Source organism: Mytilus californianus, unplaced genomic scaffold (assembly GCF_021869535.1).
Source record: "Mytilus californianus isolate M0D057914Y unplaced genomic scaffold, xbMytCali1.0.p SCAF_11, whole genome shotgun sequence".
Classification (NCBI taxonomy): Eukaryota; Metazoa; Mollusca; class Bivalvia; order Mytilida; family Mytilidae; genus Mytilus; species Mytilus californianus.
In genome coordinates, this window is record NW_026262593.1 from 62,343,370 (window position 1) to 62,415,458 (window position 72,089).

The 72,089-nt window shown below is 32.0% G+C and overlaps 3 protein-coding genes across 6 annotated transcripts in view; all 3 read right to left on the minus strand.

Annotated features, from left to right (window-relative positions):
- Positions 1-12,057: 12,057 nt before the first annotated feature.
- On the minus strand, positions 12,058-19,517 carry LOC127720473 (uncharacterized). Its single transcript, XM_052227055.1, has 4 exons — positions 18,813-19,517; positions 18,255-18,453; positions 15,332-15,442; positions 12,058-13,578 (listed from the first exon to the last, which is right to left on the minus strand). Exons 1-4 carry the CDS (start codon positions 19,452-19,454, stop codon positions 12,809-12,811), a joined length of 1,722 nt encoding a protein of 573 aa, XP_052083015.1. The 5' UTR covers positions 19,455-19,517; the 3' UTR covers positions 12,058-12,808.
- An 11,194-nt stretch (positions 19,518-30,711) lies between these two features.
- Positions 30,712-55,384, minus strand: LOC127720474 (uncharacterized). Of its 4 annotated transcripts, none has more exons than XM_052227057.1 (14): positions 55,259-55,384; positions 54,602-54,655; positions 51,718-51,910; positions 50,868-51,170; positions 50,261-50,321; positions 45,685-45,755; positions 44,425-44,466; positions 41,732-41,782; positions 40,916-41,155; positions 38,131-38,730; positions 37,404-37,519; positions 32,975-34,189; positions 32,442-32,478; positions 30,712-31,692 (listed from the first exon to the last, which is right to left on the minus strand). In XM_052227057.1, exons 2-14 carry the CDS (start codon positions 54,626-54,628, stop codon positions 30,923-30,925), a joined length of 3,726 nt encoding a protein of 1,241 aa, XP_052083017.1. In that variant the 5' UTR covers positions 54,629-54,655; positions 55,259-55,384; the 3' UTR covers positions 30,712-30,922. The 4 variants fall into 4 exon arrangements, with proteins under 4 accessions (XP_052083017.1, XP_052083016.1, XP_052083018.1 ...); XM_052227056.1 differs by having other exon boundaries at positions 30,712-31,695; XM_052227059.1 differs by lacking the exons at positions 30,712-31,692; positions 32,442-32,478; positions 37,404-37,519 and having other exon boundaries at positions 34,067-34,189.
- A 4,302-nt stretch (positions 55,385-59,686) lies between these two features.
- LOC127721015 (perlucin-like) overlaps positions 59,687-72,089 on the minus strand; it is a 15,211-nt gene continuing 2,808 nt past the window's right edge. Inside the window, exons 2-5 of the mRNA XM_052227723.1 lie at positions 69,494-69,573; positions 69,038-69,131; positions 63,205-63,415; positions 59,687-59,784 (exon numbers count right to left, since the gene is read on the minus strand). Coding sequence (XP_052083683.1) covers positions 59,775-59,784; positions 63,205-63,415; positions 69,038-69,131; positions 69,494-69,573 — 395 coding nt within the window. The 3' untranslated portion in view covers positions 59,687-59,774. The remainder of the gene's footprint in view (positions 59,785-63,204; positions 63,416-69,037; positions 69,132-69,493; positions 69,574-72,089) is intronic.

A 72,089-nucleotide genomic window follows, 5' to 3' on the forward strand; every position in this document is an offset into this window, starting at 1 on the left:
AAATTTGCAGCCTCTGTTGTAATCACGCTACCGTCGTCAAATTTGAAATTTGAGTATTATACCAACTCAAATAATTCAGTGCTGTTCATTGGTTATATATTTCTACGCAGCCTTTTTTTTAATATCTTAACTTTTATCACCTGTAAAATGTTATAAATGTACCAGTTCATATCGCACATTACTATTTTTGTTAGTAGCATATCTTTGCTGCATTCTCTGCTGTATATACCTAACCTACGTCATTTTTGACATTTTAGAATTGTTTAAGGGTTGTTGTGTTCGGTTTAAATTGTATAAATTTCAAGATTTTTATAGTTCAAACAGAATAGATTGTTATAATAAATTTTACATCATAATCCGAAATATTTATAGATAATTACATTTAATGTTTCCTTTTTTTAATATTGGTGTTGTTTTGTACACTTTTTAGGCGTTAATATAATTTATTTATTGTGTACATCTGTACATGTATCGTTACTCGCAACGATCCAGCGCCCTCGACAGATCGTTGAATAATATCTATCTGCAAAAAAGGCCTTGTCATGAAAACCTTACGTTGACCAATGGTCATACAAATGGGATCAATGACAGATGTACCTTGTCAGACAGAGAATTAAACCTTTCGTCCTATCAATATATATACTCCAATTAGAATTAACTGATTTCTTAAAGTATCCAAAAAAAAAACACTAACATTATCGCTGGAAACGCTGACTATTGACTATTTTGTATATTTTTGAAAAAAATCACATTTGTCCGTTGCCATGGACGAAATGTACATCGTCTTAACCGTTGAAAGTCGTTAACGACCTAACGAATAGCCAATGGGAATGTCGTAAATTCGTTTCATGATGCTGGATAAGCCAATCAAATTATCGCAGTTCTTGTATCACTATTTCGTACTACACTCCGTGTAGTGTGATACGAGAAATATCTCTTCATACAAGAAATAGATAACAGGCCACAACCATAACTTGTGTTCCTACAAATGTATTTTTTCGTCTGTTATCGTTCTGTTAAGAATGTGTGATATCGAATGCGTGAGGGTTTTGGTTCAAACCAAAGACTTTAGATTTGATCTTTACTGCTTCTCCTTTAAGCTCGCGGCTTTAACGAGGAAAAGCAAAGACTGTTTAGGTAGGAGTCAGAATTATGTGTCCTGGTAGGGTGAAATGTATTCCTGCGAAGTGTTACCTTGTGAACTTGCACGGTAAAAATTCGGCCCAGCGTGTTGGTCTAGTACAAATCAGGGTAAATATGCATATTACATTCACAATTGCTCGTCCTGAATATGTATTTAATTTTCGCTGGACGTTAAACAGCCATCCATCTTCCTTTTTCTCCTCCTCATCATCTGATCTTTGGAATTAAAACATTAACAAAAAGATACTACATATAAGTTGGTCTGCTTCATTTATTTGACGTAAGACGTGCCAACGATACATAGATTGAGGCGGGAAGAAATGAATGTATGACAAGCCAGCTTTCATGATACCACCGTTTACTCATAGTGTGCATAGTAAATTAACATGAGCATAATCTTAAGTGCGAAGCATACGCAGTAGATCATTGCGATGCTGTTGACCTGCCACAGTAACAGGTCCACTCAATCAATTTACCTAAAAATGTTGAAAACTTTAAAACCAAGTTAAAGTTCGTACTTAGGTTAGTTTTAAGAGAATTACTTATGATACGTCAATGAAATATGAATTGCAGTTTAACAAGCATTAGCAGTTCTCATTCTTATGGAGGTTATTTGGCCCTGCACTTTCAATCACGGTTCATTGACTTTGACTTTGAATGTTTGTCTTTTTATTTTTGGCCATGGCGTTGTCAGTTTGTTTTCGATCTATGAGTTTGACTGTCCCTCTGGTATCTTTCGTCCCTCTTTTGCATAGTTTACTTGTTGAATATTACCATTTTCATTTTCACATTTGCTTTATACTATCAGAATTACCCCTGTGTCAACAGCTTGTTGATATATATATAGTCCGCCAAAAGTTAAGCACCACCTTTATATAATTGACAATATTATTTTAACTATTGCGAAACAAATAATAATGTTTGGTGTTATGAATTGCCTATAACATACACTAAGAAAATTCATTACGACAAAAAAGATTGAACTCCGATAAATCCGTCAAGAAACTTTTTATTTGAGGTCATTTGTACTTTTACAAATAGACTGTTTCGATACCTTAAAATCATCTTCCTACTGTCATGCGTACAGGTGAAATTTGACCTTCATCAAGTCATTGTGTAATATTGATAGGCAGGCGTAAGTTATCTGTGGCTGAATGTCGGCAATCAATTGGCATTTAAGATTCCGGTAGGAGTACTAGGAGCATAGGTAACCATTTCAATGTGAATCACACCGTCATTGTCAGACTTTTACGACGTAATGTTGACACAGGAACTGTAAACGATAGACCAAGGTCCGGACGACCCCGTTTAACCACCCGTCGTGATGACAGACCGCTTATTCGTCGTGCTAAAGACAGCCTATTTACTCCTGCCTAACAGCTTTGAAACCACTGGCCTCCAGGTGGTCGTTATAGTGTTCGCACATTGATCTGATGACTTCAGAGAGGTAACATTAGAGCACGTCGTGTTGTCAAGAGACCTATCATTACAGCCAAGCACCGTAAAATCAGGTTTCAATGGGTTAATAACCATCGAAGCTAGGACATGAGAAGCTGGAAAAACAATTCATTGGTCAGATTAGAGTCGGTTTCTGTTACGACCAGAAGATGGCAGATTACGAGTTTGGCGGGAAAATAACCTGCCTATGACCATTGCAAAACAATATTTGCCCAATGACTGCATTCGGTGCTGGTAGTGTTACAGTATGGGGTTGCTTCTCATACCGTTGAAAGCTAGGTATGCATATTCTGCAGGGTAACATAAATGGACAGACACACAGGGATTTAGTGCTCAGAAACATTGTTCTCCCCCATTTTGACAATCACCCACTTGCGTCAAGACCCTTGTACATAAACAACAACGCTAGACCATACAGGGCAAGGAATGTAACCGAGTACAAAGAGCAAGAAGCCATTGACACTATCTTTTGGCCTTCCATGTCTCCACACATGAACCCTGTCGAACATGTCTGGGATGCCATTGGCAGAAATCTCAATCGCAGAGGTCCACAACTGCAAAATCTTGGCGATTTAAGAGTGGCAATTGTTGATGAATGGAAAAGATTTCATCAGCTAAAGTTCAGAAGGCTTGTACAGAGTATGAGACGCCGTGTTATGAAACTGTACCGGAAGAGAGGTGGATACACATCCTATTGACTCGAATATTGACATGAAATTAGTCGAACATACCAAAGATTATTTGTAGAAAATTTGAATGATATTGGGTGATTAATTGTTGTAAAAAAATTAAATCACAGTGAAACTTAAATTCCGTTTCTGATTTGTGTAATTTGCACCATTTCTATGATTGCCAAATGTAAATGTATAGAAAAGAGGGACGAGTGATACCAGAGGGACAGTCAAACTCATAGATCGAAAACAAACTGACAACGCCATGGCCAAAAATAAAAAGACAAACAGACAAATAAAAGTACAGATGACACAACATAGAAAACTAAAGACTAAGCAACACGAAGCGCACCAAACACTGGGGGTGATCTCAGGTGCTCCGGAAGGGTAAGCAGATCCTGCTTCACATGTGGCACCCGTCGTGTTGCTTATGTTATTACAAATCCGGTAAATAGTCTAATTCGGTAAGTCAAATTCGGGAAAAGAGAAGGGTATTGTAGTTACGACATAAGGAACACATCCGATATCATCTGTGAAACGGTTATTCTATAACGGTCAACCAACTCGTGATGGTGTCCGTAAAATGTACGAAGGGATGATTTCAACTTCACCATTTGGAACTCTTGGCTTAATAGCTTCCTTGTGAGCAGCAATCCTCTATCAAGGAAATCGTGATAGGAAACACAAGTCCGGGAATATCGTATCAATTGGGAGATATATACTCCGTATGCAGGCGCTGCTGGAATGTTGCTACATAGAAATGGAAAGTTCACAATTGGGAAGCTGAAATCATCTTTTTTGTCGTAAAGTTTTGTTTTCAACCGACCCTCATTGTCAATTTCTAGATGTAAGTCAAGATATGAGGCAGGCTTGTTGTTTGGAGCTTTATCTGCGGGGACAACAACATATTTGTCATGGAGTTTTGTAACATTTGGGTCTTTAAAAAATTGATGTAGCGTGGGTATTGATATGCCCATTTAGTTTCTTAATTCGGATTTGTATCAACGACCTCACATCCTTAATCCATTCGGAAAGAGTATCTACGTCTTCTTTCTCGCGTTTGGCCCATTGCCTGGTATAATCCTCGACTGAATCCATCAGTATTTTGAAGTCGTATTTCCAATTGATGGATTTAGGCTCACGATATTTCGGACCTTTGGATAACAAATTTCGCAGGGAAGTGTTATTGACAATGTTGAGGTCTCCGGTAATAACGTGGCCAGTCGGATTATATGTGAATTGGGAACTAGCACAGGTGCAATCAGGAGGTTTAGACTTGAAGTCGTCAATGTTGAGATCCTGCAAAACGTCTTTGTAATTGAAAATTTTAGTTGCAATTGGTTTGGTATAGGTATAAGAAATTATTGGTACAGACTGATCTTTAAAATAAGGAAGTATTTTCGACTGAACTATTTTATGATGAAGGATATTGCCTAAGTTGACGCCATCGAGACCTTTGTTGGCAAAGGAAACAAAGAATCTGCCCAAGTGACCAAAATTAAGTATATGGTTTCTTTATGGTATATGTAAGCAAAATTGCTACATGAATGTTTTCTCTTTTTCGAGGAATAACTGATTTTTTTAAATGAAAAAAATGTCGATGCAATAAAAATAGGTGGTGCTTAACGTTTGGCGGACTGTATATATTTAAAAAATCATAAAAAATACCAGGATTATAATAAGTTACGTCAGCCGGGCGTTTCATCTACAACAGAATCTCGAATCAAAAAAGTTAAAAGGCCAAATAAACTTACTCCTTCGTTTAGATACGTACGGTATTTTACAGATTAAACTTGTTATAAGCTCAGGCACGTGAGGTCTCATTCCGATAAAACTCGCCTATGTTTAGATACCTTCGATATTTTTCAGATATACTGTGGATTCAATTATTTTTGTGGGTACCAATTTTCGTGGATCGAGGAAAAAATTGTATTTTCATTGATGTTCTATTTCGTGGTTTAAGCCTTTAGAAAATTTGAACTTCGTCGAACATTGAAATTCGCGGTTAACAAAAAAGAAAAGACAAAAAGAACTAAAAAAACAAATAAAAATAAAGACAAAAAGAAATCGTGGTTTATTTTTACTTTCGAAATCCACTATATTGGTATCCCACAAATAATAACGAATCCACATAAGTTTGCTTCTAATTTCAAGATCATTCCCTTGATATCCAGCACCTTTGCGCATTTCAAGACAATGTTCTTTTCCCTGATAATTGCTTGGTGCGTTGGATATCCAGTTTGTCACTGTAAAATTCGTTTGACTGGTTGTCCATATCCATTCTCCTTCAGTCACAATGTCGGACCCTCCCAAAAAGTAGAATCCTATAACAAAACGAATTTTATTCTAATATATAAGAATTCATAGTTATTTATTTTGTAGAATTGAAATAAACAATTTCTCATTCAAAATAGATGGTATCTGTAATTTTTTTTATTGTTCTTGTTTCATTTTTCTTCTTAATAATCAATAGAGATGTCGACTGTTTCAATGCTCACACCAGATCAATATTGATTAAGTCGTTACTATTTTGGAAGTGCTTTGGTTTTGCTATAGATAAGGCATTTCAAAAAACCTTTATTCCGGCTGAATTCAACATACAAAACATGTGTTGAAGATCATTATTCCTTGAAAATACCTTAACTTTCAGTTTGTTTCAAATTATCAGTTTGAATGTTCCTTAGGTATCTATAGTCTCTCCTGAAAAGGCAATATTCTACCAATTCCTATTCGATTGTCAATTGTGAATGAATAATAGATAAATAAAATTTGAGCCAATGCCTTGACCATAAAATTAAGCAATACAGTATGTATCGACAGATTAAGCGACTACTGCCATGTATGTATGCAAATACAGATCCTGACTCAGTAAAAATGACACGTTTGGAGTAGGACACAATCGGTTAATTGAAAGATCATACGACTATTCTACTATCTCAAAAGTCTAAGACCGGGAAATATTTCACTTATGAGTTGAGATACACACATATTGTATCGGTCAACCAATTTGTGATGATGACCATAACAGTTATGTTGCATATATTTTAGTCGTTTTTCCTCATAACGCTGTTTGGGTAATTTTTTTGTCAGGATCACACCCCAGCTAATGAAGTCCGTATGGTTTATACATAAGTCAGATTCACACGAACAACTAAACTGAAGCCTTTCAAAGCATAAACAGTCAATGGGTCAGGAGTTTCTGAAATTCAAAAATTATATTATTTTTTTATTTTGTTTTTGATTCAAACTATTAGCATCTTATTATGAAACGCCATCTTGAAATGATTTTTAATTATGATTGGTTTCCTGATGATTTTGCTTTGATTCTATTAGATGAATTTAGTTAAAGAATTGAGAATGCCTTACGGAAAGGAGAAGAAATTATACATGGAAGATCATAATCCAGATTGAATAAACGAACGTTATGGATATTCGATACCCGATCGATGAATTATATTGCTATAGGATTGCGTCGAATACACATTTGTCGATACGCGCTGATAGTCTGAATTGATACTCTTATTGTTACGTATTCCTTATTCGTTTTATTGAATTATTTCCTATGCATGATGTTTAATGACGTAGCATATAATATTGAAATGAGATATAAATAGATCTGTTCACTGATACATCTATTTGGTGTTGACCGATATATAATTATATATAAGACAGTTTTAGTTGTAAAAGAGAGGCAATAGATACCAATATATAATTAAACTCAAAAGTAAAAAAAAAAAAAACAAAAACTGGTAAAACTATGACAAAACACGAAAAACAACCAAAAGACAAACAACAGTATACAAAACAAAAAATAGAAAAACAAACACTAAGCAACTAAACCGCCTTCAAAAACAGGGTGATCTCAGGTGCTTCGGAAGGGTGAGCAGATTCTTATCCACATGTGACATATAGATTATTTGTTACTTGTAGTCTATCATCATAGTATACAATTACAAAAGTATGGGTCTACAATTAAGAAGTTGGTACAACAAATCAACACGCAAGTATATTACGCCAGCAATGCATTTGTCTAATCCTTAACCTAAAGCATATTTTGCTGACCATGAATTCGAGAGTATCACTTTTACCTGAAAACCTTTAATCGTTTAGAGCAAGTATAATTCAGATACAACGGCATCGCGATCAGCTAGTCCTAATCTCATTAATCAGGTCTGATTGATTAATATTGTATGTTGTATTATCCTTCCACAGTCTAGCTAAATGTGTGGCCCTCAGAACGGATGGCGCTCACCGTTGGTTGCTTCATGAGCATGTTCCCTGTAAGTTTAACTTTGTGTCATATAAATAAAGATAATGTAACTGAAATCCAAATAATTGTATTCGAAAATAAAAAAGAAAAAAAGAAACACGCCTTCTCTAAAAAAAACCAATCTGACGTAATTAATGATATTGTGAAATACTCTGTCCCTTTTTAAAAATTGTTTTGATTTAGTCCTCGGTATTGTCCTTATTCAATATAATATATTCTCTTTAATATTATTTATGTTGTCTTAACATAACGTTTCAAACAGCTAAAAGGACTACCAAAACAAAAGACACATAGGGTTACACCATGGAGATGCAACTTCTGTTATACAATACATCTATTTGAAACTACCCTTTATAAAAGATTTTTGATCAACTTTCTCAACCGTTCATTACAAGCTAATAGTTTTGCTAATTGTTAATTGTTTGTTCTAACAGTTCATAATCAGCGGTATCAGCCTCGTTCTAGAAAATGAAAATAGCACTTTATAGATTTGGTTTGGCCGAAGTGGTATTCTCGCTTACCCTGTACAAACAAATTATGTTTCCTTAACGTTATTAGCAGTTTACTAAAATTTTAAGCAAATTAAGATCGAATTAAACAACTAGTAGGGGATCAATCATTGAATTGTTCGGACACCGAGTCATACTACGTATGTAAGGAAATTGTAAGCAACGATGTTTCTTTTATTTTAACATATGTTTCCCTTTTCATTTATCATTTTTTTTCCGTTCTATATGTTTAGTTATACATGTATTATCGCAATCATTCTCTTCAAGTTTTAATTTTAAGAGGTGATTTTGTTTTGTTTTTTGATAGATTTTCTAGCTTATTTTCCGTGTTATGCACTATGCAGTCTTTGAAAAAAAATCATTTCATTTATCACTTAGGTTATAGAATTGTTTGGTAATCATCAATACCAAGCTCTTCTTACAAACAAGACAAAACAAAACAAACAACAACCATATTCCAACTAAAAGGGTAATACAAAAAGCCAAAAACAATAACACATAAACACATAAACGATACAGTATATATTGTTCAAAAGAAAATTGAGAATGGAAAGGGGAATGTGTCAAAGAGACAACAACCCGACCAAAGAGCAGGAAACAGCCGAAGGCCAACAATGGATCTTCAACATAGCGGGAAAATCCTGCACCCGGAGGCGGGCTTCAGCTGGCCCCTTAAAAAATGTATACTAGTTCAGCGAAAATGGACGTCACACTAAACTCCGAAACATGTTAATGAACCAAAATTAAAAAAAAAAACATATAAGACTTACAAAGGTCAGAGGTTCCTGACTTGGGACTGGCGCAAAATGCAGCGGGTTTAAACATGTTTTGTGAGATCTCAACCCTCCCCCTATACCTATAGCTAATGTGGAATAAAAAAAAAACACACAGCAATACGCACAGTAAAAACTCGGTTTAAAAGAAGTCCCAGTCCGATGTTAGATAAGTTAACAGAAGAAACTTAGCAAAATGACAATGATGATTATAAATTAACAAAGGACTTCTAGCAGTTACTGACATGCCAGCTCCAGACCTCAATTAAACTGATTGAAAGATTATGTCTTCATCATATGAAAATCAATCCCTCCCGTAAAGGTTACGTACCATACAATCATAAAATAAACGAGAAGAACAACCCGTATCATGCCAATATCTGGTTTTAGAATAAATGTTTTTATTTCCGACGCAAAGACCCTATGAGTGAATCAATATTGATTCAAAAAAATGCCATCTTTAATGACTTGACAACAGTATCGTAAATATATCCCTTCTGAATAAGTCTGTTTAAAGGTTTGGTTAGCTTTTGAGGTGAATGACGACATTTTTGTGCTTTGTATAGAATATTACCATAAAAGATGGGATGTGAAATACCTGAACGTTTGAAATGTCTGCACGTTGATTTATATTTACGAATGATGTCCTTGTACCGATGATAAAATTTAGTAATTGTTTTGACAAGTTTATGATATCGAAAACCCTAGTGTAATAATTTTTCAGTAATACAGGGATTTCTTTCGTTAAAATCAAATACACGGGATATATAAACACCATAAGATGGTGCCAATGGAACGTCACCATCTAAAAATGAATAATTAACAATAGGAAACTTAAAATCATCTCTTTTATCGTAAATTTTAGTATTAAGCTTCCCGATAAAGATATAGATATCAAGATCAAGGAAAGGACCGTGTTAATTGTTAGTATTAGCTTTATTTAAAGTCAGTTCAGCAGGATAAATCTCTTTATAGTACATACTGAAGTCGTCATTATTGAGATCAAATATATCATCCAAATATCTAAAAGTGTTATTAAATTGTTGTATCAGATGTTGTTTCAATGAGTCTTTCCTGATTTTAGTCATAAATTGTAACTCGTAACAATACAGAAAAAGGTCCGCAATAAGTGCTGCAAGTTTAGTACCCATTGGAATTCCGATAACTTGACGATATACGGAATCTCCATAGGGAACACAAATCTTATCTAGTAAAAATTCAAGTGCAGTTATCGTATCAAAGCAGGTCCAATTGACATAATTCTTTTGTCTGTTGTTACTAAAAAATGACCTAAACGAGTTTTAACATACATATTCGCGCTCCGACTTTTTAAATGCCCATTTAATTAGGTATGGGATTTTTTTCTTAATGAAATTATGAGGCAAAGTGGTATATAAGGTAGAAAAAATCAAAACTTTGAACAGATTCAGTCACCAATAAGTGCATGTTATTTATCAAGTACTTCCAACGAATTTTAAAAAAAATTCAAAATCATATCCAGATGTCAAAAAGTTTCAATATGTTGTAAAAACTAACTTTCTGATCCCGTAAAGTGGAGTTGCTCTAGAGGCATGCATGCAGTGGAAGATCCAGAAGTAGGGGTCTGCACTGGTCATGCTTCAGTGATTACCTACATATAAATCAACCAACCCCCCTTTTTTTTCTGCGTGCATCAATCTCTCCGTGTGTCTCATAAAAATGTGCAAGTGGTTTTCTAGTTGTCATCTTTTTACCTTGTTTTCATGTCAGTTTTCGTTATGTATTTTGAGGGAAAATGCTAATTTTGATGTACAATATGTGGATTTTGAGGATTATTATCTCTTTTTGCACAATTGACCAAAACATATTTTGAGTACTAGTCACCAACTTACCGTTTTTACCATGTTACAGATTTTAGTACAAGCCATTTTGCTAATGATAAATGCCATAAGGTGACCTATAGTAGCTGACTTCTATGCCTGAATAGTTGTCTCATTGTCAAAGATATCACACGTTCTTATTTTTACAATACAAATTTAATTAATGTATACATTTAAACATTTTCACAACAGAAAGCAAACAAAGACTTATGGCTGACCATGTGGTATGGGCTTTGCTTATTGTTGAAGACTTGATGGTTACCAATAGCTGTTTCTGCGTCATTTGTTCTCTAAAGGAGAGTTGTTACATTGGCAATCGAACCACATCTTTTTATTTTGCTGAACACACATTCTTTTTTCAGGTTGATCAATAATTTGAAAGGGTCCTCTATATGTCAATCAGTAAACTGCAGCTTCTACTAGACACATAAATTGAAATTCATTATTTGAGTAAAAAAGAGATTAAAAGGTTAAAATTAAAATTTGTTTGCTAGAAAGAAAGATGTCAAATGGCTTTGTTGACTTTTATTCCCTATCCTTTGCATCCATGCCAAATTTAAAACAAATTGAAGAAAACACATGAGCTCAATCTGATGAAAGGGATCTGTATTATGTATCCAAGACATATATAATATTGCACTTATTCTGTTGCACAATATACAGAAAGAAATACAAGCATGAACTATAAGCAATTTTTATTAATTAATAGACTGGTAATTTAGTCCATTATGTATCATATTGTAAATATATATATATATATATATATATATATGAATATATAATGTTTGAATCCAAATTAACATTTGCAATTTTCATTATCTGTCACGTAAATTTTTTTATCACAGTTGTTACAAACACTTATTGTATTACATATTGAAAACTAAAATGTCAGTAGGAACAGTAAAATTTAAAAACCATCAGTCAAGATAAATCTGATAAAACTTGTTAATGAAAAGAAAAATATTTGCAACCTGTATAAAATTTAAACCACATCAACTCTTATTGATCTTTGCATAGTGTTTGAATTCTTTATTTGATAAAATGATAAAAGGCAAAATAAATTCCAGCACATATTAACAGACATATATGCAAGAACAGTACTACATCATAACCCTTCATGTACAAGCTTGGTCAAATAACAAACCAGATACTCACATGAACATGTATTTTCTCATATAATTTTTCTATAAATTTTCTTTAAAACATTTTTTTATAACAAATCATTCTCACAAGTCATTATTTAATAGTATCATTCTGAAAAAATATCTATTTTACAAATTTCGTTAATAATCATGTTAATTTTGGATAAAATTTTACCAACAAGTGTCGTAACAAGATAGAATATTCCATTTTTAATTAATTCATATTTGCCTCCTAAATTAAGATATGAAATGTGAACAGAAGACAAGAATTGACACAAACTGATGGCAACAGCTGACAAATCCTTAAATAAGTAGTGATATTATACAATGACAGTACAAATTATAAACATGTTATAAACTATATATCAGGTAGATATAAGTTTAAGTAGTCTTTTTCAAGTCTAACAAATTACATTCACTAATATGGATCACACAACATATGTGTGGTACACAATATGATCATTCTTACTGTGGTAAAACAAAATGTCATCTTTGACTTTAAATCCTTCATACAATTAAAGAACTATAGACAACATTATAAAATTTTATAAAAAATTTTACTACTAAAATTCTATTTCCTGACATTCAGCATGGACGGATCAATCAAATTGCTAAAAAATAAGGTATGCGTAGTAGACTACAGGACCAGTCAAAATTTTCTAATCTCTTATCCAAAAATTTAGCTCACAAACAAATATTAACTTTAACATTTATGGTGCAATGTAGTATTTAAATCTTTATATTATATATATTGACCTGATTCTCCATAAGGTCAAAGATTTAGCATCCTAAGAAATAGGTTTCTTTGATAATAACAATTATTGCTAATTGATATAATAGAAGCTTGGTCACAGAAGCAAGTATGTCTGTAGATTAAAATTTCTGTTAATCTCTAGTAGCATTCACCATAATTGTTCCATTTAAATTCTACAATGTATATATAATCAGATTCATATGGAATCTAAAACGATTTACTCTTCATTTCATATAACAAAAAAATCATACACCTTCTGAATGATAGATTTTGATGTTGTAACACGTACTACACCTGAACTATTTTTCTGAGACAAAAGTGCCCTCAGTCCATCAATACCATTTCTTTGAATTGACAAAATAAAATGCTTCTTGCACAACCCAGTTGAAGCTGCCTTTTTGGCTAATTGTTTTGACATTACTTTATTTTCAACAAGAGCTTTGAAAGATAAGTCATTTTGGCAATATTTTGGGTACATTCCATCAAATGTATACTTACAGAAATGAGAAGCTAAATTTCCATGTGATCGCACCAGTTTAAATAAAGATTTACAGTCATACAAAGCATTATGTGCATCATAACTTTCCCCTAAAAAATCTGACACTAAATCACACTGCTTGTAACTTTGACGACCTGGATATTCACTCCTAAACAATATTCTTGTGTCAATGAACCCATTAAGATACAGGCAAAATTCATCCCACATCTTCAATTTATTCAATTGATTATACAGTATATGGCAGTCAAACGTTTTTATATTGTGTCCAACAAGTGTTGGTTTAGAAGGAAACTTGGACAAAAAAGCAATAAGATTAGTAAAGACTTCAAATGGTGGTGAACTTTCCACAGGAACTTCATCATAGTACATTTGCCCATCAAAGAATGCAAGTTTTGTTATATCAGATGCCTGTGGTGATATCTTCTTTGATGGCATAACATAGGCTGAGAAAGTTTCATTCTCAGTTAAAGCTGCTATCTGTACAATATCTGACTGACGAGCTGAAATTTTTAAAATGATCTGTTAATCAAACTCAATAGATATAAGAAGATGAGGTATGAGTGAACTGTCCATCCAAGTCACAATTTATTAAAGTAAACTATTATAGATCAAAGTACGTCCTTTAATATGGACCCTTAGCTCACACCCAACTACAAGCTAATAAAATGCTCTGCTGGGGCGCAGCTTGATACGACCGCAGAGGTCGAACCCTGAAAACCAGTTGGGGCAAGTATGGACACAACATTCAAGCTTGATACAGCACTGAATTTGGATTGTAATTAAATATTTGACACAGCATAGGTTTCTGACACAGAATGAAAGTGGTCTAAGAACTTAAAAAATTTTAATTTACCTATTCAAACCATATCATTAATATTTGCTTTTATATATAAATCAGAAATAACCAATTTAAAATGGAAAATTTTAAAGAAAAAAAAGGAAAAAAAAATCACCCCAAAATTTTTTGAACCCCCTTATGATTCATCACCCCCAAACTCAATCTTAGCCTTCCCTTTGTGGTATGGTACCTTGCAGTACAATTTCAGAGAGATCCATACACTTGAACACAAGTTGTTGTCTGGAAACTAGAAAAATGCTTAATTTTGGCCCCTTTTTGGCCCCAAATTCCTAAACGTTTAGGGCAATTACCCCCAAACTCAAACCCAGCTTTCCCTTTGTGATATGAAACCTTGCAGTACAATTTCATAAAGATCCATACACTTACACACAAGTTATTGTCCTGAAACTAGAACAATGCTTGTTTTTTGGCCCTTTTATGGCCCCTAATTCCTAAAATTTTGAGGTAATTACCCCTAAAATCAATCCCAGTCTTCCCTTTGTGGTATGGTACCTTGCAGTACAATTTCAGAGAGATCCATACACCTGAACACAAGTTATTGTCTGGAAACTAGAAAAATGCTTATTTTTGGCCCCTTTTTGGCCCCTTATTCCTAAACATTTTGGGCAATTACCCCCAAACTCAATTCCAGCTTCGGAACATCAGGTAAATGAATTTATTCTTAAATTTATGAAATAAAAGGGTTAATTTTTCAAAAAATAAAATTAACCTCTGTATTTCTGTAATTGTTTTGTACATAAATCAGGTGGTTAGTTTTTTTCTGGTTTTGTCATTTTGTGGCCTTCCATACCTGACTGTGTGGTATGAGTATTGCTCATTGTCAAAGGCTATATGGTAACCTATAGTTAACCTCTTTGCCATTTAGTCTCTGGTAGAGAATTGTCTCATTTGGCAACCATACTACATCTTCTTATTTTATAATCATTATTATAACTTCAAAACAGGAACAACTGAAAATGCCAAGGATGGTTCTGTATATATCAGAGTTTTATTGTTGTGTAATAGCAATGACTTAGGCACATTTAGTATTCATTGGGGAATCAATTAATAATTAGAATATTTTATTGTGAGAATATACCCAATACTATTACAAAAAAGAAGCATTCAATTCTTGTAATTATATTATTAAGCTACCACCCAATGAGTAATATCACGATTTTGTTCTTTTCCCATGCATCATTGTGACATTGTCATGGGAAGCACACACATTTATGAATGTTGTATTTTTTTGGAGAAAAGAAAGATATTTTGGAATTCTTTGTGATTTTTGTTAGCCAGCAAAAGTATACATTTTTAAGAAATGTAATTTCATGTAAAAATGAAGCTGTTTACACCAATAAATTTTGATTGATTATGTCTCAGATACACATAAATTTCTCTATAGGAATACATACACAAGCCTGTAGTTTCAAGATCAAATACTATAATTGGAAAGTTTTCCTCAGCTGTTATCTGTTTCCAAGTTGGAATTTCTTCTAGTTGGTCAGTTATATCATCCTCAATGTCTACAAAATAGTATAAGTTACACAGTGTGTAATTGTCCTAATACAAGAATTTATCAGGTGAATAAAATTCATATTCATTGAGGCAAAGCAAAACCCGATATGAATTTTATTCACAAAATAAATTCCATATTAGGACAATTGCACATGTGTAAAGAATTTCTCTTGATTTTGTTATATTACATATTATTATATTCATATTCAATTATTTGGACAATACCAACGAAATATATTTAGACATTTAATCTTAAATTTGAAAAATAAGTATTAGGAATTTAAAACCACTAATTTTTCTTGGTTTTTTTTTCATTATGTCAATGGTATAAGGGAGATAATTCCAATTTATGTAATAGAAAATTGTACTGAAATTTATTAAACCAATATCAGGTAATCAAATTGCGAGAAATTACTCTAAATCATGATAATTATTCTTGTTATTTGATTATTGCTTTACATTTGGTTTATTTTTTTTTAGTTAATTGTGCTAATGAGGATAATAGTTAAAGAAAGAGTTATTATATGTCATTTTGTAACTTGTGGAAAGTTGTCTCATTGGCAATTATAAACTGTTATATATTTGTTGCAAACGATGTTGTATTAGAATTATATTTGGCTTATAACCAGAAGCTTTGAGAAGTTTGCTAGGGCTTATTTGGATTAACTGTGACATGAATGAGAAAATTTGATTTAAAATATGTTGATAGGTAAGGCATGAGTTTCTTTTCAAAGGAAAAACTGAATGTGAAACGTGAATGAATAAAAAATGACTATGGATGCAAAATGATGGTATTACCTCACCATTGCATCCAGCAAGGTGAGCTTTAAATGAAAAGTGGCATGCTCCTGTATTGTAATTCTGTCAAACATGATATTTAATAAAATGCTCCGCAGGGCGCAGCTTGATACGACCGCAGAGGTCGAACCCTGAACAGTTGGGGCAAGTATGGACACAACATTCAAGCTTGATACAGCTTTGCATTTGGATTGTGATTAAATATTTGACACAGCATAGGTTTCTGACACAGAATGAATGTGGTCTAAGAACTTGAAAATTTTAAATTGGACATTCACCTATTATGGTCCAATATCCAAAATCTAAATACATGGTTAGATTCAGCATATCAAAGAACCCCAAGAATTCAATTTTTTATGAAATCAAACAAAGTTTAATTTTGGACCCTTTTGACCTCAATGTGGACAAAGTTGATAACAGGGCCCAAAATTAAAAATCTAAATACATGGTTAGATTCAGCATATCAAAGAACCCCATATATTCAATTTTTATTGAAATCAAACAAAGTTTAATTTTGGGCCCCGATTTGGACCAACTTGAAAACTGGGCCCATAATCAAAAATCTAAATACATGTTTAGATTCAGCATATCAAAGAACCCTTAGAATTCAATTTTTGTTAAAATCAAACTAAGTTTAATTTTGGACCCTTTGGACCTTAATGTAGACCAATTTGAAAACGGAACCAAAAATTAAGAATCTAAATACACGGTTAGATTCGGCATATCAAAGAACCCCAATAATTCAATTTTTGATGAAATCAAACAAAGTTTAATTTTGGACCCTTTGGACCTCAATGTGGACCAATTTAAAAACGGGGCCCAAAATCCAAAAACTAAATACATGGTTGATTCAGCATATTAAAGAACCCCAAGAATTCAAGAATAAAACCCCATTGAAATTGGTCAAGAAATAAGCAATTTATATGAAGTATCTTCTTTTGCACAATACTGTGCAATTAAATATTTCTTGCTATTGCGCAATACTGTACAATTGACAATTTCTTGCTATTGCGCAATATTGTGCTATTGGATACTTCTTGCTATTGCGCAATACTGTGCAATTGAAGATTTCTTGTTATTGTGCAATACTGTGCAATTGAAGATTTCTTGCTATTGTGCAATACTGTGCAATTGAAAATTTCTTGCTATTGCACAATACTTATTATATAATAATTTACACATCCTGTTTGGTGTGTATCTCCTACCATATCATTATTATTTGCTTTTATATATAAATCAGAAATAACCAACTTAAAATGGAAAATTTTAAAAGAAAAAAAAAAACGAAAAAAAGAAAAAAAAGGAAAATTTTAAAGAAATCCCCCCCACCAAACTTTTTGAACCCCCTTATGATTCATCACCCCAAACTCAATCCCAGCCTTCCCTTTGTGGTATGGTACCTTGCAGTACAATTTCAGAGAGATCCATACACTTGAACACAAGTTATTGTCTGGAAACTAGAAAAATGGGTTTTTTGGCCCCAAATTCCTAAACATTTAGGGCAATTACACCCCAAACTCAATTCCAGCTTTTGCTTTGTGATATGGAACCTTGTAGTACAATTTCAGAAAGATCCATACACTTACACACAAGTTATTGTCATGAAACTAGAAAAATGCTTGTTTTTTGTCCCTTTTTTGGCCCCTAATTCCTAAAATTTTGAGACAATTACCCCCAAAATCAATCCCAGCATTCCTTTTGTGATATGGAACCTTGTGGTACAATGTCAGAGAGATCCATACACTAACACACAAGTTATGTCTGGAAGTTACAAAAATGCTTATTTTTGGCCCCTTTTTGGCCCCTAATTCCTTTACTGTTGGTACCATAACCCCCAAAATCAACCTTGTGGTAAAATTTCATAGAGATCCATTCAATTAAACACAAGTTAGAGTGCGAAAACCAATGTGTCTTCGGACGACGCAGGACGACGCCGGACGACAACGACGCCAACGTCATACCAATATACGACCAAAAAAATTTTTTTGCGGTCGTATAAAAACAGAAAGAAGATGCATGTACCAATATTGGTTTCATAAGTTGTTCCCTCTAGAACTTCTGCTATACCATTGCTGTTACATTTCTCCGACTTTAGCTCAATTCTTCTCCTTTTATATTTCCTCGTCTTCTGTAATTTACTGTACTTTCTTCTGATCTTATCCATGAAGGTAGCACGCTTTATGGTAAAATTACCTGGTGAGAGCCCCATTGATTCATGAACCTGTTAAACTGCATGTCAGAAAAAATATTTAATAATTCCAACAGTATACATGTGCCATTCTCAACTTTAATCTTAATATTGTACACACTCACTGACTGAAATGTTATGACTAAAATTTGTTGAAGACGATATATGTCTCTGTTTGTATACCTTACCGACTCTACATAAATATTATTAAAATATTATAATATTGAGGATTCATTTATTTTGATGGGTACCAAATTTCATGAATTTCTGAAACCTTGGGTTTACCATGTTTATGTGAATGTGATGTTGTGGTTCTGTCAAAGTCTGGATACAACTTTAGAAAAATTTAATAAAGAATTACAGATGTTGCTCTAAATAGTTCATTTAATTACCTCATGCACATATCTGTGGCCTTCATTTTTCTGTGCCACTGTTGCACTAAACCTGTAACTCAGACTGTTAGATGCAGAATAATGTTTATATTTAGGTGCTTTTGTTGCTAACATTTGGTTGAGATTTTCATTTGTTTGAGTGCTAGCAAGATTTGCAAGTTTTTCTGCTTGAATTGATAATTTTTTAATAAAAATTCTATCCAGTTCCTTCCTCAGCTCTGGATTTTGAAGTGGTTTGCCGTATGGTAACTTACTAAATTTTGCCAAAGGGTGTTCAAGGAAGACACACCACTTGGTATTACAGAAGCTATGGTCACCAAAAATATGTCCTACCATTGCTTTCAAGCCAGTTGTTACACCTTCTGTGTTTTTTTTATTTTGCGCAACCATGTATGAAAAATTCTGCATGATGTAATTGATGACCCTTTGTGACAATTCTTTGTAATTCTTTTTTATTGCATATAACTGTTTTGATATGTTTTTCTTGATATGGTTTTTGTCCGATCTTTTCTTAAGTTTTATTTTAAGAACGTTTTGTGCCCTTTGAAAACCTGTAGTGTCATCATCACCAGCAATTTCTTTAATATCGACACCCTTATTTATTACATCTTTTATCATATCAACCACTAAAGCTGGCTCCATGCCTTTAGATGAGCCTGTATGGTTTTTGCTGCATTTGTGCTCTTTTGGAACTATACCTTTTCTTTTCGCAACATCACAAGTCCTGCAATTTTTTGATTTTATTTTTACATTCAATACCTTCCCGGTCTTCTGTCCAATCAGTGATGCACATCCTAAAACATGCATAACATATCAAAAGATTTAATGTTGTTAGTATAGAAACATGATATATTTTGTGCATGTTATCAATAGGATAATAACAAGCATTCTGTGAGCATTTCCTGGCAATACATAGTCCCCTAACAGATTAAAATTATATTGTACTAGAACAAAATGTTAACCAGAACTATAACTTGTCATTGTGTAAACTATATAACAAATATCAAGTCATTGTATTCAAAACAGATAAACAAAAAAATTTTGAACATTTATTATCTGAGTGAATTTTTTTATGTCCAAGGACCATAACTCTGCACAAAATAATCAGCCTGGAACTTAATTCGAACTTGATATTTAACTTGTCATGATAAAACTATATACCAATTTTCAAATAAATATCTTCAAGCAAGAAGAAAAGATGAGGAAAACTGATTAAGTGAGTGAATTTCCTAAGTACAAGGACCATAACTCTCTACAAAATCATTAGACCAAACCAAAACTGAACTTGATCTGTAACTTGTCATGATAAGACTATATACCAATCATCAAATTACTATCTCAAAGCATGACTAAAAATTTGTGTAAAACTTATTATTTGAGTTGAACATCAATTGATACTTCAAAATAATATTCTTCAATTTTTTAAACATAACAAATACTAATTTATATAGTGTTAATTGTGTTACTATACCAGACAAACTATTATAGGATTTCCCGGAGCCTTTTTTTTGCCAACAGGTATCAGTGGAAACTGCAATCCCTTTGTTTTCTCCATTGTCATCAGAATCTATTGATAAAATAAAAGAAACATGTATACAAAAAATTGCACAGAATAGCAAATTGATCCCAAGTTATATACAATATTTACTTCGTACATTATGAGAAAAAATAAAAATAACTTGTATGAGCTGTATAAACTGGACTAAAAGTGAGACTTGTTAAGCTTTTCCGGCTTTTGTAGAGAGTACAAATAAATTTTATATTTCAGACAATGTAAATATATATTTGTATTTTTATCAATCTGATGAGTTAAGTCTTTTTCAACTGATTTTTATACCTCGTTCTTATATTGTACTGTTACACCACTTGTTCTTATATTGTTATGTTATACCACTGTCACTGTCCCAGGTTAGGGGAGGGTTGGGATCCCGCTAACATGTTAAAACCCGCCACATTCTGTATGTATGTGCCTGTCCCATATTAGGAGCCTTACATTCAGTGGTTGTTGTTTGTTTAGGTGTTACATTTTTGTTTTTCGTTCATTTTTTATACGACCGCAAAAAAATTTTGTGGTCGTATATTGGTATGACGTTGGCGTCGTCGTCGTCGTCGTCCGGCGTCGTCGTCGTCCGGTGTCGTCGTCCGAAGACACATTGGTTTTCGCACTCTAACTTTAGTTTAAGTGAATGGATCTTTTTGAAATTTGACCATAAGGTTAAAAACCACAAAAGGAAGGTTGGGATTGATTTTGGGGGTTATGGTACCAACAGTTAAGGAATTAGGGGCCAAAAAGGGGCCAAACATAAGCACTAGTTTCCAGACAATAACTGTGGAAATGGTGTATGGATCTCTCTGAAATTATACTACAAGTTTCCATACCACAAAGGGATGGTTAGGATTTGCTTTGGGGGGGGTTATGGCTCAAACCGTTTAGGAATTAGGGGCAAAAAAGGGGGAAAAACAGGGTTGTCCTGGTTAATGGACAAATACTTTAGTACAAAACATAATTTAAAGCAGTGTAAGGGAGATAAATCAAATACATCATTGAAATTATCTCCCTTACACTGCTTTTAAATTATGTATAAAGTAATGGTTAATGAACAATAAAGATAATTTAAAACAGTGTAAGGGAGGTAATCAAAATACAACGTTTTGGTTACTTCCCTTACACTGCTTTTAAATTATGTTTAAAGAAATGCATATTTATAAAGGAAGACCAGTAAAAATATCTTCAAATGTTGCATCTTTTTTTTTTACAAAAAAAAACCATATGAAAGATTTGACACTATATTTTTAATTCTATTATAAAATAGATTAAGTTAGCCCTATGGTAAATTCAAATGGGTAATTATGGTTGCCAACTCCATTGGAAATTTGAATTGAGATTATGACCATATCTTGAGGGAAAGAATTTTTTGGGGGAAAAAAGGGGGGGGGGATAAAAAGAAATTGTGGGGGGTCAATTTTTTTCTCATTTCAGATTTCAGAAATTAAAAAGAATTATTCTTCAAAAATTTTTTTTTTTTCAAATTTCAAATATTGATAAATTTCAAGAAGTCTTTAATTGCACAGTATGGCGCATTAGATTTGTAAAATCTTTGATCACATTTATTTATTTGTTATGCCGAATCTAACAGTGTATTTAGAGTTTTAATTTTGGGTCCAGTTTTCAAATTGGTCTACATTAAGGTCCAAAGGGTCCAAAATTAAACTTTGTTTGATTTTAGCAAAAATTGAATATATGAGGTTCTTTGATATGCTGAATCTAAACATGTATTTAGATTTTAGATTTTTGGCCCAGTTTTCAAGTTGGTCCAAATTGGGGTCCAAAATTAAACTTTGTTTGATTTCAACAAAAATTGAATATATGGGGTTCTTTGATATGCTGAATCTAACCATGTATTTAGATTTTTTATTTGTGGACCCCGTTATCAAATTGGTTCATATTGAGGTCAAAAGGGTCCAAAATTAAACTTTGTTTGATTTCATCAAAAATTGAATTATTAGGGCTCTTTGATATTCCAAATCTAACCATGTATTTAGATTTTTAATTTTGGGTCCTGTTTTTTAAATTGGTCTACATTAAGGTCCAAAGGGTCCAAAATGAAACTTAGTTTGATTTTAACAAAAATTGAATTCTTGGGGTTCTTTGATATGCTGAATCTAAACATGTGTTTAGATTTTTGATTATGGCCCAGTTTTCAAATTGGTCCAAGATAGGGTCCAGTATTTAAACTTTGTTTGATTTCAACAAAAATTGAATGTATGGGGTTCTTTGATATGCTGAATCTAAACATGTATTTAGATTTTTGATTATGGGCCCAGTTTTCAAGTTGGTCCAAATTGGGGTCCAAAATTAAACTTTGTTTGATTTCAACAAAAATTGAATATATGAGGTTCTTTGATATGCTGAATCTAACCATGTATTTAGATTTTCTATTTGTAGGCCCCGCTTTCAAATTGGTTCATATTGAGGTCAAAAGGGTCCAAAATTAAACTTTGTTTGATTTCATCAAAAATTGAATTATTGGGGTTCTTTGATATGCCAAATCTAACCGTGTTTTTAGATTTTTAATTTGGGTCCCGTTTTTTAAATTGGTCTTCATTGAGGTCCAAAGGGTCCAAAATTAAACTTAGTTTGATTTTAACAAAAATTGAATTCTTGGGGTTCTTTGATATGCTGAATCTAAACATGTGTTTAGATTTTTGATTATGGGCCCAGTTTTCAAGTTGGTCCAAGTTGGGGTCCAAAATTAATTTTTTTTTTGATTTCAACAAAAATTGAATATATGGGGTTCTTTGATATGCTGAATCTAACCATGAATTTAGATTTTTTATTTGTGGGCCCCGCTATCAAATTGATTCATATTGAGGTCAAAAGGGTCCAAATTTAAACTTTGTTTGATTTCATCAAAAATTGAATTATTGGGGTTCTTTGATATTCCAAATCTAACCGTGTATTTAAATTTTTTTAAATTCTAATTTGTGTATGTTAAGTACATGTATATAGTGTATTTAGTAGGTTTATATTTAAAAAACAGTTTAACTTGTGAGTAAAGTGTACAAGTAATTTAACATGTTTAATATTAATTTATTTTCAATACAAATCTTATTAATAGATATATATATATAAACTCCTATGCTGATCTTACTAAAATTTGTAATTTCAAACCCATATATGTTTCTTTCAATATGTCTGTGTTTTAAAATTTTGAATATAGGAAAAAGAAAAAGTATAATGAAATTAACACAAATCTGGAAGACCTCTGACATCAGTACATGAAATAGCTGTAATTATGCATGGTTATTGTTTCTTATATTATTTATACTTTACCAAATTTATCAAACAATTTTTGCCACACATGGAGCCATTCCAATTTTATAAAGTGTTTATAGGAGCTGCTTAATAACAAAGAATTACAAACAGTTGACATAAATAAACAAGCTGATTGTAATTAACAATTTAGTAAGCAGTCCTTAATTAAGTAGACAGCACTTCTGTATCTACAAAATATTTTACATTATTTAATCTTTGACACTAGTTTAAATATATCATGTACTGATCTCAAAAAATGCTTACCAATGAAAATAAAACAATCAACAGTCTTCTCTGAAATGTCCATGCAAAACAAATTGTACATCATTCTCTTCAGGTTTCCATCAGTTCAATTTAAAATTACAGATTAAACAAATGGTAAACTATTCTCTTCAGATTCCACCATTTGACACGGAAACCAGCATGGCAAGGAAAGAAAATCAACTGATTTACTAGTTTCTTTCACAATGCACAGTCCTAGCTGTTAGGGGAATTGAGCACTCACGAACTCATTAACCCATCAGCATTCTTAATGTGCTTGTCCCAAGTCAGGAGACTGTAAAATCAAGTTCAGTGGTTGTTGTTGGTTCATGTCTGTCATATAGGTTTTTCATAAATTTCTTGGTTTTAAATTAGTCTGTCTATAGTCTTCATAATTGAATTGTCTTATATTTTTCATGTCAGGTATTAAATAGCTGACTACATGTACATGTATGTATGTAACTGTGTAAGTGTAAATCATAGTTCCATCAGATTTGGTAGAGTATACTATATGTGGCTTAAATTTAATATTACGCTCCTAGATTTGTCACAGTCACCCTTTTCATTTGTAGCTATCAGTTATGTAAAAAAAAAGCAATGGGTTTTCGAAGGGATAAAACATCTCAATATGTATCTTAAATTTTAATATACATGTAAAATTAGCCACTTTGAGGGAATCAATCTTTGGCAATTCTTATATAAACAGTTCAACAACATTCATGTTTTCATTCCTAACATATGTTGCTTACCTGGTGTATATGATTGTTAAGGATGTTCACTCCTATGTTTCAAAATAGCAAGCTTTTTAAAAGACTGTTGTTAATCAATAGCACATATTGTATATAGATAAGAGAAATTAAAAAGCATAAAAAAAATGATGGGTCCTTATCTTGAGATATTATGAATTGAATATGAGGCGGAAAAATGTTATCTCTAGATTTTTGATTCATTGAAAATTGGCACCTTTTTCTTTCAATAAGTATGAAAATATAACAAGGATTATATAAGATTTTGGAATGAAAGGCTTTTAAAACTACATGTAATAAAATTATGATTAGAAATGTAGGGGTTAGCAGGCAAAGTTTTTATTGGCATTACATGTGCATGGATAAAACCAGAGGATTCCGAATAACTGACGAAAAGTCAGAAACAAGAGTAAGGAAAATCCTTAAATATATATATATAATAAAAGCATTTTTTTTTTAGGTGACATTTACAGCTTTTAAAGCAGATGATGGGTATTATGACAATTTGTGTAATGGACATTTGCATCAAAAAGAAGCATTTGTAACCTACAGTGAAGAATACAATATTCTTAGGAAAGAAGACAGAAAACTGCTAGTGCAAACATTTCTGGATATTGGAAAGTTAATGGAATTTCTTTGTGAGAAGTAGTCGTACAGATGTAAAAGAAAATCTTCCAGTTTGATGGACATCTTTGCCAGTCTTTTGCCAGTAATTTTTTTTAATATAGATAACTTATATTTTTATGCATGCAATACTACTATCTTTTCTATACGAAAAGTAGTCATACAGATGTAAAAGAAAATCTTCGAGTTTGATGGACATTCACATGTACACGGTATGCAATTGTGCCTCTTTTTGTAGTACTGTTAAATCAGAAATTATTGCAATGTTTTTTTTTATTAATGTGTAAAAAGGGACAGTATTATGTTCGTAATAATAAAGACTTGTTATCATAATTTCAGAAGTGATTTTCTTTAAAAAATGTTTGCAATCACATTAATTAGATCTCCATTTAAACCAGTAATCAGTGATTTGCAATAATAAAGGCACCCATTAATTTCTGAATTTACAGTAGTAAATCCAGTCAAAACAAATTTTTCCTAAGATATATATATTTATAAATATATATATGTATATATGTTGTGTACAAATTGTAATGTTGTACAAATTATAATTTGTACAGAATTTTTGTACAAGATATCAATGTTTTATGAACCGCTTAACACAAAAGAATGATACAAGCACACAGTCCTTTGATTAGCATATTTCTGTCATATTTCCATGACTACCGGTACATGAAACAGCCTTATACTGAGCTTTTATACGAAAACATTATAAACATTATAACACGAAAAGACTTTTTGATATATGATTTTGGTATCAGGAGAAAAATAAACATAGAATTTAAACCATTCATGTGTCCATATTTCCAGTTTTAGGACAAGGAGAATAGCACTAAATGTTAGGTTGAAGTATATAAATCTGAATTTATGACATTAAGCTGATAAATTTTAGAAGATAAACTTTTATCATCTGTTGCAAAAACGTGCCAAAAAGGTATGTGTTCAAAAACTTATAACTTGTACAAAAACCCTGTACAAATTATAACTTGCATCTTGTACACAATATTTATATGATATGGGGGTTAATATTAATATGTGTCTTGTCTTTCCATCCATATATTAGTTAGGCAAACATTCCTTCTATCCTTTCTGTTTGATGGTGGCACAGTTGAAGTACAATTTATGATAATGTTCCAGAAGAAAAATAATCAAAGTCTGGCTCTAAAAGGAGATAAGCAGGACTTCTTTAATTCACCAAAATCATATTTTAAATACATCTGCTCCAAAAAGATGTGATTGATTTTATTGGCATACGACAAGGGTTTTACCATACATGTATGAAGATGTGCTTTTAAGACTTTAATATTGGGTTCTGAAATCTTAAGGGAGAATAATTTGCATAATATAAGGCATACAAATCATTTATCTTATGGTGCAAACCTTATTAGTACAACTTCTAAACATTTGGCATGCAAATAGATTACAAGACAAGACAGACAAATACTTTATTAAAGTCTCAACAATTGTTACATTTAAATTATACAGCATATTAAAACAAAAGTTAACATCAAGAGATACTCTTTAAGAGTTATGAGAGACTATAAAACATTTTTTCTTAGAATATAATACAAATATAAGTTTGGTTTTTTTTGGCAGCATAAACTACTATTTATCTGTAAAAAGAAATATCAATTTTTCATTATCAGACTTATGTAAAAAATTCTCATCAACAATACTAGCATGAGTAAAAATAACATTACAAATACCTGAATATACAGGAAAGTTTAACAAAATGTTTTACACCAAATCAACATTAAAATGAAGTAAAGGGAGATAATTTAATTTCTTATGTAAGATATCATGGCCATGTTTTGTCCATCACTGGACATGCAATGTTTGCAAGATGATATTTTCTGAAACAATTTCAACCAATTGCAAGCTTGATCTAAATGATTATCAGATTTTTTATTAAGAAAATGGTCTTTCAAAGAATTGTTATCATCATTTGTTTTTAAATTTTTTCATGATTTGATGACTTTCAATTCCAAATTCATGCATTTTCCTGTAGAAAGCTTATATTATTACGTCATTTTTCAGTGATGTTGTTGACACCATCTGACCTTGGTTAACTCTTTCATAAAAAGAATACGCCGTTGGAGTAAGGATTGGAACAGGTCAAACAAATCATGATGTTGCTTATCAGCTGACATATAATTATATTCATATTTTGCCATTGGTGTGTACTTAAGGCATTTGAAGAAAGTCATATTTAGAATATTGGTTTTAGTCTCCCGTTTATTGTTGAATTTAAACTATGATAATTTGTATTTCTTTGATATTTTCCAGGTCAAAAGATATCTAAAGAAAAAGAGAAACATACTGCCATTGAGGAATAGAACTGTGCTACATTGTTGAAAGGAATTGATAAGCTGTACGATTTTGTAAATGGGAAATATACTCTATTGTATTATTACCATCTCATGTTTTTTTTTTAAATTGAGATTTTAATGACTATACTGTATATACGTGTATTGTACACAATTTTTACAAAAAAATAACATGAACACTGATATGAACATTTTGCCAATAAATGTTTTAATATAGATAACTTATGCATGCAATATTACTACTATTTGTTTTTGGGAAAGATGAATTGAGTAATATAAAGAAACCTTGAGTAGGCTTTATATTAAAGTTAACTACACAGGTTACTTGAATTGATGCATGTTTTACTGGTTGCTAAATAGTTTAAATTTAAGAAGGTGTTTCAAGAAAATTACTGGTAGCATTGCAGGGGTGTGGAAATGCTATGCCAAACTTGCCCAACTCGTACATTTGACCGACCAGACAAACAATTTTTTGTGGCTTTGTTGCCTGTGGACAGGTAAAAAAAAACTTTCTTTACAATGTTCATTTATATAATCATATCGCAAAGTCCTCAAAATTGATTCATCAAAGTAGTAAAAATATCAAACAATGTCAGTGATCAAGAAATAAATCCATTATCAAACAACAAAATTAAGTATGCGGACCCGAGTTTCATTAATATTCTGCAATTTTTGTTCTATTGATCTGGAAATCGTCGATCAGGTTATAGCAACAATACAAGGGACACGGGCATCATTAATTTCGAGCTCTAATTTCTCAAGAATGAAAACTAAATGACTGGTCGAGTTTGATAAGCATCTTCAGGTAGGTCATAGCTCTGAAGTTGACCAATGGAGAAAGGGTGCCTCTTAAAAATAAATTTGTTTGGACAAGAAACCGATATCAGAAGCAGCAAAGTACAAATAGTATGAAAATAAACCTAATAGAGGATTTTAAAGTTCTAAAATGTTTTAAATTCGCTTAGTTACCTAAAAAATTTTAAATTTACAATAGGCCTACCAAATGTTTTTTTTTTTAGGGAGGAGGGTGCAAACACCATTTCAATATTCATTATTAATTACTGGGTTTTCATCTCTTCATTAACTTTAAAAACTTCGCACAGGCTCACAGTGACGAAAAATATATGACATATGATATAATCTCCCAGGTTCATGTAAATCTAGCACCAAAAAACATTGCTAAATTGGCCTTTAGATTCTTTATTTTAAAGTTGTTTTTTGGTTGGTTTCTATCTCAATGGTGTATACTTTAATCATCTTTTTATTATTCTAGCATTCAAACAAAGACCATGAATACCATTTTCATTATGTTTCAAAACTGTTTTAGAAACATATACATTTACATTAAAGCATATCTTCATTCCAAGATTCTGTAAGAAATCAGGGCAAGTAACTTTTCTTCCGGACAAGTAAAATTTACAATTTCACTTGCCCGGGGACAAGTGGTCACAACAAATATTTCCACACCCCTGCATTGCATGCAATAATGGTCCATTTATTTTGGTACTGGAATTATGTCTCTTCTTTGGTCACACCCCACCATCTTATATTGGACATTTTTAGATATATTGAAAAATGTCCCAGCCCCACCAAAAGCAAATACATATTCTGAACAGCTGTAATAAAACCTTTTCAGTGCAGATTTTGTCTCACCCTCTATTTTAGAATTGTGAAATATATTCACCAATTTAGTATATAATACTGAGAAAAAGTTGCCTTGATCAGACAAAAATATCCAACCACAGGTCTGTCCCTAGGGAACATGCAAGACCTTTTTCATATCAATAATTGTTAAATATCTTGAAGACTATTCAATATAACCCCTTAACCATATAAATTGACTTGATAAGACCTTTTGTGTTCACAGTAGACTTTGTCCCAAAGGGCACCCACCATCCTATTTATTGTTATAAATATCTTGAAAACTATTCATGTCAGCACTTTCGTCCATTATTATTAATTGTCATTACAATAGTAAAACAAAGACCTATTTAGAGGTATGTCCCAAACACGATGTGGTTTCCATATTGATGACATCGACTATATCAGGTCAATATCAATAAGCACCGTGTACTACAAATGTATATCTGTCTCAGCAAACACAACATCAGCCGTTGACAACAACTTTTATACCTGGCGTTTTTCCCATTGTTGAAAAAAAAAAGACCAAAGATACCAAAGGAACATTTTAACTCATAAGTCGAAAATAAACTGACTACAGCATAATTAAAAAAGAAAAAACCAACAGACAAACAGACAAACAATAGTACACAAAACACAACATAGAAAACTAAAGACTGAGCAAAACAAACCCCACCAAAAACGGGGGTGATCTCAGTTGCTCCTGAAGGATTAGCAGATCCTGTTCCACATGTGACACCTGTTGTGTTACTCTTATAAAATACGTTGATAATTTGAATCAAATGATTATACATCACGTAATAGCGGATTGGTAATTGTCTCTTATCTAACCCTTAGACATCACCAATTTTAGACCATCGGTCATTTAAAATATTTTAACACTGAAACTTGACCGAATGTGAAATTCAAAGAATTGAAACACGATTTTAATGACAAAGAATAGACAAGACTGTTACCTGTTACTGGTATAAACAACGCAAACATTGAAAAATTAAAAAAGCACAAAGAACAATACTTATAATTATAGCAAGAGCAACACGAACCCCTTTAAAACAAAACTAGGGATGATCGCAGGTGCTCCAGAAGGATAAGCAGATCCTATTCCACATGTTGCATCCGTCATGTTGCTCATGATAGTAAAAACCCGGTAATAAGTCTAGTTTGGTAGGTCACGTTCGGGGAAAAGGGGACTGAATTGAAGTTAAGACATTTGGAACATATCCCCTATCATCTGTGAAACGGATATTCCATAACGGTTAATCAACTCGTGATGGCGTCCGTAAAATTAACAAGGAGAATATTTTAACTTCACCACTTTGAACTCTTGGTTTAATAAGCTTCCTTGTGAGCAGCAACACTCTATCAAGGAGTTCATGATCGGAAATACATCCCCTAAAATATTGTATCAACTATGAGATATATACTCCGTATACAGCCGCTGAACTAGCTAGTATTAATAGAAATAATAATACATGGCCGAAAAACACAGTTAAATTGTTTAATTTGTCAATATCGACGATATCTGATAAACATACTATTATGAAGACTTTTTCTGAAATCCTCATGTTTTGACCATTTGGAGGCAGATATTTCATTAGTTGCGAATGCTTGACTGTACAGATGCATAAAGTGTGATTAAAAATAGTGCAGAGAACAATGGGATCTGAAATAGGTTTAATTTACATTTAACATAATTTATTGATAAATAGAAAAAAGTCGAGTCGATCTAGTAAAAACAATGACCTTGTCTTTACGACCAATTATTATTGACTTCGTCACACTGTCGAAACATATGAAAGGAGACCAATCAATTTTTGGTAGCTTCCGTATAATTTCCTGACTCCTTGAACCATCTGGACTGACTCTGTGTACATTGTGAGAATGGTCGTACGCTACCAGAATATATCCTTCATCATCTGTTGTCACCCCTCTAGGTCGCCTAGTGTTTACACCAGTAAATATGAAAAGAATATTTGCATGAATGTCCATGCATATCAACTTATTATAGTCTGTACAATAGATGTTTTCGTTTTTTCCTACACTGAATCCGTCTGTCGTGAATCCTCCCAATGGTTTGGTTGATTGAACTTTACAATCAACGTCTAATATCTTTATTGTGTTGTCGACGCAAACAATAAACTTGCTGTTGAAGTATGCAATAGCAGTGCAACATAGTCCCATGTGTATTGTTTTAACTATGACTCCCTTACTAATATCTATGAACACAATGTCTTCTTCATATGGTAAAGTCACAGCAATATTTTCGTTGTCAATTATTGCAAAGCTATCTGGTTCTCCAGGTAATTTTATTTTCTTCTGATTTCCACCAGATAACGTACAAGTCAAAATCTGATTCTGTTTTCCGTCGGCGATTATAAGAAGCCCATTGCTATTAGTTTGGATGTCATATATTCTTTCCTGTTTCAGCTTGAAACTAGATTTTTCTTCGTACTGAATGACTTCATCTACTGAAAGAAAACAAAAACAAAATTTCTCGGTTAATTTTTAAAATATAATTGAGAAACGAAACGGGGAACTTTTCAAAGAGACAACTGCCGTGCCAAAGAGTAGAAAACAGTCCAATGCTCTCAATTTGTCTTCAAAGCAGCGAGAAAATCCCACACCCGAAGTCGAGCCTCAGATGGCCTCTAAACAAAAAAATGAATAATACCATAAAAGAAGGGATGTGAAAACCTGAACGTATAAGATGTCTGTATATTGATTTACATTTACGAATGATATCCTTGTACCGATGATGATTTTTAGTAAGTTTTGACAAATCAGTTGTGATACCGAGAAACCCCAGTGTAATAATTTTTCAGTAATACAGAGATTTCGGTCAGTTGACTTTTATTGTTATATATAAAAATGTAGTTTGCTTCATACAAGACCTGCTTAAAATTTCAGATAGCTATTATTATTGAATTCACATCCTTAAATGGTATCAATGAAATTCATCGGTAGCAAGTTAAATTAATACAATTATTAGGTTATGCTAAATAGATTCATAATGTTATACATTGTATATCATTGAAGAATGATAACATTAAAAGACTTTTGTATATTTAACATTAGTTTTTTTTTGTCTTTTTTTGTGATTTAGTTTGTCGGTGACGACTTGCCTTCAAGATATTCAATAAGTTGGTTAGTTTGCGTTGTAAATGTAATATATTCGAATACACTTATATTCAATCTTGCCACAATATACAATTACCTGCCGAAGTGGACGGGTTAATGTTTTGGTCTTGGCACTGCAAAAGTTAAATAAATATGCTTAACTCCAAGATTAATTCAAACAAAAAACAAATGTGAATTCGGAGATGCATTTTCAAACAAGATGTCAAAAACTATATCAACTAGATTCGCTTATCTTGTATTTTATATTGTGTTTGCATAAATCAAAGTCACATTGATGCAACATGTAATAAAAATGTCAATTGATTTTGTGTTTGTAATTCTTGTTATTTTTGCACAGTTTATGCAGACTAGGGACAATTAATCGCTAGTGTGTTGACGATAGACATTTGTTTATTATTTTAAACTGTACTAGGACTTTAACATTTCCATAATGTTTCTTGTAATGATGAATTGTCTGAAAAAAGTAAAATAGCCAAAATACCGAACTTTTCAAGAAAAATTATAAAATGGGAAGTACTTAATCAAATGGCAAAATTAAAAGCTCTAACACATGTAACGAATGGATAAACAACTGTCATATTCCTGTCTTTTCTTGATATTCAAACTTACTGTAAGCTTATCTTTAAACCATGTCATCTTCAGTCCCTCTGTAGAATGATCTTTGTCATGTTCTAAACAAGGGTATTTGTTGTCGCCAGAACTTTCTACATCTTCCTTTGTAACTCTGCCATTCTTATCATGGGGATCTCCATTTTTACACTTAAACTTAATTGTATATTTCAGATTAAGTAATTTACCTTGATGTTTTAAAATTGATACTTTTTTTTCAAGGTCGTTCAGAATTTGAAAACAGATATTTCCAATGTCATGGCTCACATTGCATAGCTGAACTGCTATTGTATTTGCTGAGAAACAGAGCATTAAATTTCCATTCTTCCTGGATTCGTCCAGACAGAATACTCCCATTCCACGATAGAAAGCAACATTATTAGATTGTTTATTTGTGCACACCGTGTATTTTCTAACAAAGTCGAAGAAAATGTGATTAAAGCAAGCGAGTGGGAGAAATTCGAATTCAAATAAAACCCATGGAGATAACGCCTGTAAACCATATTCGATCCGAACATCTTGGATTGATGTCTTTTTCGTAATCATACAAGGTATATAATATGGTATTGTACTTCGATGATCTATATTTTCAGTTGTGATATTTGGTTGAATTATTATATCAAAATTTACCATAATGCGTAGTAGATATTGCCTCTTTTTCCTTGATTTTAGTTCAGGAACCTTTTTCAAAAGTTTAGACATCAGGTCAGGGCTAACTTTTCCCGTTGCTTTTAATTCTCTCCAATCGTCAGAGGTCTCTATGTCATCATCAACTTTATCAGTAACAAAACATCTACAGGCATCAGCAAGCCATTTAGGTTGAATGATGATGTAGTCGGAAATATTTTCAAAGAAAATAAGTGCTCCTATTTCATGTTGATACTTTAGAAAACTAACCACAGTTTCTTTCTCATTAATTGAAACTATCGATGCCAAATAGATGATATCCGCAAAATCTAAGATACTTTCGTTCTGACGTAAGTGTTCTATTGCATTCTCTAAAAAAGTCCACTCTAATGGAATCGGATTTTCCCATGTAGTACATTTTTTGGCTTCCCTGAAGATTTTGGTCCTCAGTTCATCAACTTTATCATCGCTTGAATTTAAATTCGACAGAAAGTAAAATGCCATAATATGTTTTCTTTTTTCCTGATTCTTTAAATGATTATTGATTTTTGTTTTAAACTCTTCTTTCTTTATTTCCAACAATTCTTGCTACAAAAGTAAAAAGAAATTAAAAACACAAACACAAACACAACAAAATCTCTTATATATTTAAGTACAGTGCATTGTATGTTTGGCTAATCCAAATATTTAACACATCACGTGATTTTGATACATAAATTACCCTCATATTCACATCGATGTTTTCCTTAGCATATCGGTATTATTGATTTAAAACTTATGATCCTCTTTTATGATTCGTCCATTGCAATGATATGTGGTCCGTTTTGTTTATGTATTTACTTGTGTTGTCAAATCGTACAGTTTTGCCTAACCGGTGACTCGGTTAATCATTCGACTGATTAACCGGTTAACTGTAGTTTAAGTTGATGTTCGAAGGTCTTATCTATAGTACCCTACAAATGTACATTTTTATAATACGATAAATTGAAGTTTGTCCTTTGACATCATGAGGCTTGTTTGTGAGGATTCCTTGCGAAGTTTGACTTTTAATAATCCAATACACCGTATCTACTAAGGCGTTTGTAATAACTTCAGATTAAAAAATAAAAAAACCTTCTTGATCATCGTCGAATTGAATATGTCGGAAACCGACGATTCTTTTATTTTCTCTTGATGTCTCAGAAAATAATGTGGAATGTTTTAATTTGACAGGATTAAGCCTGATATTCGTACCATCAAGTATACATGATTAATTAAATTTACGTTGATTTTAATTTTAGGTCTACGCAATATTAGATCAAAAATAAAAATAATGAAGTAAATTGTAAACTTTATTCGGATCACTGATTTTAAGTTAATGTTAAAAAAAAATGTATATTAATTATGTTTACTTAAGATCTTGCCCCGAGCTATAGACATGTTGTCTAAGTTCTAATTAGTTGTATGTTTGGATTAACAATAGCAATCAATAGACTGGAAATTGATCGGTCAAATTAATTACCACGACGATATGGTTTATATAGAACAAAAGTATTTATTGATTTTAATACACTTTTATATCAAATCTATTTAACTTTTTAAAAAAAGTCCGGTTAACCGGTTAGCGTTTTTGGTATTCGATATTCGGTCCTTCCGACGGTTAACCGGTTAACCGTTGACATCACTAGTGTTTACATATATTTAGTTGCATAGCGGACAAATACTGTCAAAGGAATTAAGAAATTATATACATTTTCTACAAGTCCTTCCATTGTTTTCTGTAAAAAGTCAGCTTTTCACTTTTGATGAATAATATTATATCTGTTTTGTTGTAATCTACAATTTACTTGGTTATTTTGAATTTATCTTTAAAATTATAACTATTGTGTTCCACAATGAATACAAATTGCTCAGTTCTTTAAAAATATGATTGTTGTCAAAATGTTTGAACAAAAAGAAAATGAATATGTGGTTGTTTATTAACCAAAGTGTTAACAAAAATGGTATACTAACGTTGATCATGTACATGTAAGCCTTATTGATATTGATGAAGCGTTTATTCTTAATCTTTATATTAGTTTATAAAGTTAGAAGATGTGATATGATTGTCAATGAGACAACTCTTTGCCAAAGACCAAAGGAACAAGCGTTTGTATGCAAATGGAAATACATGTGTCGATGATGCATTCTCAAAATTGTTGTATAAAGTCAGCTTTTTAAAACGGAGTATTTTCAGATGAAAACGTTTACAAATAAAATGCATTTCGCTTAAAGACAAAAAGTCTCTCACTTTTAAGACATTTCATATACTGTATTTGTATTGGAAAAAAAATGGAAGTAAAAATAGCGTTGTTTTAATTTTTCCATTACCGTAAACAAACTTTTACATTTACCTAGGCTGCAAATGTGTGTAAACACTATACCTCAATATGAGTCTATGGAGTAGCTGTAGTTTTACGCTGAATTCAAAACATTAAAGTGCAGATGTAAATATGTAATAAACAAAAAAGAAAAAATGTTGATGTTGATGTAGATTATCGCTATTTAACAAGTTTTCCTTTGATCTTGCTGAATGTGAATTTCCTTTCTCAGCACCGTGGAGGGATATGAAAAGTTATCGTTAGAAACTCAGGGCGCACATGCCGTTGTAAACGAAATAAACAACGTCGTCATAGGTAAAATAGCGAAAAAACAGATTATCATTGGTCATCTCAACTCAATTGTTTTTCTCACTTTCGCTGTACCGGCTCAAGCGAGAAATTCAATCTCGTTGAGATTACAAACGATAATCCATAATTATTGTCTTATAGACAAGTAAATGTTGAGGCATGGTGGATTTGATGTACACATTTATTTTGATAACTGTGGCTTTATCATATCCTCCCTCTCTTTTGTTTAAATAGATTTATTGTGATCATTGTATTTCTGCAATACTTCTGAACTTATGTTAGATATTCTGAAATGTAAATACATTTTTAATTTGAATGATTTTTTTTTATTTCGCAGAGTGCAATTTCACCGTAATTTTTTTATTTTGGCAGACTCGCTTTTTCGACAAAAGTCGAAGGCTCGACAAAAACTAAGCTGATCATCGAATATTGTAAATTTACCGTTAATTACACCTTATATAAGAATGTTTGATTTTGATTTGGTTGGTAGCCAGTGTATTTTTCGCATATTCTAACCTTTTTTCTCATTTCAAACGAATTTGCATGTTTTTCACCTCTGCCGGTGAATTTGCCTCAAATTCCCCTCTATGCCTTGGTATTTTCCATTTTGGAAATTCCTTTTTAACCCTCGCTAGCCTCTTCCCGCCAAATGTATTCGGATATGACGTTGCATAAAGACAGCACTAACGCGTATAAGTACTGTATAATTCCCGCGGTATTATGATAGTCTCTACTTATCTTCAAAATTATGCAGAAGTCCATTTATAAGTAAAATAAGGAAAAAATGAATTTCATTTTACAAAATTTACTTCTGGATACTATCTTAAGATCATAAATTAGCTTCAGTCCAAGTTTGGTAGAACTCAAGGATAGTTTAAGAAAGTTATTAAAATTTCAAAAACTTAAACCACAGAGTGAATATTTGTGGACGCCGCCGCCGCCGCCGCCGAAGACGACGGAATGTAGGATCGCTATGTCTCGCTTTTTCGACAAAAGTCGAAGGCTCGACAAAAACTAAGCTGATCATCGAATTTTGTATACAAAGTTTATATAGTTTTTATCACACTGACAATTAACTTAAATTTCGAATCAAAGTAATCCATCAAACATGAGAAACCTATGCCATTAAATGCTTGTACGTGTTTAAACATCACCTCAATTTTGTCTGTGCCTGTACCAACGATTATAATTGGTGGTTGTAACTTTGTTGTATCTCCAACAGTAGGTTTTGCAAAGCAGTGAACGTTGTTTATCCAAAAGTCGATGTATTCTGCATTAAAAATAAATAGGTAAGACGTTGTTAAAATTGCGATGGAGCCAAACGTTTGTATCTTGGCAGTAACATTTATCAAACTTCATTGCTGCATTCAGGTTTTTATGACAAATTGTGTTTGCATCAAACACCATAAAATGAGCATCGTTTGAAAATAACATGTACCGATGATCTTTTATATTAACAAATATGTTCATATTGAATAACATTACAAATACAAAATTGTGAGCCGACAATGAGTAAAAGAGCGGCGAAAGATATCAATAAAATAATCAAACTCATGAGTTAAAAACTTGATAAGAACGCAAATGACACTTTTAAATAACAAAAGTTTACAATCCACATCATAGAAGTCAACACGAACCCCAGCACAATCTAGGGGTGATCTCATGTCCTCCAGAAGGGTTAACATATCTTGCTCTACATGTGGCACTCGTATTGTTGTTGCTAATATGCAAGTACAAACCCGGGGATAAGTTTAATTCGCAAGGTCACATAATAATTATTTTTACTTTTGCAATAGAATTAAAATCTTTGATTTTTCACCTTTACAAAAGTATTTCCCAATCCAAACTAAAAGACCAATTGAACTTTAACATTGTTGTTACCTCCAATGCTGTCAAAACCGCTTTTTGAACATGAGTCATTTTTAAAGGCCATAACATCTTTTGAAATATCTGAAACAAGGAGGAAAATACAACTGCTTGATATAAAAGCTTGATGCGTTGCGTAGTATTCCCTTTCTCCAGCAAAATCCCATAAATCACAGTCAACATACTCCACTTTATCATCATTTGAAATCATCTGTTTGTGTATTTGGTTTAATAGACGTTGTTTGCCTGTCACCACTTTGCCCATGTCAATTTTCTTTCTGATTTGTATCTTGGTACCGGTCTGCTGCTCAGCAAAACTCACTGACTTTCGAAGTCCATTGTCATTTTTTATGGACACAGAGATAGGGCTATGCCCTACATCTTCACTGGTAGAAAGGTGTGTTTCTGAAACAATTTCTCCTGTCTCTTGATCAGATGAGACAACTGTGCGGTTACTCAGTCGTTCTCCACTAATTGATGAATCAGATCGGTTGTCGGATTCATTCCCATCTGCATCAGAATCACTCACGTTGGTTGGAAGATTTTGCTCTATGCCTTTTAGTTTTGCGAGGGCTCTTTTTAATCTATCTGCACGAACTAATTCGTGTTCCTTTGCTTTTGTAGAATAGAAATAATAAAGTAAAAATTAAAAGAATCAATTTGAATAATGTATATATTGACTGCATTGGCAAGAAAGCTTTGTATGCTTTTCTTGTATTTTGCAGAAATAATAGTTAAAATAGCTCTTATCTTATGAATCAGATAAGCAATGTTAGTACAATTTTCATTTACGTCATTCTCTGATTGATTTGCAAAACTACCATTTATCACATATTTGTTACGAAAAAATTGGGTTTTGCATATGTAATTACCGCACAACTGTCCTACTCATATTTTTGCCCGCTGCCAAAAAAGTGGTTATTGGTTATTGTGCCCCGATTCCGAAATGACGTGATGTCATTGCGTCCTTAACGATAATGGCGAACAATGACGGTGTTTATATTAATAATTAGGAGAATTATGCTACAATGGCCACTAGTAACAACGTCAAACCAAATATTATTGATTTAGCCCAAGTTATGTAAAAGGGAAATGTTTCAAATAAATTTGTATACAGCAAATATTAAAAATTGATGGAAAATGTGATGAATCTTTTTAGATTTTACCTACTGTGGTTAATTTTTAAAATAGTTATAATTGAACGCTTTTCTCTTTTTCCTGTAGAACTTAGATATGTTATGTAAATACAACCCTCGATCCAAATCGGTCCTCGGCTAAAGCATTGTACTGATATGGGAGTCTTGAGATGGTACCAGGGCCAATATGGAAAAGGGCATGTTATAATTATCTAAAAGTCTTTTTTTTTGTTAAGTATAAATCGTGTATTACCATGCCATGGATACTGCTTCCTATTTTTTTTAATATAATTTCACGTACCCTTGTAGGACAAAAATGTAAAAATCAATGTCTTCAGTGTGCTAAAACCGTGAAATCCTGAAATGCACGTTTCTTTAAAGAGAGGTGATAGATACCAGAGGGACATTCAGACTCATTAGTCGAACATAAACTGACAACGCCATGACTTAAACAGAAAAAGACCAACAAACTATAGTTCATACACAAAATAGCATACTAGATATTTGTAAAAACTTAAAAGTATGTTTCTTAAAAGAGAAGCAAAAAATACCAGAGGGACATACATTCAAACTCATAAGTCGAAAATAAACTGACAACGCCATGGCTAAAAAAGAAAAAAAGACCAAACTACAGTACACAATACAAAATCACATTCTAGATATTTGTAAAAACCGATAAAATTGACATCTGTATACGAAATATCATGAAAAAAAATATTGTCTATGATCAAGATTGCTTTCGATTTCTAGCTTTAATATATAAACGTTCGAATGTGAAATAAAAACACAGATTAAAAGTGCATAAGAAAAACACTTCCTACGTTGATCATGTTGATAACAATCGTATTGAACTTAACAATTTTGTACAAATTAAAAAGAATATAGATATCGAGGAATGACACAAACTCCATGTTTGAAATTAAATGAAACGAAAAACAACCAGTCCTCCAACTGAATAGCCAATTTCCATCACTGACATTACAGACAAAGTAATATTGCAGGCCCTGTCAAAAACAATACTTAACATCGTTCCTAAAATAAATAATATTATCAGCAACCAAGACCGAGCTGATCTGTAATTGTGAGTTAACCAACATGTACAGGTTTGGAAAATCCGATATAGGTAGTTAGTATCATTCAACGTACAACTTTAGCTGCCGTTCAATAGAATAAGTATAGAAGTATTGTTTACTGTAAATCAAATCACAGATTTGACAGAATATGCTTACATATATAGTAACACTCATATTATTTGAGGCAGGGGAAAAGTTAGCATTTTCTTAAGTTCGACTTCATAGAATGATGATGTTCTCTGATTAAACATTATGTGACCATTTAAATTGTATCTGTTAAACAGAAAATGGAAAATATCATATATTATCAGTGTAGTGTTAACCTCAAATTTTTGTTGGGATCATGTAAACACACTTGCTCTTATTTAGCTACGAAATATCCTCGGTTTAACATTGCTTTGCCTCTTCACATGAATTAATTTTTTTTAGATTTAAACATCGTGTATTACAGTTGCAGCTGTTTTATTTCATAAAATTAGGTTTCACAATGACCCGCTGTCAATTTGTAAATGTTATTCAACGTTTTGAGAAAACCTAGCTGAATCTAAATCTACGGTGTTTCTTGTTTTTTTTTTGTTAAGATTGTCATACCTTTATATGATTCCCATTGCCCATCTCTCAATCTTATTTTACATTTAGAAATTTCAATGTTGACTCCATCTGTACTTTGAACACCATCAATACTTTGCTTTAGTAATCTGCGTAATAAACAGGTCTTTCCAACACCCTTCTCTCCTATAATAGCTACTCGAATATGTCGATGTCGCTCCTCCCCAGAACGTATATCCTTTAAATATGTTTCTTTTGTTTCTTCATCAAGATAACGACTTTCTATCGAATAAAATTTGCGAAAATATACAGAATACATACAATAAAATTACTATATAAGTTTATTTTTCAGTTCAGTTTTGACTATTGCATTTTTTTCTTTATCAATTCAAAATAAAGTGCATGCATATGAAAATCAATTATTCATAGATTATAAAGGGTATCTTGAAGACCTTAATTTCACTAGAACATAAGAATAGAAAAACAACTAATTGGAAATCGAATCACATATTCCCATTCCTTTTTCGAAAAGCAGCAGATTATTTCCATGTGTGTGTGGATAGAAGCCGTCTTATCTATAGTAATGTTATCAATTTTGTCCGATTCTTGGTGATATCATTTTCCCTCTGTGTGGATTCGCATAGCATGAGATGCATGCATGCAGTAGACGCTTACCATGTCGACGCACCCGGTCCTGCTCTTCTTTTAGTGTATGCGAATCCCGTAGGGTGTGTAAGTACCTATTATTTGTCTTTCTGCTCGATTTATGACATTTGGATATTGATAGGCTACTGATTATTAGTTCCTTTCAAACACGTAATAAAAGATCAAACGATTAAATCTCAATTTTTAACATACCTTTCCAAATGCCTCGACATACTGTAGCGATGAACACCATATTAAAAAAAACTGAAATCGAACACATCATTGGTTTATAAGATAATACAGATTCAACGTTAAAGGATAAAGTATTTAACATATTTATTAATTAATTGGAATTTTGATTGTTATTTCGTCTATCATGTCAATCGTAAGAATTTTGAAAGCATAAAAACACTAATTTCATGACCAAGATGGTTTTTCTCGGTCTTTCGTAATTGTAGTTTTATCAAAACGCATACAGTTTTTTTTATTCTTAATCAATTGTCCGCTGTCTCATTATGTCGCCCTGTTGGCGGTGAATCTGTTTGAGATCACTATATAATCAGACTGGGGACGACAAATAAGCTTCGTTAGATACAAAGATTTGATTAGTAAATTTGGCTGTACCTGTAGAAAACTTATTATTAAAAACGGTATTTCACATCCTAAATTTTACGGTAATATTGTACTAAAAGCGCGGAAATCACTTTGTGATCCGTGTAAACTCATCGAACCTTTAAACAAACTTAGTAAAGGTTATCTTACCAATGTTGTAATTAGATCTTTGAATATAGTTTACATTGGCACAAATATCGATTTTGTCATCAGCAAATTAAAACATAACTAAAGTTGTATTCTTTTCAACCGTTTTCTTGGAATGTTTAAATACACATCCACGTTCATTTTCTATACATATTATTGTATCTATACATAGCATTATACTTATTTGTTATAAAAGGTTAACTCATAACTACCCTACTGCCTGTCGATACTTTTATTTTGCCATTGCACAAGTCATGTCTTCTTTAACTGTCCATGACGTTAAAACACTAAATCCCTGAGATGTGTTTTAGTTGATTTGAGTGTCAGATGCATGATTTTTTATTATTAATTGTTTTTGGCTTTTAACTAGCTTTCAGTAACTTCGAGTTCTATCAAATCGCACTTTTATGTTAATTTAACCTGTTGATACTATTTGTAATGCATTTTTTATATTTACTGTTTACTTTTTTATATATCTCGTCTCACTATTTTTAATATTTTCCACCTTCAATAAGTGTTTGGTATGACGATAAATTTTCACTTCTGTTCTCGTACTATGAACAACAAAATTATTTATTTTGTAATATATATTTCCGTACTCGACTGTATACCTTATTTTTATTTACCTGTGTAAGTTAATTTCTTTGGCGGCATTTTGTCCAAGAGGTTATGGTTGTCTTTCTTATATTGTTTTGCATCTTACCCCCTTGTTTTATTAATTTTGTATTTACATTGTGTCATAGATCAAATTTATTCGTTCAGTGTATGTTCACTTGTTTTTGTTAATGTTTTTGATTAAGATAAGCCATTTCAATTGATATTTTATAGTGTGTCTTTCTATATTGTGATGTTACACTATAATTGTTTCAGGTTCGGTGGAGGTTGGAGCCTATTAAAACGTTTAAACCCGCTGCATTTGATTGCACATGTCATAAATCAGGAACCTGATGTTCAGTGGTTGTCGTTTGTTGATGTCGTTCATAAGTGTATTTTGTTTCTCGTTTTTATATAGATTAGACCGTTGGTTTTCCTGTTTGAATGGTTTTACACTAGTCATTTTAGGGGCCCTTTATAGCTCGCTGTTCGGTTTGAGCCAAGGCTCCGTGTTGAAGGCCGTACTTTGACCTATAATGGCTTACTTTTACAAATTGTGACTTTGATGGAGAGTTGTCTCATTGGCACTCATACCACATCTTCTTATATCTATAAACGTACGGCCAAAGATATTATGTATCTATGTAAACAACCATGGTTATAATATTGTTTGATTGTTGCTTACAGAACACCTAATAGCATAAAAGAAATAAGGATTACACGAGATCTCCATTTGTCAGGTTGAAAGACCTGTTAGAGTATATATAATTGAAATCTCTTTCTTCTCGTAAGAGCTTAATTTTTGAAACATTTGACTTTTTTTGTCGTTTAGACAAGTATCCCCCATTCCACACTAAAGGACAAATTGACAGAAGTAGTCCTGCTTTGTTTTGTTAAAAAATTATGGCCAACGTGGATACAAGTATCTTGTCTTAGGGAGGGATACATCGTAGTTTGTAAAACATCTCTCAGATTCAAGTAAAAACGTCTCTGAAACGTTATAATCAAGATTGGATTCTTAATTGACAATTGTGTTACGTTTAGAGGACTGTTTTTCAACAAACAATCGGCATTCTAATGGAAACCAAATGTGCTATATGTTTTGCAATGTCAATTACCTTTAATATTTCATTTCAATTTTTAAATTTTTTTTATAACTGTGTCTGTTTAAAATGGTACATGGACATTAATGACTATTTAGATATTAAATTACAAGGCTTGATACATGTATATCTTCATGAGATTTTTCCCGCGACCAACTGCAGGAACTGTGAGAAACTGCAAGCAAAATGTACAAATATCATATCTCAATTTATATGGAACATTGTTGTCTCATTTGAAGCCGTTAAAAGAGTGTCATTTAAAAAAAGTGTCATTTTCCGATTCTCCGACTCAGTTTTAATATTGCTAGTTTTCTATTTTCATGCGATATTCAAATTTTCTTGATATAATGTTATAACAAAATATGTTCTTTATATTTCTATTAATTCTTGTTGCATTTGAACAAAAGATCTGGACATTGTATATGAGAACTGATGATTAAAAAAACTTACCACCGCACACAATGATATATACCACGTCGGTTCTACTATCAACTGAAAGATAATATTTGACGTCTACAATTTTCATATGAATACTTAATTGTGATATTTTACCCTATGATCGTATTGATAAGGAATGAGTGATGGAATTTGCAAAAGTATAACATAAGCAATCATGTCGTTTTTATAAGCATTCCTTATCACCTGTCTAGTGTGGACGATTGTGCATTGTCTTTAAATGTAATTTCGTTATCAATTTAATTGGGTTGCTTTTTAATTGATATGTTCGCCTTATCCTGTATCCGAAATCTATATTTATCTTATTAAACTCGCATTAAATACTGAATTCTAAAAATGAATCAAATACTAACATTTAGAAAGGAATCTGGCATCTGCAATGTTTTTATACAGGGTACCATACTAAGGGGTTCTAATCGAGGACACGATTTATAACAAATTTTAAAAACTTTTACTATTCCTATTGGTATTCTATTGATACAATATTATCGCAATTGCTTATTGTTGGTAAAGTAAACAGTCTGCAGAATTTTTATTGATATGATTAAAATCTTAACGGAGAATTCCTGCGAACGATAAATCTAAAGTATTTTTTTAATCTCAGAAAATATCTGAGTTTAATCCAGCCCTAGTTTCTCATCACAAAATGTGCACAAATTATCACACTAAAACACATTAATTGACACACATTGCAACAAAAGATTACAATTGTAGATCATATTATGCAATACCCTTGTTCACAAAATGTCATCAACCCATTTTTTGTTCTTTAACGACTGCAAAAAGTATTCATCAATTCAAAATATTATTGTTAAAATGACATAGCAATATTTTAGTAATTGTCGAGTATATATATTATTGAGCGGTATTCATGATTTCGATGAAATTTTGAAAGCATCTAAAACTCATCGAGCTGCATCCGAGAGTCAACATTTGTATATATAACTTTTATGCTTATAGAATGTTTATCAAAAAAGTTGAAAATTGCGCCTTTTTTACTTCAATTTGCATTTTTCAAACATTCTTCGTCAGATTGTTGTATAAAAAATTATATTTCATTGCAAAATAATCAATATCACCCAATTACATATGCATTGCTCCTAACCTTGCAACTGATCGCAACGAAATCATTTCTATTTCGCCTGGTCAAATTTGAGTTTGTTATGGTTTATAATTTGCATTGAGTCATGATGTAATAACATTGCCTAAAAGTATAATGTTTTATAAAACATTGCTACTTCCATTATACCATACCTAACTCTGAACTATTGTTCTGATACACATTTTTTACTGGTGGTTTGACCTCAATATCTGGAATCACTCTTCTGGAATTATTTAATGAAATGTTAAAAGATCTTTCATTACGTACAACAGCTTATCCTTTATTTGTGAAATATACTTTTTCATTTTTTAGACACGATAACATAAAGATAAACCTGGTTTTTTTTTCACAGACAATCATGAGACAATCTCTTTTTTTTTTTATCACAAACGAACATATGTCCAACGTTATTTCTAAATTCAGTCGACAGATTTTCTTACCGATCACATACACATAATTATTTTGATGAGTTAAGCTCTTTAACTGATTTTTATAGTTTGTTCTTATGTTGTGCTGTAACATCAATGACAAATGTTAAGGTAGGGTTGGGCGCCCGCAAGCTGGATTAATCCCGCTTCAATCTGCTTGTGTCTGTCCCAAGCCTGTTTTTCAGTGGATCTCGTTTGTTGCTGTGTACAATATTTGTTTTTGGGTTTTTTTTTATACATACATCAGGTTAGTTTTCTAGTTTTAATAGTTTTTCATTTCTGTTTTTGGTACAAATTTAATTACTTGATTTTCTCCCAATGTCAAATTTTACCTCTAATAAAAAATTTCATTATCAGCATAGATGAGCGTGGATATAAGTTTAAACTATTTTCTAATATAAGGAATAACAATAAAAATGAAATTGAAATTACAAGTTGCTATACCGAAAATGGGACATTCAAAATCGGAAGTTGAAGGAAACCGAAAAATCCATGACAAAAAAGAAAAAGACAAAAAACAATCAAGTCAACTAAACATTACATAGAAAACCATATACTGCACAACACAAACCCCATCAAAAACCAAGGATTTGTATCTTTCTTCAAAATATATCTATTCCCATGAAAATTCAAAATCTAGAAATATGCATTTGTGGGAATTAAAATAGTATGAAATGGATGTGGTTATTGATAAACTACTTTCGCTTTAAGTCATAGGTTCTAAGAGTTATCTTTGCAAATGTGGCAAGTGAATCATACCTGATACTAGTCAGATCATTTGGAAACACGTATATAAACTATCATAAAAAAGAGGCTGTGTCGCTCACCTTGGTCAATATGCATATTCAACAAAGGACACTCTCCAACATTGTAGACGAGAATAGAATAAATGACAAAGATATCTGGTTTTTTTCTTATCTTAAATTGCTGATCATTGAAGTTTGTTTAGTTTCTCTCTTTCTTATTTAGCTTTTGCTCCGAACACAAAAGAGGGTAAAAAAAATCATAATGTAAGGACAATAACTCCTATAAATAGTAACAGTCTACTATATATATCAGCAAAATCTGACTTGTTAGTAGGTCTTGTCTTGCTTATCATTTTTGATTATTTAAATTTCTATCTATCTATTATAATTTTTATCATATAAAGCAAAACGCAAAAAAATGGTAAAAATCGTCATTAAAGGGCAATAATTCCAACAAGGAGTCCTCGAACAATTCCCTCCATTTGTCTAATTGTAGATCTTGTCTTGTTGATCATTTTTGAATATTTAAGTTTATTTCTATCTATAATAAGTTTTAAGATATAAGACAAAAACGCAAAAAAAATTGTACAAACTATATGCCCTAATGATGATTGTGACCAAGTTTGATTCTATTTGGCCCAGTAGTTTCAGAGGAGAAGATTTTTGTAAAACATTACAAAATTTTTTGAAAATTTTTTAAAAATTGACTGTACAAGGCAATAACTCCTTAAGGGGTCAATTGACAATTTTGATTATATTAACTTATTTGTAGATCTTACTTTGCTGAACATTATTGTTGTTTTCAGTTTATCTCTATCTATAATAATATTCAAGATAATTATCAAAAAACTGCAAAATTTCCTTAAAATTGCCAATTCAGGGGTAGCAACCCAACAACGGGTTGTCTAATTCGTCTGAAAATATCAGGGCAGATAGAAATTTACCTGATGAACATTTTTACCAATTGTCAGATTTGCTGCAAATGCTTTAGTTTCAAATATATAAGCCATAAACTGCATTTTATCCCTATGTTCTATTTTTAGCCATGGTAGCCATCTAGGTCATCGGTCGGGATCATCGGACACATTTTGTAAATAAGATACCTCAATGATGATTGTGGCCAAGTTTGATTCTATTTGGTCCAGTAGTTACAGAGGAGAAGATTTCTGTAAAAGATTACAAAAATTTACGAAAAATTGTTAAAAAATTACTATAAAGGGTAATAACTCCTTAAGGGGTCAATTGACCATTTTGGTCTGTTGACTTATTTTTAGATCTTACTTTGTTGTACATTATTGCTGTTTACAGTTTATCTCTATCTATAATGATATTGAAGATAATAACTAAAAACTGCAAAATTTTCTTAAAATTACCAATTCAGGGGCAACAACCAAACAACGGGTTGTCTGGTTTGTCTGAAAATTTCAGGGCAGATAGATATTGACCTGATAAACAATTTTATCCTGTGCAAGATTTGCTCTTAGTGCTTTAGTTTCAGAGATAATAGCCAAAACCTACATTTTACCCGTATGTTCTATTTTTAGCCATGGTGGCAATCTTGGTTGGTGGGCCGGGTCGTCGAACACATTTTTTAAACAAGATACCCCAATGATGATTGTAGCCAAGTTTGGTTAACTTTGGCCCAGTTGATTCAGAGGAGAACATTTTTGTAAAAGTTAACGACGGACGACGGACGACGGACGACGGACGCCAAGTGATGAGAAGAGCTCATGTGGCCCTTTGGTCCGAATGAGCTAAAAAGGAAATAGAACAGCTTATACCATAATAAAGTTCCAATAACCTTCTCTTATTTTACACAATGGTCAGAGCGCAACATTCCAATGATCGAAACAAAAATCACTACTCTAAGAAGAGACAAACAAAATAATATCAAAACAACGAAAAACGACGAAAAGAAAAACATCACTCTTTTCCAACACTGCAAACAAAAAACAACAGAGTTCATCGCAGGTTTTCCGGAGGAGCAAACAAAACCTGCTCCACGGGCGGCGCACGTCGTGTCGCTAATGAGAGATATATCAAGCGTTTTGTATCAGTCGCAAATATGTTGGAAAAGAAAGGTTATTTTTTGCAGCTGGTCAATGGCAGTCAGTGACAATTGGTTAGAATCTTAATATAGCTTCAATTTAGTTAGTAATAGATATATTTGCTTATAATTACATTAGATGTATGTTTCATTAATATACGTTAGTTTGATTGGCTAACAGCAATCTTGTGTCATTCTTCATTTCAAAATGAATTTCATGAATTGTAACATACATGATGACACACGTTTCTACAATAAATAGCACAGGTAAATAAAAGAGAAAAAAAATTATAGTAATCGTGTTTTCATGATCATAGCGAAAAAATGTAATTATAAGTATTGAATGTATATTTTAGTAGGGCTGTAAAAGCGTTGACCGGGCTTCATACCAAATGTACTTCGGTCAACGCTTCTACACCCCAATGAATTTACAAAAAGAAGCATTCAATTCTTAAATAAGGCCGCTTATATAACAATGCACAAAAATTTCCGGTTTAGCACTACCTAATGTAGTTCTTAACTTGTCTTTTGCCTGGTATCTTTCATTAGCCGTTTAATACCAATTTTACAAAACCTAGGTTACTTGATATTTAAGACAGCAACGTTGGATGAAAAAAAAAATAACTACATTAGGCCAGCATGTGATATATTGCTTGATGATTTAGAATATTATTATAGTATAACTTAATGAGAACGATTATCCCGAATACGTTACAACTACTGACCTCAAGTTATTTTTAGGTATATTGTGTTTCTTGATTTCATTTCGTTGAAATGTATTCATATTTCTTAAATTATCTGTTTATTAATTTAGAAATTATTTAAAACTAAGGTTCCAATTTCCTCAGATAAAATTTATCTAAGATAGATTTGGCTTTTATTAGTTCTCTTTTTGTCATTAAACTCTAAAAGTGTGTTTGTACTTACACATGCTCGACTTTAAAATTTATAGCCTTCCTGTTGGAGGTAAACAAAATCAGAAAAGTATTACAGAAACATGAAAACTGTTATTTTCATTTTTGTAACACTGGAAAGATACTGCTGCTGGGAGAACTATTAGTTCCAAGGGTATCATCAGCTCAGTAGTTAGTTGGTTGATGACGACGTGATTTAAAATATACCTTTTGTTTGTTTGTTTTGCTCATACATAGTTGTCAATATAATGGAATTCAATACGACTGTCATACAAGTGAGAGGTCTAGCTTGCTATAAAACCAGGTTTAATCCACAATTTTCTACATAAGGAAATGCCTGTACCAAGTCAGGTATATGACAGTTGTTTTCCATTCGTTAGATGTGTTTGAGCTTTCGATTTTACCATTTTATATAGGACTTTCCGTTTTGAATTTTCCTTGCAGTTCGATATGTTTCTTGTTTTATTTTATTTTGTATGCTCCGTTGGTAAATATAGAAATTATGAAGTTATGTGTTCATTTACTTAACAGCGCTTGGTATTCTTACATGTGCTACATTTGTGATAATAAACAAAACATGTAAAAAGACTCACTTGTTTACTTTCGAACATTTAAACCTGTTTTCTTTATTTGAAGCGTTAGTGCAATGGTAATCTACAATCGTACATAATATATTTAAACGTACAATAATATTATGACAGACAAACAAAAAAGCAAACCGTAAGTCAAGATAATATATAAAAACGCAACGACAAGAGATCGATACAATAAACAAGTACCAGACTCCTTAACAGAAGACTAAGGACTGGCCAATTAAAACCATTAAAATACCTTAATGAAATCAGATGGAACTAAAATACATTAATGAAATCAGATGCACCCAAAAATACCTTAATGAAATCAGATGCACCCAAAAATACCTTAATGAAATCAGATGCACCCAAAAGTATCTTGATGAAATCAGATGCAACTAAAATACCTTAATGAAATCAGATGCAACGAAAATACTTGAATGAAATCGAGGGAAAGGTAGTAAATGATTGATTCGAGATTAACACCTTTCGCTCTGCACTTATTGAAATGATATATCAGTACCTGAATACTGAGTTAGCACCCACGATATAAAAGCGTCGGTTTTAATTTACGTTTAGAAATGTAATATGTAATTTATGTAAGATATTTTACCCGTTTTTCACTTACCAGGTGAAAGTTTTTTATTGTAGTTGCACTTCTTCAGATAACAAGAACAATCTTCTTTTGATGGTATACAAAAGCATGGATGCGCAGGTCTAGTTAAAAATCCATATCCTTCAGTGTAATCACATCTGCATGAAACATCCTTTGTCGTGCTAGAATCGTTTACTACCATCTGTCCTTCTTCCGCACATTCAGATTTCCGAAACAAACACTCATGACTTATATTTGTGAGGAAGGGAATCGGTTGGTAGCGATTTTTATCACATTTAATACCATCAAAACGTCCTCGAATAACAATTTTTCTACCTGAAATGACATGTGAAAAAATCTTGCCGATTTCATTTAACGATATAATTAGTTTTCCACTAACATTTTGAGTAGTAGGTCGATGAGGCTTCATATAATGTCGAACTATTCAAAAAGATGCTTTGATATTGGCTTCTATATGTTTCGCTGGTCTTTAATTGTACGGTTTTTGCAGTTTTTTCAGCTTAAGTCAATTTATGACATCTAATCGGACAATATTAGCAAATGCAATAACTTGAATTTTATGTTTCGCTTTAGAATCATTTCGCTAGATCAATTTTAGTTAAAAAATATTCACAGGCAATGATCCAGGAAAAGCAAATCCTTTGCATTGCACAAAGGCTTTAAGTGTATTAGATTCTTTCAGTTGAAATACTGGAAAACATTGTTAAAACATAAGAGTTGCCAGTTGTTCTATGTTTTATTTGTTTTTATTGTGATCATAAAGTTCACTCCATTGCATTAGTAAACTTCAATGGTGACAAACTTATATACTTTTGTAAGGAAAAAAGATATAAGTGACAAAATTCTTATCTTAATTACAAACCTGCTCCTTCTTTGTCAAATCTGGTGCAGTTCTCAGAATAGCCTCTTATAGTCTTATTGTTTTCATAATACTGTTTCGATGAGTCATCCAAACAGGAGTATTTTAAAGGGTCAAAACAAATTGCATTTGCTCGTGTCGACCTTTGAGCCTGATCTGGACATTGCATGTCATATCCATAGCAAAACGTAAATATCTGAAAAAATTAATGCAAAGGCAGATTGAAGGACTTGTTTGTTAGCGATAATTTGACATCCAATATAACAGCTTTCAATTGTAAATTTTCAGTAAGTAGTATGTATATGTGTCTGGATTGATGGAAGTTCTTGATTTATGTATTCTCTGATATTTACTGCATTTTTCTATAAAAAAATGTTTGGCTCATTTTTTTTAACTCTCAATATTTGTGCATCTCATAGTCTCTATTCTTATCTTTATATCCATTTTCTCTATTCTTTATATTTTATATTTTATCTGTTGAATTCTATTTTGTATATCTCATCCTGACCCTCGTGTATAACAATGTATAATTGTAAAATGTTATGTATAGACTATTTGAATAAAACTTGAACAATGGATATTTTGGTTATACGCGAATGAATATAGTCTACAGTACAAATGTAAATGCCATTTTACAATCAGATATTTCAATTTGGGTTTAATGTTACTGGATATTTTATAGATAAAAAATATTCATAGCTTGAGAAACAGGACAAGCGAAGTAGAAAATATTCTTAGTTTCTTCCTATTGCTCAAACTTGTAACAAATGCATCACTCGCATAAAGTTAGTCCCTGCACAATAATAAACACATGTACATCCTTTTGGCGCCCTTAAACCATTGAAACTGTATAAATAGTATACAGAAATTAGGTAAAAATATGGTAAAAAGAATATATCAAAATAGAATTAAAATTGAATACTAAATACATGGTGAAAATTTCTTAACTTATGGTCCATTGTTCCCGGGGAAGACAATTTAACTTGTGTTATTAACCGTAAGAATTTTTATAAGCGGCATTTGTGTATATCATTGTACTTTAACACTATCAGATTGAAATCATTTTAACTAAAATCTGACATGTTAACCACAACACATGTTATCTCCTCTTTTGATTATTCGCACTTTATCATACGTGTTTGATGCTTTACTTTTCTAGTAAATACAACAAGATTTGAAAAAAATATGCCATATATCAAATGGGACGCAGTTTGTTTTACATGTTTACACTGGGACCATATGAAATATGCTCTATATGTATTCATATTAAAACAAGCTTACTACAGTAGAACTATTAGAAGCTTACTCTAAAACCTGATCGAAACAATTTTAGACGAGTTCAAATTAAACTGTCTAATATTTGAAAAGAAAATAAAAGATTTAAGTAATGCAAGGTATGTCTTCTTGGCTTTGCTGATTGTTGAAGGCCGTATGGTGACCTATAGTTATTAATGTATGTGTCATTTGGTCTCTTGTGGAGAGTTTATTCATTGGCAATCATACCACATCTTCTTTTTTATACTTATTCTCGAATGACCATTTGCCTTGTAGATGTTTAAGTCATACATATAAGCTTGAAAGTTGTAAAATTAGAAACAGTGGTTTTCATGTGAGAATCACTTATAGAAAACAATATTAGGCTGTAGTTTTTGATCGCTATTATAAGCTTTATAATAGAAGATCAGATGGATGGATGCCAGAATATAGAATAGCGATCATTTTTATAGTAAACCTCGAAACAAAAAGACCGAGTCAAATACATTACACGTATTAAGTATAAAGAAGTAAGACAAAATCTACAGTGCATTCGATGATTTTACTTTATTCGATTCATTAATTTATGACAACACACCTATCAAAACCTATATTTAAAAAACAAAATAGTATGATGAGTTAAGATAAGACAAAAACACTATTCAACATTTCATTTTATAAACCGATTGATCGAAGACAAACATTAAATACAAATATAACTGTAGCAATATAAACATAAGGAGAAGTGGCATGATTGCCAATGAGACAAGTGTCCACCAAAGTTCAAATGAAGTGGATGTAAGCAATTATAGGCAACCGTAGCGCTTCCACAATGAGAAAAACCCATATCGTATGGTCGGCTATAGAAGGTCCCCACATGAAAAATATGAAACAATTCAATTGAGAAAACTCGAACTAATGTATAACAAAACAATTTCCGAAAAACAAATATCACAGACATGAACCATGGACAACCACTGAACTACAGGCTCCTGACTTGGGGCAGGCACATACAGAATTTGGCAGGGTTAAACATGTTTGTGAGCGCTCAATCCTCCCCTAACCTGGGACAGTACAATATAAGAACAAACTATACAAATCAATTGAAAAAGGCTTAACTCATCAGATGGATACAAATAGAATTACATCTAACAAAAACACAGATTGGACGTGGACTGGTTTTTATACATCCCCACAACAATAAAAAAAGGCACCAAATACAGATCTGAGAGTACTCGCAATTACTGACAGCTAGTTCAAAGCCAATTTCAACTAATTAAAAAAATCATGTATCTAAGGCTAAAATTTTAATCAGTTAGTGTAAAGCATTAACAGTCAGAGAAAAACATGACCTTGTGCAACGCCAAACTATAGGTATCGACAGATTAATTGTTGTACCGTGAAAGTAAATAACTGTAATATTTAGTATCAGCTTTTATGGCATCAATATTTAATTACTTTAATTTGTTTCTTAAGTATCACAAGCTTTAAAGGTAAAGGAAAAAGTATTATTTTATAAAAGATATCATCAGATCTATTTCCTATATTGGAATTTTCGATTTTATGCTTATTTAGTATATAAAGATATGAAATGGATTCATCATGTTCATTACCAGGAAATAAGTAAGCTTACCTGAAGTATCAATAGTATGGACATCATTATGATATCATTCTTCTACAATTTAACCTAAAGGCGAAATACATATGTTTAAAATGTATAACAACAAGAACCTCGTTACTTTTTTTTTCTCTAGGATTTATTTTATATCTACATGATTTAGCCCTTCAATGACTTCAATGTTGACGACATAACTTGTCTAATTTCATTTAGATCAGAACTGTGCTATGTATTTGATATAATGTATTATGTCTGCCATATTGGTTTTATTGATCGTTATTTGCCTATATTCTGCGTCGTTATTCCTTATACATTGTTTATATTTTGTTATGCCGATTTCTTGTATAATACGGCGAGGGTTTTACTCATTGTTGAACACCACATGCATCAATGTAATTGTTTTCATCCTTGACCTTCGGACCTTTGCCGAAAATATTGTCCCACTGGCAATATTACACATCAACATTTTCATATTACCGATTTTTTTTTTAGCTCGTATCTTGTATCTGATTGTTCCGTCTTGCATGTAAATATGAATGCTTCTATATATATTAACATTACTATATATGCCAATACAAGAACACGTGAGGAATGTTCAATATCAACGTAAAACTTTTCAAAAACTGTTTAAATATTGGAAATGAACAAAATATATTGTTTATTTTCTCTTACCTTTTTCAGTTACCCATATAAATTAATCAAACACAAATAAATGATTATGATCAAAGTCATCTCAAAACATTCAAATTCAGATTAATGGTGCATAAGTGAGACACATTGAGTTATTCTCCCTTTGTGTATAACTATCGCTAATACATATAAATATAGATTTACAACTTGACCTAATTTCTCAGTTGAACCATTACAGTTGCACTTAAATTATTTCAATTTTAGAAATTTTCTTTGCTTTCAACGCATTTCATTATAATAACACGTTTACCTAGCATTATATCGCTTCATTGAGCATTTGCATTCTTTTTTATCTATAGATTACTTTTAATATTCAATTCAACAGTTTATCATTTTGATCAAGACATTTATTGTCAACTTTTAGTTTTACTTTCATTTTACAAAACGGGACATTTTCTAAAAACTAGGTAGAACTATGTATCGAAACAGTCTCATTGTGAACAGTACAAATTAAAAAAAAATTAAGTTATAAGTAGCCATACTTAATCCTTTCAATTGCTAATATTTGTTTGTAAAAAAGTCGTTATCATAGACTGACAACTTTTCAATTAAACCGTCGATATATGACACTACTTCAATAGTATACGTTTATAATTACACAGCCAGTTTTTTGTTATATGAAATGTGATTAGATAAGTACATGAAATCAGACATTGGAACAAACACGAAAAGAAAACATATACGATAATATATGTACGTGTCGAAATGAATAAGACTAAATCGTAACTGGCTTACGCCTTACTTCAAATGCCTGTTAAGTTAAGAAAGAAAACGATGAAGAAATAGAAGAATCTAATAATTGGAATAGCTTACAGTTATTTGGTTGAATACACATTCAATTATTGTTCAAGTTAAAAATGAATGCTCTTGAACTAAGATCCGAAAAGATCTGGAAAAAATATCACTCAAATCCTGAAGAGAGTCTGAATTGGGTTTACAGATTAGAAAATGATTAGCAAAAAAGTGCAGAATAAAGGCAGAAATATATAAAGAACAGATAAAATAGGACAACAACATTTAGAATAGAGAATAACGGGGTGCTAAAGTAAAAAGTATATAGAATAATGAGACAAAAATATAAAGGATAGAGAAAACTTCCATAAGAAATTGAATAATGCAGAAATGAAGGACCCCCAATCAAAATCCTCCTATAACCGAAAGCATTCAACGCACTATTATATTCCTTGTATGGTGAATAATAATTCATGAATTGATCTTATCCGTTCTATTTTTGTTTACAAAAGTTGACAAAATGAGTGCACCATTGGTTTTTCTTGAATTCCATTCACAATTTTCAATCATAATTTTTCATACTTACTTGTATATACAGATGAAAGGAATTGAATTATATTGCAGGCGTGTATTTCAATATTTATCACGTGTGGTGTTAACATAAATAGACAATAACTGTTTAGTGTCTTTAAATTTCAGCTGTATTTGAACGAGGCTGAGAAACAGGTGTAATGCGAGCTTCAGCGAGCTATCACTCCTGTTTCGAGTCGAGTACAAATACAGCTGATATTTAAAGACACTAAACAGTTATTGTTTTTATCCTGCATTTAATTTTGTACATTGTTTTTGCTTTAAAAGACAGCAAAACTCACATTTATTTCATTTACTTTCGATTTAAAATCCTTTGAAGCCTTCGTAGTAATCATGATTTTTATAAATTACACAATCAGCTGATGACCGGTACGCTGAAGAGAATCTCGCATGTTCAACAATAATACATCGCTCAAATTTGATAATCATTTATTATAACATAACAACTAATTTCAACAGTAGACAGAAATAACAAAACATTGTCCGATTTAAGACAAAAGTGTTTGTTTTGTCCTACGCTTCAGAATTTCGAACTATCCGTGCATTCACTGATTATTTACATTGATGCTTGGTTGATTTGTGTGTTGCACATTTACACATTTAAGTTTTTAACTTAAAGATTGGCGCCGTAGAAAATGGTGTTAATCCAGCTGTTCATGTTTGCCAAAAGCAGAAAGTGGGTTACGGATCGAAGACTCGAAAATTCACAGACGGCGCAATACCTCATTGGAATGCGATTGCAATACACATTCTGAGTTCACGAATGTTCTTACAACACTCGTCAACAGCAATACACAAAAAAGTCGGCAGTGGGCGGAGCTTTAAATCGATATCTGTATAGTACACAAATACAGGCTACCGATATCGATTGGGCTGTTAATGTATGATAAGACACTCAATTGCAGAATAAATTAAAACATTATGCAATTTATTTTAGTTATAATATTGCATTTTGTCTTTGGTACCTTTTGGACGACATTCGACACATGTGTATAACAGTTTTGAATAATCTTCAGGCAGACCTATTTAATCTCAAAAATCAAAGGAACTTTAACCGTGTCATAAATTTGAAATGTGTCAGCTGTAGTCTTCAAACTCCTATTGGGAAGAATTACACTCATACACCAGTCTTTCTGTGATCAAAATGATAATGATTTATGTGAGGATCACAATTAAAATAATAATATTAAATGCAACTAGGTGCAGAGCTTATATGAAAGTAGAAATCAATATGCTGTAATATCTAATTCCTTATACCCTGGTTTATCCGAGTTTTTGATACAAAGAGGTTCAAATGTAATTAAAAAAGAGCACATGAGTATACTGTTGTCACTAAGCAAATATTAAGAGAACACATTTCAGTTCAGTTGTTTAATGGTGACTTCCTTTTATTCATAATCACTAAAAACCTTATCATGTTAACCTCTCTTTACTGAACATTATACTAGTATTTATTTTCAACCTTAATTTGTGAAGGGTGTATATGACACATCACACAGTCGAATACTAGAATTTCAATACATTAAAGAACCAAATATTGTCATGGTGTTCCATATATAGATAGTTACTGGAAGGTCAGCAAAAGTGAACAGCTTCAAGGAAAGTAAAGAAAGTCAATAAAAACGGTCGTATGATACCATATGAGAGAATCAAATCTCTTTACTCGAAGAATGAACGATAAATCATGGGAAAAATGAAAAATAACGAAAACCCCAAACAACAAGCTTCAAACCAATACATAAAACTGAGCAACAAGTATCCCACCAATATAAGAGGTGATAGCAGATGCTCCGTAAGGGTAAGGATATCCTGCTTCACATGTGGCACTCCACATGTGTACGTCAGTAATAATCGTAAATCCATATCAATAAACTCTACATATTTGTTTTTAAAGAGATAGTTGTGTCATCACTTTATAAATGCATCTAACATTTATAAAGTCTTTCCGTAACATTTTGGCAATCGTAAGACAACTGTTAAGAATCAGGAGTGCATCATAATTCAAATAGAATCGGAAAGATCTTCAAAAAATAGCTCTTTATAAATTATAAATTGTGAGATTTTCAACATTATTGATTTTTTCTGAAATTTCCTGTTGATAAATGAAAAAAATGACTAAAAAAAAAATAAAGGTTCTAACTCCAACAGGAAGAGTTGTCTTTAGCTGAATTATGTCTCTTTTGGTCATATACCTCTAACGATTTCTACAATTTTTATATATTAATAGCTTCAATCTAAATCTGTTTTTGTATGAGCGATGAAGTTAAATCTAGAAAGTACAAGCTACTACTGTAACAATAAACAACAGTTTATCCCAGGCATAGATTACCTTAGTCGTATTTGGCACAACTTTGTGGAATTTTGGGTCCTCAATGCTCTTCAACTTTATACTTGTTTGGCTTTCTAACTGTTTGGATCAGAGCGTCACTGATGATTCTTATGTAGACGAAACGCGCGTCTGGCGTATCAAATTATAAGCCTGGTACCTTTGATAACTATTTACACCACTGGGTCGATGCCACTGCTGGTGGACGTTTCGTCCCTAGGGTATCACCAGTCTAGTAGTCAGCACTTCGGTGTTGACATGTATATCGATTATATGGTATTTTGTAAAAATTAACTGTTTGCAAAAGTTTGAATTATTCAAAATACAAAGGATTTTTCTTATCCCAGGCATAGATTACCTTAACCGTATTTGGCAATTTTTTTGGAATTTTGGGTCCTCAATGCTCAACTTTAAACTTGTTTGGCTTTCTAACTATTTTGACCAGAGCGTCACTGATGAGTCTTAAGTAGACGAAACGCGCGTCTGGCGTATCAAATTATAAGCCTGGTACTTTCGGTAACTATTTACCATAATGTAATATAATTCATAATACAAACAATCAATATTTCCAACTTTTACATGATTTCCTCTTAAAAATATGTACTCCAAAAACTCTTGGAATTGATCTCAAATTTTTAAACTCAAACTTTAGATTGAAAATTTCAAAACAAGTCATTTAAGCTTTAATTCTATAATTATTTTCATTAAAATAAACTGAATACTTTCGAACATAGTATAAATATATAATAAATTGAATTAGCACAACTGTTATCATAAATGTAATCATAAAATGATGCAATCATATGCTGCTGTACTCCTTTGTTTGTTATGACGTCCTTTTTAGCACTTTTAAAGCAATCTAAAAAAAAAAAGATTTATAAAAACTTCATCAAGTTTCATTTGTTATTCAGCATCACCTGGCAAACCAGGTTTAATCTACCATTTTTTTACATAAGGAGATGCCTGTTCCAAGTCAGGAATAGGACAGTTGTTTTCCATTCATTTGATGTGTTTCCGCTTTTGATATTGCCATTTGATAAGGGACTTTCCTATTTGAATTTTCCTTGGAGTTCGGTATTTTTGTTATTTTACTTTTTTCTAGCAAGTGTCTGAACAATAAATTTGTTATCGTGAGAAATTGTTTTATTATTAGATTATTTTGTCCTACTTCTGATCAATACTTAACTGTACTCAATAGAATGGTCGAATTGTAGATTAGGATAAAATGAGATAGTTATAGGAAGAGGTGGTATGAGTGCCAATGAGACAACTCTCCATCCAAATTAACTCTCCATCCAGATATATATTTTGGGCTGATTAATGGAAGTCCGGGACAAGTTTGGTAGACACAGAAAATTTGCTTTGAAAACGCCAAATCTTGGATCCCAAAACATTTAGTATGGGTATTTAACCTACAGAGAACAGACACTTTCTCTATACGAGACATCTTTGAGAGAGAATTTAAAATAAAACCTAAAAACATTGAGAGTCAAAATTTAACATATTTATCAAGATAGACAACAGTCAATACCATACGTCACGCTCTTAGGATGTTCGCTACTCTGTTTCAAAATACTTTTTAAAAGACTGGTATAAATTGATAGTATATGAATAACAGAACTTAAAAAGCAGAAAACAAATATAGGTCCGTGTTCTTGTTTTTGAGATTTAATCAATTGAAAATTTGGCGGGAAATGGTTTTCTCTAGATTTTCATAAATTTAACAGTAGCATCTTATTTCTTTCAAAAACTATGAAAAATGAGAAGGATTTTGAAAGAGTTTTGAAAATGGCTTTTCAAACTATATGTAATAAAATTATGAAAAGAAAAGAAGGGGTTAGTGGGCAATTTTTTTATAAGCACTACATGGATAACATTACAGTATTTCGAATATCTGACAAAAAGTCAAAAACCAGAGCAGCGAACAACCTTAACTGCCAAATGGTACCTAGAAAAATTCGGATGGAAACGGAAAGCCTGATACAATCAGTTTGTTCTGTAAAAATGGCGGAAAGAACAAATGGGAGAAGTCGAACACAAACTGACAACGCAATGGCAAAAAAAACCCCGAAAAAAGACCAAATGCTAAAACAATAGTCTACGAAAAGTACAACGCTGAAAACCAAAGACTGAGCAACACGAACCCCACCCTAAACTGGGGGTTTTCTCTGGTGCTCCAGATGGATACTTAGATCCTGTTCCACATGTGGCACTCGTTTACATAATTCTAAATCATACCATTTTGAAAAGTTAAAGACTGTAAATACCTGTTACTTTAAATAATCATTTTTGCTTAGTGGGTTGTCACATGCAACAACTATTTAATGTGTCGTTGAATAAAATATTTCTACTAAGTACTGTTATCTGTATCTAGAACATGTTTTGTTTTTGCTTTCACAAAAGTTCTGAAAGGAATATATAGATTTAGGCAAATTATTCGTCGGATACTATTGTCAAGTGTTAGGGATGTCGTATATAGTTAACACACGTCTAATACCATTTATTATATTATCTATAACTTTGTGATATGAAATGTGCTTTTTCCAATGTAGATTTTTTTAAATGATGAAGAAGCAAAATGCGATTTTGTCTCATTTTGTACTGTACCCGTTGTATCCCCGTACATAAAACAAAGTGCAGGAATTTTCAGGGTGATCTAAGTAATAAATCTCAACAAATTATAATATTTTGCTCATGTTGCTCTTCTCTATTTTCATCATTGCAATGTAACAATAACTATTGATAATAAACTTAATGAGATAAATAAAGAAAACATAAAATTGCATTGACTTGTTCCTTCAAATGTATTATTTCGTCTGTTATCGTTCTGTCAAGAATGTGTGATATCGAATGCGTGGGGTATTAGGTTCAAACAAGAGACTTTAAATTTGATCTTTACTGCTCCTCCATTAAGCTCGCTGATTTAAGGGGTAAAGGCAAAGACTGTTCGGGTAGGAGTCAGAATAATGTGTCCCGGTAGGGGGAAATATCTTCCTGCTAAGTGTTACCTTATAAACTAGTAAAAATTCGGCTCAGCGTGTTGGTCTAGTACAAACTAGGATGAATATTCATTTTACATTCACAATTTCCCGTCCTGAATATGCATTTGATTTTCGCTGGACGTTAAGCAGCCATCCATCCTCCTCCTCCTCCTCCTCCTCCTCCTCATCACCATCATCATCATCATCATCATCATCATCATCATCATCATCATCATCATTATCCGATATTTGGAATAAAACATTACCAAAAAAAATACAACATATAAGTTGATCTGCTTCATTTATTTGACTTAAGCCGTGCCAACGATACATAAATTGAGGTGGGAAGAAAATAACGTATGACAAACCAGCTTTCATAATACCACCGTGTACTCATATTGTGCATATTAAATGAACATAAGCATATTCTTAAGTGCGATGCATACGCAGTAGATCATTTCACTGTTGTTGACTTGCCACAGTAACGGGTCCACTCAATTTTCTAAAAATGTTGAAAACTTAAAATCAAACTAAAGTTTGTACTTAGTTAGTTTTATGTAATCACTTATGATACGTCAATGATATTTTAATTACAGTTTAACAAGCATTGACAGTTCTCATTTTCATGAAGGTAATTTGTTCTTGCACTTTCAATCATGGTTCATTGACTTTTGATTGTTAGCATAGTTTACTTGTTTAAATATTACCATTGTAGTTTTCACATTTGCATTATACTATCAGAATTACCCCTGTTACAACAGCTTATTTATATATATATTAAAAAGAATCATCAAAGATACTAGGCTTATAATTAGATATGTCAGCCGCGCGTTTCATCTTCAACAGAATCTCGAATCAAAAAAGTTAAAAAGGTCAAAAAAACTTATTCCTTAGTTTAGATATCTACAGTAGTTTACAGATTAAACTTGTTACAAGCTCAGACACGTGAGGTCTCATTACCGATAAAACTCGTTCCTATGTTTAGATACTTACGCTATTTTAACAGATATATTGTAGATTCAATCATTTTTGTGGGTACCAACTTTTATGGATTGAGGAAAATTCGTTCATGGATATTTGATTTTGTGGTTCAAGCCTAAAGAAAACTTGAACTATATCGAACATTGAAATTCGCGGTTATCAAAAAAAAGACAAAAACAACTAAAAAAAAATACTCAAATATAAAAATAGAGACAAAAAGACGAAGGTGGTTAACTTTACCCACGAAATCCACTAAATTGGTATCCCATAAATAATAACGAATCCACATACGTTTGATTCTAATTTCAGATACTTACGGTCTTTGACAGATATAAGTCTTATTCTTGTCGCAATGTACATCATTCCATTGATATCCAGCACCTTTGCGCATTTCAAGACAATTTTCTTTTCCCTTATCATCACTTGGTGCGCTGGGTGTCCAGTTTGTCACTGTAAAATTCGTTCGACTGGTTGTCCATATCCATTCTCCTTCAGTCACAATGTCGGACCCTCCCAAAAAATAGAATTCTAAAACAAAACGAATTTAACTCTAATATGAACAAATTAATAGTTATTTATTTTGTAAAATAGAAATAATAATGTTTCATTCCCAGTAGTTGGTATCTGTAAACTTTTGATTGTTTTTGATTTGTTTGTCTTCTTAATTAACAACAGAGATGTCCATTATTTCAAGTCCGACACCGCTTGAAAATTGATTATCGATAGAACATCTTGGAAGTTTTTTGGTTTCGCTATTGATAAGGAAATTTTTTTAAAAACCTTTATTTCTACTCAATTCAAACAGTTTAAACATAATTGCCGATCATTATTCCTTAAAAATACCTTAATTGTCAGTTTGTTTTCGACTGATGAGTTGGAATGCTCCTTTTGGAATCTTTCGCTTCTCTCATTAAAAAGACAATAATGTATCAATTCCTATTCTATATTCCAATCACGATTGTCAATTGATAATAATTTTACTTATTGAAAAAGAGTAAATTTTAAATTTTTAAGCCCAATTATAAAAAACATAATATCAATGAGCGACAGAAATGGAATATGAAGTGCATGATTTAACTGTTATTCAAGACAGTAGTTGTCGTTTGTTGATGTGGTTTATAAGTGTTTCTCGTTTCTCGTTTTTTATATAGATTAGACCGTTGGTTTTTCCGTTTGAATGGGTTTACACTAGTAATTTTTTTTGGGCCCTTTATAGCTTGCTGTTCGGTGTGAGCCAATGCTCCGTGTTGAAGGCCGTACTTTTATAAATTGTAACTTGAATGGAGAGTTGTCTCATTGGCACTCATACCACATCTTCCTGTATCTATTACATGGGTATCCGAAAAAGGTCAGGAAGTGTCCTGATATATACTTCTGCAGACCACACCAAGGAGAAAGACCAAAGATCTAAAGATAGAATTCTTAAAAAAAACAAGGTTATTCATTTCATAGAAATATCGAAAGCTTTTAAATACACGCCATAGGCGGATCTAGGGGGGGCCGATTGGGGGGAGGGAGGGGGGGGGGGGCGCCCCACCTTTTGTGGAAAATATTTGGTTGATTATATCTGGAATTACTGAAGCATGACTGTAACGGGTCCCATGTTAGGGCAGCCTCCTCCCTTTATGAAAATTTCTGGATCCGCCACTGCACGCAACAGACATTAACCGATGTTCAAATATCATAAATCCGTTAAGATGCAAATCAAGAATAAATTAACAAATCTGAGGACATTTCATGAACGCCAAATGGATATATACTGTATGCATCGACAGGGTAAGCGTCTCCTGCCATGTAGGCATAATCTGAGATGCAAATTGCAGTCAAAGGGACATATTTGGAGTAGATCACAATCGGTAGATTTACAGATCAGACAACTATATATTTTACTATCTTAAAATCTAAGACCGAAAATATTTCTCTTATGAGTGGAGACACAAACATTTCATATCGGTCAACTAATTTGTGATGATGCTGGCAATACTTTTGTCGCATCTTTTTGAGTCGTTTTACATCATAATGCTGTTAGAGTAGTTTTTAATCTCAGGATCTCACCCCGGTTAATAAATATAGAAATATGAATATGTGGTATTCCAATAATGGAACCAGGGACCAAATTACGTAAACGTTAACAACAAAAGGTCCATATAGTGTATACGTAAGCAGATTCCTATTAACAATTAAAAGCGTTAATGCAAACATTACACGCGTATTATAGATTAATTCCTTTAAAAATTCAACTTATAAATATCATGAATATCCAGCCCTTAACCGGCATTTATTGTCAACGAAATAAGAAGATATTCAATTTTTTTTTTAGTTGATAATAGTTCCAAAAGATCAATATTTGACCTATAAACTTCAATATTAAATACAACTGCCTCCAAAAGGCAATATGTGTTTAATAGGATTTTGTTTTACTATTATTTTATCTAAAAAAAAACAGATGTCTGAGAAACATTGTTAAAGCTATTAAGATCTGAATGGAGAACTATGTTAATGAAATTTATTTTATTTTTTCAATTCGTTTGATGTGTTTGAGCTTTTTATTTTGCCATTCGTTAAGGGACTTTTCGATTTGAATTTTTCTTGGAGTTCAGTATTTTTGTTATTTTACTTCCTTTTATAAAAGTAACCTACATAAAAATGATATTTAAAACAGCATTATTTTCAACTTAGCTTGTATAGATTATTTTGAAGGTTACTTGCTAGGAAGCTTAATAATCAAGGATTACGAATGCTTAAGTTAGATCATCCCTTCGAAAGTTTTACGGACGCTTTGACTATTTGGTAAACTTTAAAGAATATCTATATCTGATATGTGCAACTGGCCGAAGACACAATATTGTCCATTTTGCTCGATTGCGACTGACGAATGTGACTAACCACCGAATTGTTACATGGAATTGTTAGTATGATGGGTGAAACTTGTAAAGCTGGAACTGAGTGTTCGATCTTCAGTTTCCTCAAAAGTGTTTGTATACTTAGCCTTTCTACCTGCCGTTAGGTTTTAAAGGACGATAACTCTATATTTTACAGGAAGTTGAAATGCGCAATGCAATCACAACCTATTTTCACGAGACACATACAGTTATCCTGAACGGACCGTAAATCTTTGCTTATTTCCACCATTAGTTCTGTTATTAGCATTTATTTGTTATTATAGGTACAGTCATTGTATTGAACAAAAGCATTTCTCTTTGTCGCATAATTTATATATAATGCATAGTGATGCACGTTGACTGAATATGAAAGTACATATGTAGTTGTCTCCCTTAGTAGTATAATCAGTTTCAGAATGTGCATATCTGGCTTCATGATAAAAAGTATTTAATAAATTAATCCAAGCATAACACAACAATAGACATTAAACATTTACTAAAAATTAAAAAAAATGGCTTGAAATAATATTGCCTGCACCTTCTCTCCTTAAAAAAACAAATTGTGTTTGGCAGACAGGATAATTATGTCATTGATATTTCCCTTGTTTAAAACTATAAATTTCATATTTCTTTATTCAATGACTTACATGATGATAATTCAGTTCATATTTGTGAAATTGAATAGATATTGGTATTTTGAATTCATTTGTTAAAGATATTTTTTTATATTGTAAAATTTAGTATTTGCATCGTCGCAAATCATTTATAACCTTCTTTGATAGACTTAGGCTTGTACATTTTATATAACTGGTTTGTAAGCATTATATGAAATAGTCTAAAGACTGAAGTTCAGTCCAATAAAGGAAAGCTGTGAATTTCCTAAACTTCCAATTATGGTTAGCGCTATTTATTGAAGTCATTGCATGCTCCATTTCTTTACTTTGGAGTACATGAATAAATTATATATTGTTTCACTGTTTTTGGGTTTCATTTTCTTTGATATTTAGATAGCGCTTTTACATTTGGCATCCATCGTCTCCGTATAAATCAGTTCACAAACTTAAACAAGCTGAGGTCCGCATCCCCGAATCTCCAGCAGAATTGTTCCTGCTGCAGGTACATGCCTTACTACATTATTCTTCTAAAATATGACATGTCACATATTGAGCACCTGTATTGCTGCAAGTGTGATGAACTTCCATTTTTTTACATGGTTTTCATAACTAAAATTCAACCACATTAGTGGTTTCTTGGTAGTATCTTTGTCTTGACTGTTTATTATCTGGTTCAGTGTGTAAATCTGTTGTGTTAGTGTAGAGTACATGTAGGCTCAAAGTTCATATATCATTAGATCATGTTCTCATCTTGCATTAATAAGCCATTGGGTGTTGAATAATGGTTGATGCATCAGTTCAACTCAGTCTGCAGTGTCCAATGCTTTATGTTTGCACAATACTTAGTTAACCTGTTATATATTATATATTTATAGGCTTCATAACGAGTGAGAATGGAATATCGCTTGATATCAACTCGAGTTATTCAATTTCAATATAATAATAAACGAGCCTTGTCCCATGGACAAACTGTACATCGTCATAACCTTTGAAAGTCATCAATGACATAACGAATAGCCAACGAAAAAAAAACCAATATATTATGAGAAAAGAGAGAAAAAAAAATCCCCCCCCCCTCACGCCCCCCCCCCCCCCTCCTAAAAAAATTGAAAAAAATTTGAAATTTTGGAAAAAAATTTTAAAATAGTATGACCTCCCCCCACCAAAAAAAAAAAAAAAAAATCCACCACCCTCAAAATTTTTTGTTTTTTTTTAAATTTGAAATTTCAAAAGATACATGTGTATGAATCCACCCAAAAAAATTTACATTATAGAATATTTCGGTCGTATAAAAACATTACAGAGAAAATGATTTCGTTCTTTGCCAGATAATTGATGAAACAGACTATACAAAATAAAAATAGTGAGTGAACATTGGGTTATTCCTCTTAGTATGAAAAAATGTCAAAGAAAAACTTTGGTTGTTCCCCTTGCATTCATTAGTTTTTTTATAAACAAAAAAAAATATTACTATTTTCTAAGGCGTGCATGAATATACAGTCAAATGTTTTGTTATATTTTTCTCTTATTGTAGATGACTGTTTAAAAAAACAAGTTTCATTGGTTTATTTTGATATTTACAAAATTATGTAGAAAGGCTAGTATACTTTATGTTTTTTCGCCTTTTTTTTTTAATCTTTTTTGCAATGTTGTTTTCTCTTTTTTTAACAAATGGTTTCCGATTGCTTCCTTCGTACCTTATCTTCTAATTATGTCTACCACAACAAACGGATTTCAGATGTTAACATAAAGCCGTGAAATACCAGTGTGATTGAGGATGAGGACGTCAAATGCGTGGAAGTATGTCAGGCCATATTGAAACACAAACTAACTTCAAACTTTCGCGGAGGAGAGTATATTTGGATGATTCAGGTGTACAAATATATAGTAACGATATTGGGGATGCAAAATTACATACATTTACGGGATTTCGTCAGATTGTAATGACGTTCATGCACCTTTTTGACTATCATTGCCATTAAGGGGTGTCATTATAAATCACATATGTACGAAGGAATGTACGTCAGGTTCTATAGAATATATTGATAAACCCAAACTGCCATTGAAATTTCTTTACTCCAATCAAAATAAAATCTCTGTAATACAAGTGAAAATATTGTCACGCTGTTAGACGTCGTTTAACCACCTTCTTTCATTCGAAGGTACCGAAACCTAGTCAAACATATGATAGTCATTCGTCCATTGTACTCAATGAGCAAGACTATATTTAAGAGACAAGCATTTACTTATGGACCAATTTTTTTAGAAAATACCTAGTACCACTCCTTATGAGACAAAATATGATTTAACTGTTATTCAAGACCTATGTTGTTGATTTCCAGAAAGTCAGTGAAACAAAATAATCGAATGCAAAACGTGGATCCTTTTGGTTACCAAGATAAATGAAAGTTGGAATATCAGAAGTATGAAGTTTTTGTTAAACACATTTTGCAGGTTTTGTTGCAAAAAGCAACAGAATTATAACAGTTTAATTATAACACAAGAAAAATAAGAGGGTGATAGATACAGTTTAAAAAATCTTGAAGATACTCTTATTGGGATGTCAACTTCAGTATCTACGTCAGTAGCGTGTCATACTCTCTAAATAACTTTTATATTACTTTGTTTTACTATCTGGTGTTTGAATGACATACTCGATCCATATTCACCAGCTTTCGTAGTCAAAAAGGCTAACTGTTCTGTTGAGACTACTTCTGCTAGCATACTTTCTTGATTCTGGCATGATGACTAAAATAAATTATAGAAATGTCATTTCAGCCTTGTAAATGCAGAGAAAAAATATCTTTATTGTTTTTCCTACACTTCGGCACTGTTTATATTCGTCACAATATTTTATCAAATTGCTGCTATTAAAAGAAGTGAAATAAATTTTACTAAAACGCCAAACAAATTTTAACAGGATAATATCTTATGTGTATAAATAGCACTGTTAAAACAAATGGATATAATTTCTAAAATAGTGTAACAAGGGGAAAGTTTTATTAATATCTTTGCTATATTCAAATTGCTTGATAGATTGATTAACGCCCAGTAAGCCGGACAGAATTTCCATTATTTAAGTTAAATTTCTATAAAAGTATTTTCCAAACCTTAGAATCAGTCCAATTGCTCTCATCCACACTAAAGTAGTAGCAGTAGCTTTGAAATAAGTCCCAGTCATTTGGACATGCTACAAATAAGAATTAATCATTAAATATTTTAAATTTGTAGACAGGCTTTAACAGCTATGTATTGATTATTCAAAATGTTATCTGTATGAAGTTTAGGGTTATTGATATTTAGGGAGTGTCGATACTCTGTGAAGGTTGTCTTGGTCTAACTTTGGTCTAACTTTTTCGTGTAAACTGTTAAATAACATGCCCAAATGCCTTCCTGGATGTCATGAATATAAAATTGTGCCTTTTAAAGTCATGTGAAACTTCATATTTAAACCAAAGTTGTATATGTTTTATATACTTGAATGGCTAAGTCTTACTATAAAATAATTGAACGTGAACTTTCTTTTAAAAGAAATCCTTTATATAAACAAAATCTTCATAAATGTACCGATATTATTGTCTTCCCAGACACTAATCCTTGGATATTTTCTCGTATGCAGTTACTTTACCTACGAGACTACTCGTTATAACTTCGGCCACCGCACAGCGCAAGTGCGAGGGGAAAACAATTCACTTATTTGTCACGTTTTCCGTGTTTTCTGTGTTTATTGTTTATCAATTTCACCATCCAGTAAACGTCGGCAATAAAATCGAAAGTTAAGTATCTTGCTATCAGCAATCATTGAATGTAATAGTATTTGTCGATAATACGTCATAGACTCGTTATAAATATAGAAAAAAAAATGTCCATACAAGACTTAAAAAAAAGAAGATGTGGTATGATTGTTAATAAGACAACTCAACTCTTCACAAGAGACCAAATAACACAGAAATTAACAACTATAGGTCACCGTACGGCCTTTAACAATGAGCAAAGCCCATAGTTTAGCATATATGCATGCATTTGGTCAATAATTTCGATAACATTAAAATTTCAAGAAACTCGTTTCATATGACAATTAATATTTGCAATTTCTTACTACTGTGGATTCATTTATTTTCGTGGTTACCAATATTCGTGGTTTGAGGAAAACTTGCATTTTCGTAGATGTAAAATTTCGTGGTTTTGGCAAAGTCTGCATATATTCCTTTAGGAAATTTGTAATTCGTTAAACATTTAAATTTGTGGTTCCCCTGTGCCTACGAAATCCACGACAATAGGTATCCAACGAATATAAATGAATCCAAAGTATTTCCCGTTACTTTTATTATTGTTTTTTTTCCCGTTTTGTCAGGTTAGATAACAATCCACTACATTTGTTAATTGTCATTATTCAACATGTTCAATGGATTCAAAATCGAAAATTAACATTAACTTGTCCAAGTATATTTGTCCAAGTACTGAACTAATTCACATTTTTGTTTGGGGCCAGCTATAGTCCGCCTCCGGGTGCAGAATTTTGTCGCTGTGTTGAAGACCCATTGTTGGCCTTGGGCTGTTTTCTTCTCTTTAGTTGGGTTGTTGTCACATTGTCACATTTCCCATTGCCATTCTCAATTTTATTCATCAGATAAGAAAATACCGGAGTAATTTCATTTCTTTGTTCAGATAAGAAGATAATGTATATACATTAATCCAAAGATTGAAAGCAAAAGATTTTGTCTTATTTGATAAAAACCATCAGATATTCATTAACGACTTATGCAGATTATTCATATTTATATATTCATTATCAATTATGTTACTGATCAACATTTTTCATTACTTTGACTCCCACGTGTACTAGTCTTATTTCTTTAGTGTGTGTTTCAAAAGAGGACGAACAATTGAAAAATGGATTAAAATAGAGATAAATGCAAAGGATTCAAGACTTTTAAATGATCTATCCTAAAAGATAATGTGGACATCACCAGTTCTCACTCTATATGTTTTGCAATAATTGGAATAAAATAAAGGTAAAGATCAACTTTGACTTTACATGATATTTCAAATTTACCGGAAAATAACAAAAAATGTGTTATATATAAATAAGAAGATGTGGTATGACTGCCTAGGAGACAACTCTTCACAAGAGACCATATGACACAGAAATTAACAACTATAGTTCACCGTACGGTGATAGATACCAATGTATAATTAAACTCATACGTAGAAACCGAACTGACAATGACATGGCAAAAAAACGAAAAACAACCAAGAGACAAACAACATGAACACCAGTATACAAAAGAAAACATAGAAAAACAAACACTTAGCAACACAAACCGCCATCTTAAATTTGTGATATCTCGGATGGTCTGGAAGGGTGAGCAGATCCTGCTTCACATATGACAGATAAGCAATGTGTTACATGTAGTATACTATCATATTATACAACTTAAAAAGTATGAGTCTACAGTAAAAAAGTTAGTAAAACAAACCAACACGCTAGTTATTACGTTAGAAATACAGTTGTCTAACCATCGTGACGCAGTTAATTTTAAGCATATTTTGCTGACCATTAAATCAAGAGTATCATTTTACCTGAAACACTTTAATCGTTTAGAGCAAAACATTTTCAGAAATAACGGCTTTGCTATCAGTCTATTCCTAACTTCAGTAACCAGGTCTGATTAATAAGTATTGTATGTTTTTTTATATCCTTCA

Bases quoted from the DNA above. Each gene is read 5' to 3' on its own strand.
- LOC127720473 (XM_052227055.1), bottom strand. From the start codon at position 19,454: ATGGAGCCAGCTTTAGTGGTTGATATGATAAAAGATGTAATAAATAAG. The intron at 18,454-18,812 runs GTAATTAAATGA...GCAGTTTAACAG, and splicing joins GCCACAGATATGTGCATGAG to GTTCATGAATCAATGGGGCT. The intron at 13,579-15,331 runs GTATGTATTCCT...TAAAAATTTCAG, and splicing joins TCTTGAAACTACAGGCTTGT to CTCGTCAGTCAGATATTGTA.
- LOC127720474 (XM_052227056.1), bottom strand. From the start codon at position 54,628: ATGATGTCCATACTATTGATACTTCAG. The intron at 50,322-50,867 runs GTAAGTGAAAAA...GTACGATTGTAG, and splicing joins CAATAAAAAACTTTCACCTG to ATTACCATTGCACTAACGCT. The intron at 44,467-45,684 runs GTATGGTATAAT...ATTATCTTTCAG, and splicing joins GAACAATAGTTCAGAGTTAG to TTGATAGTAGAACCGACGTG.